Here is a 70,187-nt window from a genome sequence, read left to right on the forward strand (position 1 = left end):
AGACGACAGCTCACAATGGCGGTGAGGCGTCGACTGATATCGGTGGTCAATGGAACAATAACACGCGAAGTCCACCACTCCGTCTTGAGCTATCCCGACGTTGGGGAAGAATGAAGGTCAACGACAATTCCCTTGGTGGGCTTGTTGATCGGGAAAAAAAAATGAGAACAAACCATGGTGGTGGCTGGGAGGTCACAAGTGGTGGCTAACTCCTAATGTTAGGGTTAAGGTTAACATGGCGAGTCAGGTCACAAGTGGTGGCTAACTCCTAATGTTAGGGTTAAGGTTAACATGGGCGAGTAAGGTGACGGGTTTTAACCCATCTTAGTTTGAGTTTCTTAATGTTTTGACACTTCAGGCCCCTCCCTCCTCAATTCTTTTCAATCCAAGTCCATATTTTACTCTTTATCCCCTGCTTTCAAAAATCTATTCAAGTTAAATCCAATAATTACCAAACAACCCTCAGCCTTCAGAATTCTTTACAAAATAAATCTTGGAATTACACTTTTAACCCCCAAAAGTCCAAATTATATCATTCAACTCCCCGAACCAACACCCTGCAAAATTATTATGAATTTTAAGACTACTATAAGATAATATAAAATATAAATTTACATCTTGGGGTTCAGAGTTTATTATTTAATTACTTAATTTTAAATGGAATGTTACAATAGTAACCTTTATAAAATGTTAGATATTAGTATCTAGTAATACCTTTTATTAAAATATCATTGTGTTTAAAAATGATAAATAAAATAAAAGGTTTCTATTTCGAAAGAGGTTAACCACTGGACAAGATTCTTAGTCAATGGAAAGACAATGTGACAATAATTTAAAAATTGCTAGCCACTATAGATGATGTTATATAAATGAAAGACCAGTATATTTTGCATATGAGCGTAATCAAATGAGCTACTTGTATCGATGGATTATCTATCTATACAAGCGTAGCCTAGCCTAGCGTGCTATGCTAAAAAAAGTAAAAATATTGAGCTAATGAGGAAATGTCTCCTCAATGACCCTTCCTCATCTGACTTGGAACCTACATATGCAAAGTTATAAGTACACATGAAACAACTCCAATCAATAAATTCCTCAAAAGCCTCTTACAGCAACATAAGAATAAATTACATATCCATAAACATAAACCTACTGAATGCTCGGAATTCAGAATCCAAATTAAGATACAAGTTGAAAGTACGATACTATAATTTTGTGGATTAAAAAATTTAAAGTACAATGCTTTAAACGAAAAAAAAAAAATCATATAGAGGTAGAATGCAATAATATACAAAAGTAAATTCATCTTGCTATTTCTTGCAAACATTTGAGTGTACATTGTGCGACTAAAAGCACAATGCTTTCTTATATATATATATATATATATATATATATATATATATATATATATATATATATATATATATATATATTAAAGAAGGCCAAGCTTAGGAACAGTAAACTTGTTTGGGTTTTGGCAAATTTGGTCCACAACTTTACATATTTTCAATGGTAAAGATTTTTGCCACAAGAGTTTGTCATATTGGCAATTTGGTCCCTTAAAGTTTTTAATGGTTTAGACTTTTGCCACGCGAGTTTGTCATATTGATATTTTAAATATTTTCATATTTTGTCCCCATTTTGACAGTTTCAGTCCCTAAACTCATTTATTTGACAATTTTGGAGCTTCTGGTCAATGATTATCAATATCATTGTTTGAGTATTTATGATTTAAAAGGAAACTAACCGATATATTGTTGATCACGGAAGGAATACGAATACCTCTGTTCTAACTGCAAACAGCCAAATAATTAGTAGCATCCTACTTTCATTTCTTTCTATCAAGGCATTGTAATCTCAAGAATAAGCAAGGCATATTTCTTTCAATATAATTGCTAACACCAAGTTTTAAAATTTACACTTTACCTTTTGGTATCAAAAATGAATTTTAGTGAAAAAAAAAATGTTGCAACCACCAACCAACCTATACGCGTTAAGAAGAGGATTCCGCTTCCGTTTCCGGTTCCGGTTCTCCGGTGGATTCTCTCTTGGGAAGCGCGTCGTAGTCTACAAAATCAGGGTATCTAATCTTCATCTCCTCCTTAGGCTCCCAAGTCCGCCTTCTCCCATGAGTATGCTTCCATTTCACAAGCACAAGTTCAACATCTTTGTTCCCAAACTTTTTTGTCCTTGCTTCTAGAACACTTTCCGGGTCTTCAAATATTTTGTTGGAGGATTCCACTTTCAAGTCCGATACTGGGATGACCCCACACTCTTTCCCATCGTACTTTTTCAGAAAACTTACATGAAACGTGTCGTGTATTCCTTTCAGTTCCTCGGGTAAAGCCAGTTTACAGAATTGAGAGCCCACGGTTTTCAAGACTTTGAATGGCCCAATGTGGTTAGGAGACAATTTGGCTCCGGTTCGAAATCTCATTACACCTTTGAGAGGCGACACCTTTAACATGACCAGATCATCCAGTTTTAAATCGTAGGGTATTTGTTGCTTTTCTTCCGTTGCTTTCTTTCTCCTTCTCCTTTTCTTCTTTGCTTTTGCTAGTTTGCGAGCCAACAAAGACTTGTTTTTCCTCTTTTTTTTACTGGAGATTACATCATTGCCATAAACTTGGGGTATTTTGTTTTTGTTCCTGTTTATGACGTTCTCTTTCAATCTTAAAAGCCTCATCTTTCTAGCAAGTGCTGCTGGGTTAATGGGGGTTGGATGAATATCCACATTGGATGTTGGATCATTAGGGAGAGAGGAGGAGGAGTTGTTCTTGTCCTTGTTTTTCTGTTTCAACCTCATAATCCGAAACCTTCTAGCAAGTGCTGCTGCATTCACATTGGGTCTTGCATGATTAAGGGAAGGGAAAGAGGAGGAGGAACTGTTGTCCTTGTTTTTCTGTTTCAACTTCATAAGGCGATACCTTCTAGCACATGCTGCTGCTGCTCTTCTGAGACTTGGATCATTATGGAAAAAGTAGGAGATGTTGATGTTGTTGTTGTCCTTGTTTTTCTCTTTCAACTTCATAATCCGATACCTTCTGGCATCTGCTGCTGCTGCTCTTCTGAGGATTGGATCATGAGACCAAATGTGGTTGTCATGAGTTTTGCCAGGTGGATCCATCTGATTGGAGGAACTCACTCCCACCACATTCCCTTTCTTGGGATCTGCCATAGACTTTTCACAATGCTGCTGTGATGATGAAGGTGCTGCTGCTGCTGCTGCTGGAGGTGATGATGGTGCTGCTGCTGCTGGTGGAGGTGATGATGGTGCTGCTACTGGTGGAGGTGATGATGATGGTGGTGGTGGTGGTGGTGGTGGTGGTGGTGGTGGTGGTGGTGCTGGTGCTGGTGCTGGTGGGGGTAAAGATTTTGATGGTGCTGGTGCTGGTGCTGGTGCTGGGGGTAAAGATTTTGATGTTGATGGTGTTTGTGGAGGGCCGTGGTGGGGTAAAAACTTCAACATGGTAATTCTCCTACTGGTGCGAGTGAGCACTTTTCCTTTTTTGGGTTCTACCATAGATTTTTGACTGTGCTGCTGTGGTGGTGGTGGTGGTGGTGGTGGATAGGGCGGCTTGGGAATAATTCTCCTATATCTTTGTTTGGGTTGTACCATAGATATTTGAGAGTGCTGCTGTGATGGCTGTAGTAATGGTTGTAGTGGTGATTGTGGTGACAATGATGGTGGCAGTGGTGGGGGTAAAGATTTTGATGGTGGTGGTGCTGCTGCTGGGTGTGGAGGTGGTGGTGGAGGGCTGTTGTGGTGGGGTAAAAATTGCAACATGGTAAATCTCCTACTGGTGCTAGGGAACACTTTCCCTTTTTTGGGTTGTACCATAGATTTTTGACAGTGCTGCTGTGATGGCTGTAGTGATGGTTGTAGTGGTGGTTGTGGTGACAATGATGGTGGCAGTGGTGGGGGTAAAGATTTTGATGGTGGGCATGATGATGATGGTGGGGGTGGAAGTGAAGGTGGGAGTGGGAATAAAGATGTTGATGGCAGCGGCTGTGGTGGTGGTGAGGGTAAAGATGTTGATGGTGGTGATGGGGGTGGGAGTGGGGGTAAAGATGTTGATGGTGGCGGTGGTGGTGGGAGTAAAGATGTTGATAGTGGTGATGGGGGTGGGAGTGGGGGTAAAGAGGTTGATGGCGGCGGTGGTGGTGGTGGGGGTGGGAGTAAAGATGTTGATAGCAGCGGTGGTGGTGGGAGTGGGAGTAAAGATGTTGATGGCGGCGGTGGTGGGAGTGGGGGTAAAGATGTTGATGGTGGCGGTGGTGGGAGTCGGGGTAAAGATGTTGATGGCGGCGGCGGTGGTGGTGGTGGTGGTGTTGGGTGTGGGGGTAAAGATTTTGATGGTAGTGTTGGGTGTTTGGGTAAAGATGTTGATGGTGGTGGTAGGGGTAGGGGTAGGGGTGGGGGTGGGAATAAAGATTTTGATGGCGGTGGCGGTGATGATGATGGTTGTGGTGGTGTTGGGTGTGTGGGTAAAGATTTTGATGGTGGTGTTGGGTGTGGGGGTAAAGATGTTGATGGAGGTGGGGAAGGCCTTATAATTCTGTAACTGGAGCCTTTGTTGGGATGCAGCATAGATTGTTTACGATTCTTCTTTTCTGGTTCTAGCCATGGCAGTGGCACTATTGTTGGTGGTTGTGGTGGTGGAGAGGCAGGCCTTGTAATTTTTTTATTGGAGCGAGTCAGTTGCACCACTTTGCCTTTGCCTTTGCCTTTGCCTTTATTGGGATGCAGCATAGATTGTTTACGCTTCTTCTTTTCTGGTAGTAGCCATGGCAGTGGCACTAGTGTTGGTAGTTGTGGTGGTGGAGGGGCGGGCCTTGTATTTTTGTTAGTCAGTTGCACCACTTCGCCTTTGCCTTTGTTGGGATGCAGCATAGATTGTTTACGATTCTTCTGTACTGGCGGTGGCAGTGGTGTTGGTGGTGGTGGAGGGGCAGACCAAGGCCTCGCCTCTACCGGGGCGTACCAGGTTGGGATGTACAATAAATAGTTGGGCTGTTCCATAGATTGTGGTGGTGCTGGTGGCGGCCGTGGAGGGGCAGAGCTGGTACTTCTGTTACACGCACAAGTCGGTGCCTCCGCTTTGTCATTGTTGGGATCTACTGGTGGTGGTGGTGGCGGTGGTGGAGGGGCAAACTTGAATCTTTTCCGATGATATTGTAGTTGATAACGATTTGGTTTTACAGAATTAATGTTGCCAGCTGGATCACCAACACCACCACCACCACTGTTACTGGAGTGAGTCGCTGCCACTGCTTTGCCATTGTTGGGATCTAGTGTAGAGTGTTGACAAGGCTGCTGTAATTGTTGTTGTGGTGGTGGAGGGGCAGAGTTGGTAATTTGTTGATGATAGCGATTGACTTTTACAAAATGAATCTTGCCACGTGGATCAACCATATTCACAAAACTAGATCTACCATTACCACCAAGGTTACTCATAGTGGACTGTGTCACCGCCAACATTTTGCTGTTCTTGGAACCTGCCATGGATGATGATGGTGGTGGTGGTGGTGGTGGTGGTGGTGGAGGGGCAGGCCTGGTGATATGTTGTTGATCACGAGTTTTTACATAGTGAACATGGACAAGTGGATCAACAACATTAGCAGAACCAGATCTACCAACAATGTTACCATTACTGGAGCAAGTGATTGCCACCACTTTGCCATTGTTGGGATTTACCCAAAATTTTTGAAAATGCTGTTGTGATTGTTGTTGTTGTTGTGGTGGTGGTGGTGGTGGTGGACGAGGTGGTCGCGTAGATGGTGGTGGTGGTGGACGTGGTCGTGGTGGTCGCATAGATGGTGGTGGTGGTGGTGGAATGACCTCTTGTCTTTTTGCTTTCGCCTTAAGTACTTTTGCTTTCAACTCCTGTTTTTTTGTTGGTGGGGGTGGTGGTGGAGGGGGTGGTGGTGGTGGTGGTGGTGGTGGAGGGGCATCCATCTTTCTCTTTTCTATCTGCAATTAATTAAAGAGATTTTGATCAAATAATTCAATAAGAATCAGAACAAATTGGATTTCATCAAATAAATTGAATATTACCTCTTGTCTTTTTGCTTTCACTTCAAGTATTTTTGCATCCAACCCCAGACTTTGACCTCGTTTTTTTGCTTTCAACTCCAGTCCTTTTGCTGCTGCTGCTGCTGCTGGTGGGGGTGGTGGGGGTGGGGGTGGTGGTGGTGGAGGTGGAGGTGGAGGTGGAGGGGCATCCATTTTTCTCTTTTCTATCTGTAATTAATTAAAGAAATTTTAATTAAATAATTCAATAAAAATTAGAGCAAACAAATTGAAGATTACCTCTTGTCTTTTTGCTTTCACCTCCAATATTTTTGCATCTAACCCCAAATTTTGACCTCGTTTGTTTGCTTTCAACTCTAATCGTTTTGCTGTTGGAGATGGTGGTGGGGGTGGGGGTGGTGGTGGAGGGGCATCCATTTTTCTCTTCTCTACCTGCAATTAATTAAAGAAATTTTAATTAAATATTTCAATAAAGATCAGAACAAATAAATATTACCTCTTGTCTTTTAGATTTCACCTCCAGTATTTTTGCATCCAATCCCAGATTTTGAGCTCGTTTTTTTGCTTTCAAGTCCACTCTTTTTGCTGGTGGGGATGGTGGTGGTGGTGGTGGTGGTGGAGGTGGAGGGGCATCCATTTTTCTCTTTTCTATCTGCAATTAGTTAAAGATATTTTATTTAAATAATACAATAACACTAAGAACATATAAATTGAAGATTACCTCCTGTCTTTTTGCTTTCACTTCCAGTATTTTTGCATCCAATCCTAGACTTTGACCTTGTTTTTTTGCTTTCAACTCCTGTCTTTTTGCTGGTGGGGATGGTGGTGGTGGTGGTGGTGGTGGAGGGGCATCCATTTTTCTCTTTTCTATCTGCAATTGATTATAGTTAATAGATATTTAATAAGTCAATAAGAATCAGAACAAATGGGATTTGATCAAATTAATTGAAGATTACCTTTTGTCTTTTTGTTTTCACCTCCAGTATTTTTGCATCCAACCCCAGATTTTTAGCTGGTTTTTTTGCTTTCAACACCAGTCTTTTTGCTTCTAACTGCAGATTTTGAGCTCTACGTTTTTCATGTAGGGTATCCGTGGCTCTTATTTTCTGACGTTTCATCGTTCTTATTTTTCTACTATCCATGGCTTCTATTTTCTGTTTAATCAATTCATTAAATCAGATTTAGGGGAAAAGGATTTTAAGAAGAAAGTCAAATTCAAAGTTATGAGACTATTGCATACCCTCCTTGCCATGATTTCTTTTTGCATTTCATTGTATCTCTGAATCAAATCATCTGTTGCCTGTATATATATATATATATATATATATATGAATAAAGTTTAAAGAAGGGGAATTAAGTGAAACTAGGGTAAAAAAATTAGAAAGATCATAAAAATCGATAATGATTTAGATGTTAGGTTTTCAATCGAACACAATCCCCAATTTTCAATGTTATCGTTGAAGACTTGTATGAATTACAACAATTCGATCACAACAACTAAGAAATAAGAAAAGAACTTGAAAAACCTATGATAATCAGTAAGAACCCTAACAGAGTCATCGAATTATTTATGGAAATTGAAGTAAACATCGCAACAAGTACCTTTCTCTTTGATAATTTCTTCGAAGATGACTGTTGTTTAGGGCTCTCAGAAGCACCGTCGTTTCCAGTACCACTGCGTAATAAACAAAGCGTCGTTGAAGGCCCTTCATCATCATCTTCCACCGCCCTTACTTCCTCCGGTGACGCTTTCGATATCGAAGCCATCACAGATCTTTTCTTCTTCCGATCCCAGGTAAAAGTGGATTTACTTATCAACTCCGATTGCTCAACTACGTCCGGTAGATTGAGCAAAATATCCGCAATTTCACCCTCATCTTCCTTCGCAATTCTACTCCTACCACCACCGCCTCTGCCACCCTTTCTACGCCGTTTCATATCCGCTTTACAGCAAGTGCATCAATTCCGTTAATCAGAGAAAATGATGGAACTATGAAGATCAAAGTGTATTAGATACGAGATTTTGAAAGAAAGATTGGTGAACGAAGGAGATGAGACAGAGATGAGTTGTCGTTGATAGAAAAATAAGGGAAAATAAAATGTGGGTAAAGAAAAAAAAAAAGGAAGAATTGGAGAAAGACTAGCTATGCCACGTGTCAGTATACGGCGCATTTTAGGGTTTATACGAGTGTGATTTATATTGAATCGAAAACTTTTACAAGTCATAATAGTAATTTTTATATTTTATATTTATTAACTTTGATTTGATTTTGATTTAAAAAGTTTCATTCAAAAAATATATATATACTATGAACACGTGTCAAATTCCTGTAGCAAGAGCCTTTTTTTTTCAACCGTTGGATTTCTTCTAGATCGGACGCTCCACAGGTTACACGCGTTATTCTCTTGTTTCCCCTATTCTTCCACATGTCTCCTGCTCCTTGAAGTATACATCTTATATTTCTTCTTCATAGTTTATAGAAATCGATTACAGTGTGATTTTAGGGTTTAAAGTTTTTGAAACCCTAATTCCCTGAATATTTCTTCTACCCAATTAAGTTATTCAAAATTATTTGTTAAAACAGGACAAGTATATTTTGCGATTTAGAAAAGCTAATAACAATTGTATCAAATTCATTCACCAAATACAACTCCAACTAAAAACAATTGTCACTACAATACAAAGGTCCAGAATTTTAACCAAAATACTAAAAAACCCAAAATCAAGCCACTTTTGGTTTCTTGATCTTTCTACTTATAACAAAATCATCATCAGATTCATTATCACTGTCTTCCAAAATCTTTCTTTTCTTTGGTTGCAGCGATGAAGATTTAGATGAATCAATTTTTTTCTTCTTTTCAGTTGAAATAGTCTTTTTCTTAATCGATACAGACGAATCACTTTTCTTCTTAACAGTGACTACTGTTGTCATTGGTGCCCCAAGTTTTAGCTGTTGAGCTTTCTTCTGTTTCTTCTCAAATAACTTCTTGGCCACATCTTTTGGTAGCAACCCAGTTTCCATCATCCTACAAATGCAATTTGGTTACAAGTTTTTTTACCTTTTGTCAAATACCCAAAATACCCTTTAGGAGATTAAGCCCAATACTTACCAAAATGCAGCCATTTCGCTAGTAGGTATTTGTTCGTACAAGCTTTCATAGAAAATCCTTAATGGATCTCTCTAAATAAATTCATAACAAAAAAAACTCATAAATTTCATAAAATAACAAAGGCATTTACGTCTTTTTCACAGACAAGAGGTTGAGAGTGAGTCAACATCCCACTTTTTTGTATGGGACAAAACAAAAGGTTGCATTTTTTTATCTTGTCGACATAGTCATAGTATTGTGTGGGACAAACACAGTACAATCTGTTATGTTCTGTCTTGTCCTGTATTCGCAGATGATTTGTAGAAAAGTTATGTATACCTCTTCGGGTGGGTCCCGCTTTTGACCAGGCATTTCATACACCTTCTTTTCCTTCTTCTTAACATCTTCTCCGTTGCCACTCTTTCTCTTTTCTTCTTTCTTCTTCCCATTTTTCTCACTTGAATTTACCACTTTTTTCTTAATTCAATATAAGTAAAATTAATCATTTAAAGAATATAAATATTATGCAAAACAATACAATGCTTGAAGCAATGGGTGGCTACAAATTTGTGTCAATTGAATATCAATTTGTGAATTAACATTATGATCTTCATAAACTATCAAGAAACTAGTGATTTTGATCGGACTGTTTACAAAAGTTAAACGATATTATATATCAGTTTTTATATGTTTTGATGTTGAATCCCACTTGAAAAGTACAAATGTGCCAAATTTTACAAAAAAGTTTAAGAATTTATACCACAAACCTTATCAGAATTTCCAGTTTTTTCCTTCTTGACTTCACTGTTTGGTGTCTTCTTCTGCATCAAAATACGAAATTTCAAAAACAAAGATCATTCATTGCCAGAAGAAAAACAAAACCCATATAAGGAAAATAGTTTAAATTAAAATGTATCACAAACCGTATTAGCATTTCCAGCTTCCTCCTTCTTCACCTTGTTGATGGGTGTCTTCTTCTGTATGAGAAATCGAAGCATTAAGCAACCATAAACAAGAAAAACCCTAGAAAAGAAAGTTGAAAAAAGATAAAGATAAATGAATCGCCAACCGTTTCAGCACTTCCAGTTACTTCTTTCTTGGGTTTATCATTGTTAGGTGTTTTTTTCTTGGGCGTGAAATCGTCATCAGATTGTTCTTCTTTCTTCACTTTCGACTCTGATTTCTTTAACTTGGCATCCTTGAGAGAAAGCGACTTGGTTGAGTTAGGTTTTTTAGGCTTGTTTTTAAGGATTGAGCTGAGGGATTTCTCGTCATTGTCATCGTCGTCTACTTCATTCTTTAGAGAAGGTAATTTGGCGATGCCGTTGGGTTTTTTGTTCTTGTTTTTAAGGAGTGAACTGAGGGATTTTTCGTCATTTTCATCGTCGTCTACTTCACTCTTGACAGGTTTTGCATCTTCAGAAGACATTTCTGTTCTTGGGTATGTGTGGGGAATACAGAATTGAGAGGAAGGCCGAGGGTTTTGGGGGAATTTGGGAAGCAGAAAGATTGAAATTTTTGGGAAGAAAAGGGGGAAAACTAAAAAGGATGCGATACGTTGCAATTTGGAATATGGGCTAAAAATGTGCTAATAGATCATGGCCCGATTACTAGTTGAAGAAGCCATAAATTCGTACTTATGGGCTTATGGTTAAATTCACGATTAAAAGATACACATTTTCCAGCAAGGAACTAGGGTATAGAACAATTTTTTTTATTTATTATTTCTTAATCAATTTTTATATTCTAATAAATAAATATTTTTTTTTACACTTGTCACACTCTCATTCAATTTGTCAAATATCATTTTGTGGTTATGTTGAATTAATTTTTTTCCACGTGTCATTTTATGAGTTTTGTATTTTATTAAATTTCATATAATATTTTAATGTAATGATTGCAATAAATATAGTAATAAATAAATATCAATTTCATTAATGAACTTATCTTTTAATTTTAAAATTCCTAAAAGATAATTTTAAATTATTTGTTTAAATTTAAAAGATAAAAAAAATATTTTCATTATAATAATTGATTATTTTTTTTATTTTCTTATAAATTCAAAGTTTTCAAATATTTTGTCTTTTATAATTAATTTTTTTTAATTTAACACATGTATTCTTACATGGGTCTCATAACTAGTAAGATAATATGAAACAATAATTAAAAATGATGGGTGAAGCAACTTGATGGCTCATCAGTAGGGGTGCAAACGAGTCAAGCTACTCGCGAGCTACTCGGGATCGGCTTGTTAAAAGCTCAACTTGAAACCGGTTTTAAACGAGCCTGAGCCGAGCTCGAGCTTAATATTAAACTCGTTTACTAAACGAGCTCGAGCTCGAGCCTATGTCACTAAGCTCGATTAGGCTCGCGAGCCTAAACGAGCCTTTATATAATATAATTTATTATTATTTTCATATATAAAATAAAAACATATTTGGGAAATTATGGATTTCGGGTATTAGTAAATGAGCTTCTTAACGAGCTTGAATCGAGCTTAAGTTTATTTAGGCACATCAAACGAAAAACGAGCCGAGCTCGAGCCTGATCTGAGCTTTTATAATTCTTTACGAGCTCGAGCCGAGCTCGGTAAAAGAAAGCTCGAATCGAGCCGAGCTCGAGCTCGAGCCTCGTATAACTTAAACGAGCCCGAGCCGAGCCCAACCAGGCTCGGCTCGTTTGCACCCCTACTCATCAGCTCATGGCTGATGGTTGATCCCATATTGATGGGGTGAAACGAGGGTTGTTTAAAACCAAATATCAGAAACTACTTTTCGAGGTGAGTTTCCTTTCAGTAGGAACGGGTCTAAGGCACCAAGGTTGGTCCGTATAGACGATATGATAGTATCGGAGTGTGGGCAGAGCCCGTATCTCATAGTTGAGTTTGATGATGATATATGCTAGTGTGGTAGAATTGTTTATACTCGTTGCCTGTGTGATACTTGTATGTTTTGGTTTAGTAGCTGAGTGTGGGCGAGGCCCGTATATCCCAGATAGCAGAGTGTGGGTGAGGCTCGTATCTCCCAGATAGCGGAGTGTGGGCGAGGCCCGTATCTCCCAGCTAGCGAAGCGTGGGCGAGGACTGTATCTCCATGAGTGTGGGCGACGCCCGTATCTCCTAGCTGTTCATTATATGATTGTATGGTATATGGTATGATTGGTGAACTCACTAAGCTTCATGCTTACGGTTTTTAGTTTTGGTTTCAGATACCTCTTCAGCGAAGGGGAAGGAGCTGGCGCGGTAACGGCACATCATACACACACACTTTGGTTTTCCGCATTATGAGATGTTCTGGGATTGTACTCTGACATTATTGTTATTTTCATGTTTTGGGTTTTCAGACACGAGATATGTTTATGAAATGATATGATCGGATGATGTTTTACTACAAATATTTTACAAGCTACTTAATTTAAATGAAATTTTTGGGCGTGAAAAATTGGGTCGTTACATGATTAATTTTGTAATCATAGTTCCCACGAGTTACAAACTAATATTAAAACACACACACACACAATGATTATCACGCCATACTCTTTTATTGTTCAATTTTTTTTTACTATATTCCATTTTGATGCAACAAAAAAAAGATATTTAAACAATAACTAAATAAATGTTGTCTAAAAGTAAAATCAAAAGAAGATAGTATTTAATGCCATTAATCGTATTGTCCATTTTAAAATAATAAACAAAATAAAGTTTTTTTTCGGATTTTCAGATATCCAAAATATCCGGAAATTTCTGAATTCAATATTCGTATCTGAATCCTAAAAAAATTACATTTGAATTTTCAGATACCCGAAATTTTGGATATTTTCGAATTGGATTTTCGGATTCAGATGTTTTTGAACGCCCCTATGTGAAGCAACATAGCAACATGGGTTTATGAACAAAATGGGAACTAGCGAAGCTAAGAGAGGAATCCATTTTAGGGCGTTAGCCTGCTTGTAGACCAACATAAGTCAAATTTGAAACTAATCTCGGGCTGGATTGAGATCGACGTTTCGATAAAAAGGGAGATTACACTTGGGTTGATGATCTAGACCAAATTTGGACTTTTGGGTTGGGTCCAGTTTAGTCCTTAGACTTTTTTTTGGGATTGGAATGAGACTGGTGTAACATCTGATTTTCAAGGATTTTCATTTTAGCCCTTGGCCTAATTAAAATTTGCATATTTGGCCCTTTATGTCAAAAATCTTGCACTTCAGCCCGTACGTTAGGCGTACGTGAGGTACGCGTAGCATACATGTTCGAGACATGGAATCGCGGGATGCAAGATAGTACGTGGGGTGTACTAGCTCAGCTCCTAAACCTTAAATTTAAGGTTTTGCCCCATATTTAATCCACCTTATGCCTCCCTTGGACATTTCTTATCAGCCTCCACTCCTTACAAACCCTAATCTCGAGCCTAAGCCTTGTATGTGAAGATTTTGAAGCTTGTTAGTGATTTTGGTGCTCCCTTGTTGAAGAAGAAGACTATTGAAGAAGGTGGTGTTGCTTGCAAGCTTGTGGATCAAGAAACTACCTCACCTTGTGCATCTTTTGAAGGTATAAACTTTATACCTTGATTAGATCTATTAAATGGGTTTTTATTAGCTTTTTGTCCCAAAGCTTGGACCTTTGTGAGTATGTGTTACTCCAGAGTATTTTGGCTGTCCTTTTAGATGTATTAGAGTGCTTAGATTCATAAAAATGGTTGCTTGATGGTCCCTTTCCAGCCATGCAAGAGTTTGGTGGTGTTGAGTATGGATTAAGTTAGAGTTTTAAGGTTTAAGCTCTTTCCAGCCATGCAATGGCTTAAACTTATGGACTTTATGGATTAAGATGTTCTATGGAGGTCAGATCTATGTTTTGATTGCAAGTCTTAATGATTAAGATGTATGGGAGTGGCTTTTAGGACCAGACGATGTATGTCCAACATATTACCGGCAACACACATTGTAGCCAGACCTGACCCCCACTCACCAGATCCTTCGAGTACACCGTGTGTAAGGGGAGTGTACGCCCAACGTATACGTTGGGCAGTTGACTTTTGCTAACTTTTGATTTTTGGTCAATATTTAGGGTTTTGGACCATGAAAGGGGCAAAAAAGTATTTTTGCCATTAAGGGGCGTAACTTTGGGATTTGGACTTGTGAGTTGAGTTATGGACCTTAATTATTAATCAGGGTTAATTATTGTGTTAATAGGCGGAGTCTAGTTCTGGCAGTTCGGGTGCGTATCTATTATCAATATCAAGTGAGTCTCCTCACTTATTCTTACTTGTGTGGTAGAATAGTTGTATTTGTGATGACTAGCTGGGTCTAACTATTATTATTATTGTGCTATGTTGTTTATGTGTGTGAGACTGCGGGAAGTTTCGAAGGTTGCTGATAATCCACAGAGCGTGTTGTTTGCCAAGTGGGACTGCTGATAGTTCCCAAGGTTGCTGATAACCATAATTGTTTATTTGTGTTGTGATGTATGTGGTATATTAGGGAACTCACTAAGATTCGTGCTTACAGTTGTTGATTATATGTGTTTCAGGTACTTCTGAGGATCGCGAGAAGGCGAAGGTCTGATTGTACACACTTGCTAAGAGATTTGTTATTGGACATTTTGTGGCACTCCGATATTTTGTGATGATGATTTGTATTTTGCACTTATGTTTTTCCGATGATTTGGTTTATGAACAATATTTTAATTAGTTTAAAAATGAAAATTTTTGTTTGAAATTTGAGGTGTTACAACCGGTTTATTTTCTGGGTCTATTCCATATACATATTTGGTTTTTTTATATGTTTTTGGTGCACGATTAGCTTTAAACTCTTTTTTTTTTAATGTTTAAAAAAATTCAATGTTAACAACTATTTCAAACCTATCATCTTTAGTGACATCTCTATTGAGTCTCGTAATACTTAATAATTTTCTTTAGATGTTATGTATAATTATTTTGCATCTAAAACATAAGGTTTATCTACTCTATATATTCTTATCCAAAATGTTGTTTTTGTAAATACTCTCTCTGGAATTGATATGCTAAAATCTTACTTGTTCATAATAAAGGAAAAAAAATTACTAAGAAACAAGATGCAAAACTTATGTCTCAAGATACATGACGTGTGTTATCATGTTGGAATCAACTCAAAGGATCTCATGAAACAATAAGGGATATGAAAACAACTCGATTATTATGTACACATGCATTACAAGAAGAAATGGCATCTTATAAACCACATGTTAAAGTTGAAGTTGTCATTGGGCTCCTTGATCACCCATATATGCAAATAAATATACAAGTATTTCTCATGCAAGAGAATTTTATGATGACCAGAGACTCGCCAAAGTTGTTAGGGTTGATGGGTTTGTCACCATAGGTGCAAAACAAGACCTAAAAACTGGTTAGACCTAAGGCATACTTATCATATATTTTTTCAAAATTCATTTCTAAGCCTTATAGATTAAGTCTAAGCAATACTTTAAATACCTAGTTCACTTAAACCAAAGCTCTAATACTAACTGAAACACTACTTATATAAGTATATTTTAAAATATTTTAAAAAATGAAATAAATCATTTAAAAAAACATTTTTGGAAATAAGGTACCAAACATTTAAGTCTTTAACAATTTAAAGTTTAGACTTTAGAATCATAACAAAGTATATGATGGTGTAATAGACAAAGATAAATTAAATGTTATCTTATACATCAAAAGAAAATGTCTTATAAATGTCATCATTCTCTTTAACCTTCTATCTTCAACTACAACTCTTAATATGAATACATGCAAAATAATATGTAGATTTGGAAACCTAATCAGTGTTATCGAGATTAAACATTAGTCAAGTATATGGATGTTTAGTAAGTCCACATAGAATGGAAACCCTCTAAAAATTTATAAAGTGTAATGAACATTCAATATACGGGGAAAAACATTACATATATTTATAAATTGTTATAATCATTAATAAATCTCAATAAACACCAAAGAAAAAAAAAGGTATGGACAATTGCAATGCATGATATGGATCTAAAACATAAAAATCGAAGTCATATCAATTCCAAAAACATCTCACAGTTGATTGGTAAATAGAGTATGTGTAAACGTAGCATAAAGCACACAAAACACTCCAGATGCTCAATTCAAACTATGTATCATTAAGCCATCACAAATATACCATACATAATGCACATTAGTATTATCAAACTAGGCGTAACCTCGCGCGTTGCACAAGAATGCATTAAAGTGGTTAAAATAATTTTGGGAAAAAATAAAAATATGTTGAAATTTACATTTTTAATCATGTTTTGGGCATTAACCGAATTATCAAATAACATAAAAATCTATCTATTTATATTTTGATACTATCTAATATAGTCCATACCTTATAAACTTTACTTTTACTTTTATAATATCCAATATATATTATAAGTTTTTGTATAACATTAATATAATCTATTTTTTTTATGTCTGATAATATTTTTTTGGATAAAAGAAGAAACAAGTTGTTTTGAATGAGCTATCAATAAACAATATTAAACTAATAAACTTTGTATTACACTATTTATATTACACCAAACATCCAATGTTTCATATATGAACTTCCAAATATTAAACATTGAAATCAAAAATAAAGTCATACAAAATATATCATTATACATAAATGTCATCAAGAGTTTTAAAATAAGTCGATTAGTAAAATATGATATTTAATTTTAATTACATATTTTGCAAGACGTACGTTTGACTTTATGTTTGTGCGTCGAGAATCATCTTCCTTAATTTGTACCTAAAAAATTAAGATGAATAATAATATAAAACAAATATTACTAAGCATTAATATAAATAATTAAAAAGGATATGTGGATCTCCTACCACCGGTTAAAGACAACATATCTCTCTAGTGGTATCGATTCCTATGTGAAATCGAAGTAGTCATTATAAAAATGTTATCTTTATGTATGAAAAATATTTTAGTTAACTAAAAAATTAAATAATATAAGTTTAAGAGTTAGGAGTTTCAACCCATTAATATTTTTATTAATCAATCAATTAAGTAACACATGTTGAAACTTTTACAATCATTATTAAAAAAGATTTGAAATATTAGATTTTAAATGAATTTTTGTTGAAGTGTTTATATATATATATATATATATATATATATATATATATATATATATATATATATATATATATATATACACACACACACACACACACATATATATATATATATATATATATATATATATATATATATATATATCAAGGTTGCAGAAAACGCTCGACGTAGGCTCGGCGGTGGACTACGGTTAAGGGATTAATCGGCTAGGCGGGGATTAATCGGGGGATTAATCGGTGACCCTTAACTATTAAAAAATTATTAAATATAACATTAATCCTAAGAATATAACATTAGATATAACATTAATAAATATAACATTATAACATGAAACTATGATCGCAAAAAACTCCTTTGATCCTTAATACTTCACTTCTAAATAACCAACTACTCCATTGTGAATGTTGATGGAACAAGAACAGTTTTAGAAGCTTTCTTTATTGGTCTCCCTTTTGGCTTCTTTGGTTGATTCGTTTCAAGATTTGTTTCTCCGTTCCTTTTTGCTATGATTCCTTTTTTTGCTTTGACTATGAAGACTCTAATGAATGAGCAGCAACAACAAAGAACTAGAAGGCAATTCCGAGGGTATGCAATTTAGATACTTGATTTAATTGATATGTAAAAAAACCAATCGAATAGATTAATTAAGTTTTACTTTTGGTACCTGATATATGTTTGAATGATGTAATCATAGGCTGCAACTAAAAAAGCAAATCCAACAGATTAAACAATATTAAAAGTATTCCATGGTTATGTGAACTCTGAGATGATGCCTCTTTCTGCTCATGTTATTGTTGCTGGACCATCAAAGCATTGTATGAGAAAAATCACTAAAAGTTCTCTTAAGCATTTACACAAACACTTGGCATGCTAGTTATCAAACATACCACTGAAATTTCTCTTAAGCATTTTATGACCAAAATCACTGAAATCGTGATTCCCAGTTATCAAAAAACCATATCAACACTAATTCCATCTATAAACAAGAACACAAATCAAATTATTGAATTGGAGTTGGGTATCTAGCATAGCTGCCACAAACTAGGCTAAATCGTTCCCTGAGGATTGAGGATTATCAGAAGTGTAAACACATGAACACAAATTAGATTATTCACTTGTTAGTTATCTTCGTTAAGTAATATGCTTAGAAATTTGAAGTCATCCATTACCTTAGCCTTGAAATTAGAAGGAGCGAGCTGAAGAACAGGTGATGATGACACGTAGAAAGCATCAACGAGATTTAAATTTGAGCTAATTGAGGAAGAAACCTTGCGGGCACAGAGTAGAAAAAAAAAGAAGCGATACATGAATCGAAGATTCAGGCAACGTCGTTGCCAAGAAACGGTGGAGCAGGTCACGGAAGGTCACGATCGTTGAGCCTCCCACATTGCGTGGAAGAAAAAAAAAGTTCCAGCATCCCACATCGCTTGGGGAGCAATCTATGAGGGAAAACATTTTCTATAAAAGGGATCAAGTATACTCCTAAAAAAACCCGATCCAACTATATTGTGGGCAAGCGAGCTCCTTTGAGCTAGTTGGTTTGAGTCATTTTGGTCCTATTTTAGGTCCGATTTGGACCGTTTTTGACCGATATTGACCATGGCCGATGAACTTGGCCGATAACACTTATTCGTAAGCGGTTGGAGTCCACCAAGCGTCTAGGCGCCAATTAATCGGCCGCCTAGACCGATTTTTACAACCATGATATATATATATATATATATATATATATATATATATATATATATATATATATATATATATATATATATATATATATATATATAGAGAGAGAGAGAGAGAGAGAGAGAGATGGAAAGTATAACATATGTATCAGTTTTAATTAATTATCTTTTTGAAACGGTATAATTACAAAACAAAAAAAAAAACATATTTAAAATATTTAATTAAATATTTCCGACATCACCCGATATAACATATGATCAATATGTTAACGATTAAACCACAATATACAAATAAAAAAATTAATTAGTATAACAAACTTACAAATTAAAAGCTCTATTATAATAGCATATCTTAAAAAGTGGTCATAAGACCTCAACCCAACACAAAAACCTTTAAGTTTGTTTTCTTTCTGAAATTTGTATATGATTTGTATGCTTGTTTTCTCAAAAGATTGGCCTTTTATAGTAAACTTTTCACTAAATGCTAATTAAACATAATATAAGTTATAAAACTTTTGAGTGTTAAATCATAATTATGAAAACTTTTGAGTTGTATTAGTTAAAAAATGGGGTTTCAAATGAATGTGGTTTGAGGAAGTTAAAAAAAGGGGTTTCAAATGCATGAGATTCAAAAAAAATGCTAGCTTTATAAGTATGTATGATGTCAATTGAAAACAAGAAACTATGTCCTCGTTTCAAAACACTTTTGTAAAAACATTTTATGAATTTAACATACTAACACATGTAATATTTCACATGGGATATGCACATAATAAACATTGAAACTGTTTTTAAATATAATGTTATAATAAGGGACATGTGTGCATATCTAATGAACCCACCTTAAGCATGTGAACTATCATCCAACAAGCTCCTTTAAGTTTTTGAAGGATTGTAAAATAACTACTACTTCATAACAAACCAAGTACCATTAATACTAAACCTAGATAACAGTATTAAACAAAAAAAATCAAAGTTAGTATTTCAATTTCATACAAAAATTTGCAAGACCTAGATCCACAAGGCCTTATAAACTGATCTGCAAGACCCTACAAACCTACACTTGATGACACATATTGGTTATATCATATGATGACAATTTTAAACTTTAAGCGCTTAATTATCACGATTTTAACTAAAATGGCTAAATGGTTACGTATTAATGCATCTTGGATGGTAATTTAAATCAAAGGTCACAAAGTTTAAGTCAGCTTATGTTATTCGACTAATTTTTTTGAAAGGGAGCTGTATCCACAGGCATTTTTGATATTTCCACAGATTTTTTAAGTAAATGACAATTATGACCCTGCTTTATAAAAATAAAATGGATCATTCTCTTTCCTGTCATGCCACCAAAAAAAAAACAAATTGCCCAAAATATAACTTAGGTTTACTTAAATCCAAGGTACCATCAAGATACACAGGATGTAATGGGAAAAACTCTAAACACGAACCAGAAATTTGCCGGAGAAAAACCACGTTCGCCAGAGAAGGTCATCTGCAAAGCTATTTTCAGTTTCAAAGCTCTTTCTAGATACAAAAAACACCATTACATAGCACATATCAAAATAAGTTGCAGGTTGGCAAAATCAAGTTGTTAAAATCAAGCAAAAATGCAAAAAAACACCATTACACAGCACCATTAAAATCAAAATCAAAAAGCTTATGGCAATTTATTTCTCTATGCAAACTTTTGAAAAATGGATGATCATTTTGCTCAATGCTATTTTGGAAAAATCGGCTCTGAGTTTGACACACAAACTGATTTTCTTACTGGATTTTTTTTGGCTTCTTTAACTCTCTTGCCAGAAGTGGTTTTCACACAACCTGAGTTTGACTCTTTGACTCATGTTCGTGTGTTTCTTGAAGTGGTTTTCATAGGTTTTGTTAATAACATGGGAGTTTAAGCTTTATCTCACGTCACAAACGAAACATACACAATGAATCACTTAACTTTTACTATGATGATTGTATCGCCAAAGAAGCACCACCGTGTTTAATCAGAACATGTAGTTGATGAGTGAAGAAGGGTTTAGAGATACAACAACATAGAGGTACATTCAAGGGCCTAAACTACGAGCTCTTGATATAGGGGTTTCAAATCCTCGTGATTTCTTATTTAGAACATATTGTAGACTGCATCAGGAGTAGGTTTAAAGAGACAATATCGTAGAGAGACAAAAGACGATCGGGTTTGGTCGGGAAGAACCATCAGAGAAGAGAGGGAAATCGGTGATTTGTGACGTATGAGGGAGCGCCGGAGCGGTGATGTGGGTTTTTGGTTTTATAGAGACAGATAGAGAGAGAGAGAGAGAGAGTATCTTAGTCTAGATTTGATTTTCTAATCCCTACTAAATGAAGGGCATAATAGACATTTACCTTTAAAAATATGTGGATGAATAAAAATAAACCATGGAAATATCACCTCCTTTTTTGAAATGTCAACTCATAATATCAAGCAATGAAAACTTTAATTAAAACCTTTTTATTTAATACTAGTTTATAACCCATGGAAACCACAATTACAAAATTAATTAAACTTTAATAGTAAAAAACTCAAAATTATTAATTACTTATTTTAAATAAATTATTAATTAAGAGATTTTTTAGCTATATAAAATTATAATCATTGATATAAATAAATATGTAAAATTATTTCAGTTTACAATTTGTATTAATTTTATTTTAATTTTTAGGGTTTAGGTCATTTTTGGTCACTTAACTTTTGCTTTTGTGCTTATTTGGTCACTTAACTATTTTTAAGTTTTAAAAGGTCAACAAACTTTTGACTTTGTGCTCATTTAGTCACTTAACTTTTGGTTTGGTCATACTTAGTCACTTAACTTTTATATTTGTGCTCATTTGGTCACCTAACTTTTAAAATTTTGCTCATTTAGTCACCAAAATTTTAAAAAAAAATTAAAAGTTTAGTGACCAAATGAACACAATTTTAAAAGTTAGGTGACTAAATGTGACCAAACCAAAAGTTAAGTGACTAAATGAGCACAAAGGCAAAAGTTTGATGACCTTTTAAAATTTAAAAAAGTTAAGTGACCAAATGAGCACAAAACCAAAAGTTAAGTGACCAAAAATAACCTAAACCCTAATTTTTATTCTAATGTTATTAATTTAATGTAATTAGAGTGTAAAATTTAAAATTTGAAATGAATAAGTAATAGATTGACAAGTGGCATGCATTAATTAGGAGACATAATAGGGTGACACATGACAAAAGAAAAATAAAATATGCATTAATTATGAAAGCCTAATATGATGACACATGTCAAAAGGAGAATAAAACTATTTTTTTATTAGAATAAGGATTTTAACCGGAAGCCGTCCTCAATGATGGGTTGGTGATGGATGCTCAACTACTTAATCGTGTTTTTAAGCTGCCTATCACCACTGTCAAAAGCATCCCTCATAACTGTCGTATGGCTTTCTCTCAGGATTTGAAAGCAGGCATTTCCAAAGTGGTTGCTCATCCCGGATCCGTTGAAGCATGGGTTGCTCTGTTAATTCTTCCTAGGTGTACTCTTCAGGTGTTCGGGCCCAAGAATAGGCAAGAAAGTAGGTCTAGCAACAGGAAGTCTTTGCAACATCGTAATATCTTGAGCGCTTTAGCCACTTGGGGGACTGAAGACGGTATCACCAAGCTAGTTAAAAACTTAGTTGACAATGCAAGACTGGAGCAACAAGATAAAAAAGAAGAGTACATTCAGGAGAAAAGAACATCGGGCAACACCAATGTCAAACAATGTCTTCGTAAGGTTGCCGATGGACATTTTACAACAGCGGTGAAAGTTTTATGTTCTTCGGGGGTTGCTCCATTTGGGGGTGATACCACGAAGGCATTGGAGGATAAGCATCCATACAAGCCACCGCCTTCCATGCCCAACACCATATTTTCAGAACCTCCCCTGGTTGTGGATGTTGACAATGTCCTTGGGGGGGGGGGGGGAATTAAATCCTTCCCTAAAGGTACCTCGTGTGGGAGGGACGGGTTGAGAGCTCAACACATTTTAGATGCCCTTTGTGGAGAAGGTTCGGCTATAGCCAAAGACCTCCTGCGTGCTATTACTTATGTGGTTAATCTATGGCTAGGTGGAAGATGCCCTTCGAGCTTGGCAGAATTTGTTGCCTCTGCTCCTCTCACGCCGCTCTTAAAAACTGACAAGGAAATACGACCTATTGCAGTAGGTACTATATGGAGACGTTTGGTTTCCAAGTTGGCCACGAAAGGGGTTGGTAAAGAAATGGCCAAGTATCTCAATGATTTTCAGTTTGGAGTCGGGGTGTCGGGTGGCGCTGAGGCCATTTTGCATAGCGCCAATAGGTTGTTGAGTGAGCGCCACGATGACAAATCTCTCTCCATGCTTACCGTGGACTTCTCTAATGCCTTTAACCTTGTTGACAGATCCACATTACTTCATGAGGCCAGGCTGAGGTGTCCCTCTATTTCCTTGTAGGTAAAATTCCTATATGGTCAAGCAGCAATGTTATATCTAAGCAACACACATATCAGGTCTTCTACTGGGGTTCAACAAGGAGACCCCTTGGGACCACTTCTCTTTGCCGTTGTGTTACACCCGCTCTTGCATAAGATTAGAGACAATTGCAAGCTTTTGCTCCATGCATGGTACTTGGATGATGGCACACTTATCGGAGATTCGGAGGAGGTGGCCAAAGCATTGGACATCATTACGGTGACTGGTCCAAAATTGGGCCTTCAGTTGAATATCAAGAAAACCGACCTCTTTTGGCCCTCATGTGATGGTAAGAAGTTACGGGAGGGGCTATTTCCGGTGGACATCGGGAGCCCACCTTTGGGGGTGAAACTTCTTGGGGGAGCTGTTAGTAGAGATGCTAGTTTCATTCGCAACCTAGCCATAAAGAGAGCCGAAAACGCTGTGAATTTGAGGCGCCTTCTTCCACAATTGTCTGACCCCCAGAGTGAGTTCCTTCTTCTTCGGTCTTGTATGGGTATTGCTAAGCTTTTCTTTGGGTTGAGGACGTGCCAACCCGTTCACATGGAGGAGGAGGCAATATTCTTTGACAATGGATTGCGAGGGGCGATTGAGGACATTGTGGTTTGTGGGGGCCCTTTCTTTGGTGACATACAATGGCGATGTAACATCCCAAAATACGAGCCAAAAATTTCATTTTTAAAACATATACTTAGTAAAGCATTTAGAAATAAAAGCGTTCACCGATCATAACATTTCATAAAAGATATCACATGTCTGGAAAACAATTTTATAAACATAATAATGTCAGAGTACAAATCCCCAGGAAGATCTCATAGTGCGGAATACGACGCATGTGTGTGATGGGCCGCTACCGTGCCAGCTCCTTCCCCTTCGAAGAAGAGGTACCTGAAACCAAAACTGAAAACTGTAAGCACGAAGCTTAGTGAGTTCCCCCATAATACCTCATACCATACAAACATACAATGAACAGCTAGGAGATACGGGCCTCGCCCACACTCATGAAAATACGGGCCTCGCCCACACTCCGCTAGCTGGGAGATACGAGCCTCGCCCACACTCCCTTATCTGAGAGATACGGGCCTCTCCCACACTCCACTATCAGAGAGATACGGGTCCTGCCCACACGCAGCTGCTAATCCATAACATACAAGTATCACACAGACAACGAGTATAGACAAATCTATCATACTGGCATATATCATCATCAAACTCAACCATGAGATACGGGCTCTGCCCACACTCCAACACTAGCATATCGTCTATACGGGCCGACCTTGGTGCCTTAGACCCGTTACTACTGGAAGGAAACTCACCTCGAAGAGTAGCTACCGAAAGTCTGACTGCTCGACGTTTGGCTGCTGCACCGGTAATCCTCCGGCTACAAACCCATAAACATAGATTAGCCACTCATAAATAACCTTAGGTCAATTGACTAACCCATCCCTTGTCCAAGGTCAACTCCTTGGTCAAAGTCAACTTCCAGTTGACTGGACTCGCCGAGTCGTGGCACAGACTCGCCGAGTCCTTCTCCTACTAACCCGGTCCTACTCGCCAAGTCCCTCTTTCCACTCACTGAGTCACCCTTGACTCACTACTCGGGACTATGGAACCGACTCGTGATCCGACTCGCCGAGTCTGAGAGCAACTCGCCGAGTTCCACGAGCAGATTTCCTACTCGCTTCAAATCCTCACCAGAACATCCCGCAAGAGGATTTGGGGTTTTGGGACTACGTTACACTGCTAATCCCGCGTGCAGATATGAAGGGTTGGACCTTCGACACTTAAACCCCTCTTACTCAGTGAAAGTTCATATGACTCGCCGAGTTGGAAGAACAACTCGGAGAGCTCCAGGCAATCTTCATAGGACTCGTCGAGTTGTTCATCCAACTTGTCGAGTCTAAGACCATCTTCATAGAACTCGCCGAGTTCCACTTTGGGACTCGCCGAGTCCCTTCGACCCACTTCCCATACATACCAAAACTGAGACATGAAACGCTTCTAACCCATAGATCTATGCTCCTAGGGCATGCTTATCACGTAAATTTGCAAACTTTACGTGCATGCATGGCCCTATGAGCTCAAGAAGGCAAATCCAAGCTCTTTAAGGGGTCATACACTCAATAGGGACCTCAATAACCCCAACCACAGAGACTTTATGCTTCTAGGATGTCCATAAGATCCCAATCTGAAGTCCTTTCAGAACTTAAAGCATAAATACATGGAATTTGAGGTTTTAGGGCTTGAAACCACCAATTTGGGACAAAAAGGGGATCTAATGAACTAACGATCAAGGTAAAAACTTTTTTACCTAAATGGAAGCTTCTCACAGTGTAGATTTCGGATCTACCTCCCCTCCTTGCACACTTCAACCTCCTCTTCCCTCCTCTAAGCTCCAAACCTTCTCCACAAAGCCAAAAATCACTCTCAAGAACAATATGGGGGCTAGGGTTTCTTTCTACAGTTCTCTGGAAGTGTTAGGGACTAAGGAGGCCAAGTTAGAGCGTTTAAATAGGGTGCAAAACGCCCGGATTAGGGTTTTTGTCCAAACAGGGTCTACTCGCTGAGTCCGGGGACCGACTCGCCGAGTACAAAGTTCAAACCCCACGCCTTATCCCGCTCCTACTCGGCGAGTTGGTCCTTCAACTATGTGACGACCCAAAGTTTGTTCTGTCGTTGTAACCCGTTCCGTCTTTTAAAATTCACCGTCTTGAATTGTTTCCGTTCGTTTCAAAAATTAAGTCATTGATTTGAGTTTGTTATTATGACTTAATAATTGTCCAAACGCATTAGAAACTCATGGAAACGTTCCAAAATTTTATTTAGAAAAATTTTAGTTTTATTCCGTCAAGTCATAAAATAATTAAATCGGGTACGACCAAAAGCCCCGCTTATCAACAGTATCAGGTAGAATTCCACCGTGTCCTAAACCTTGAGCATATATAAAGTTGAGAGAGCCTCATTTGAAGATTTTCCACTCTATCTCTACTCTCTCTACTTTCTCTCTCTAAAACTCAAATTCACGCGAAAATCATCCAAAACAAGCTCCAAATCATCAAGGTAACTATCCTAGCTCCTAGTATAACACCTTTGGCCTTCAAATTCGTGAAAAATATGAGGAATAGAACCATAAACATGTGTTTACGGTCCTAGAACCTCCTTAGGCCGTGAACACATGTAATGGGGGGGGGGGGTTTGAGCCTTAAAACCCTTCCAAACCTCATTTGGAGCCTAGATATGACCAAAGGACTTGTTTGCATGGGCCTAGAACACCTTGATCTCTTCATTTAAGGTATGAACATGAGTTTACGGCCCAAGCACATGCTTGGACCGTAAACACCTATTCATGGGGAGTAAACTTAATTTAAGGTGTTAGTTTGCCCCTAAACACCTCCAACAAGCTTACATGAGAGTATAAAACCTTATAATCCTTCAAGAAATGCACCAAAACTTACACAAATGGGACAAGCTTGAGTTTACGGTCCAAGAACATTCTTAGACCGTAAACTCATCTCCTTAGACCTTAAACTCATCCAATGGGTGTTAAAGTGTCCTTAACACCTTGTATGGTTTAGAAATGCGTCTAGAACTTAGTATGCTTGACTTTCAACCACCAAAACCCATGAATCTTGGACAAACATGAGTTTACGGTTGTAAAATCATGTGTTTAAGGTAGTAAACTCCCAAGAACATCTTCATAGACCATAAACTACTTTTCCAAAGTCAATTCAAGTCCCAAACACTTCCTGAGCCATGGAATCAACCCTAGAACCTCCCTATGTGCATTGTAAGGACCTAGGACCACCAAAACATCAAAAGAATGTGTGTGGGGGATTTTACGACTGTAAACTCCTAGTTTACTGCCGTAAACTCCAATAAATGGTCCATTTGTGGGTTTAATTCCTTTCCATGCCCTAGATTGGATCCTAGCCAATGTTCCCAAGTGAAATAAGGCCATTTAGCATCATAGAACACCCCACCATGATTTTACGGCCGTAAACTCATGGGGAATGGGTCATTAGGGCCATAAACCCTCTTATGAGTTTACTCTTGAGGAGTAAACTCCATATCCAAGCCTTATATGTCCTTAGATGTCATCCGGGTCACTCCAAACACTTGTAATGAAGTGTTTTCGCGTCTTGGAGTGTATAATCATATCTAAATTGTAGTTCAAATCCTAATTAGATACAAATGTGTATCTTTTCATATTACATAGGAACCTCTCACGCGTTCAAGCCCCGAACTAACGTTTAGCTTCCAGTCAGGCACATTCTTCAATCGGTGAGTTCATACCCCTACCCTTTTTCTGTGTTTTTCAAATGTTTTCAGGGGGGAATACAAGCAAAAGTACAAGGAAATCTTGTACTTAACTTATTTTCAACTTAAATGTTTCATTTTATGTATGCTTTTAATATCGAAAATTGTGTTAACCAATGGTTCAAATTGCAGAGTAAACTGTAAGACTAAATGCAGATTTCTTTAAAAAGTGTTATAAACTATATTACATTTTGCAAAAGAAATCATACTAATCATAAACTAAGATTAATACGAATACGAATACGAATACGAATACGAATACGAATACGAATACGAATACGAATACGAATACGAATATGAATACGAATATGAATACGAATGTGAATACGAATACGAATACGAATACGAATGTGAATACGAATACGAAAACGAATACGAATACGAATGTGATGTGAATACGAATGTGAATTACGAATACGAAAACAAAAACGAATACGAATGTGAATACGAATACGAATACGAATAGGAGTAGTAATAAGAATTCGAATACGAATAAGAATACGAATACAAATAGGAATAGGTATACAAATACGAATACAAATACGAATGCGAATAGGAATACGAATACGAATACGAAAGCACGCCTTTGGATGATGCCAAGACTTCGAATATATAGTTAATGTACGCCTTGAGTGTCACCAGAGTTTTGAAAATATTTCGAAAGTACGCCTCTGGACATTGACCGAGTTTCGAAAACATACGCCTTTGGATGTCGACAGCGTTTCGAAGATACGTCTAATGTACTCTTTTGGAAATCACCAGCACATCGAAAATACTGTTAATGTACATTTCTGAGTGTATCCAAATATTCGAAAATACAACTAAGCATAGCAAATAATCGACATTCGAATATAGGGCAACTAAGATATCAGAATACCTAACTAATATTATAAGTATGGTAGATACTAGTACATCGAAATCCGAACTAAGAACTAACCGCAGCTTTAGGAAAATATGGGATTTTCCTTGAATAACATAACAACTCGTAAACGAATGGTGTAAGGATTGGAAAAACTAAACTAATAGGAAAATATGGGATTTTCCTGGGATAACATAACTACTCATAATCGAATCGGGTAACGAATGATAACTAAACTGTTTTTTTATAAGAAAATATGGAATTTTCTTGGATAACCACTTTTCAGAAAACCAAAAAGGAACTCAATCTTTTCAAAACTAAACCGCTTATGAACTCACCAGCTTTATGCTGATTTTCAAACTGCTTGTATTCTCAGGTCAGCATTAGACAGGTACACCGCCATCTTTTGGAGACGACGGAGCGTTTGGAAGACTCGTCTTTACTTTTGTTCATATGCTATATATGTATAACACTTGTACAATTTTACTTTCAAACAAATGTAAATGATTCTATGTAATGTAATGTTTTGTGTTTACTGAGCTTACTATGTACATTGGTTATGATATTCAACATGAAGTCACCTTCTCCCTGAACGTTTCCGCCCTGGGTTTCGGGGTGTGACAAACTTGCCGAGTCCAAGGCAAAAATGCATAAAATTAAAATATTAATCACAAGGAGTACGTACCAGGAACCATGTGCTACAAATCTCCTCCACTTATTTCAGACTTCGTCCTCGAAGTCTGCTGCTCGGTCCTGAAACAGCTCGGGGTAATGCTCCATCATCTCTTCCACCGGCTCCCAAGTCCACTCCGATCCCTTTCGGTGCTGCCATTGCACCTTCACGAGGTCCACCCTCTTGTTCCTTAGATCCTTCAACTTCTTGTCGAGGATCGCCACAGGCCGCTCGATGTAATTCAGGTTGCCATCGACCTGAATATCCTCCAAAGGCACCACTGCCGAGTCGTCTACCAAACACTTCCACAATTGAGAGACGTGGAAAGTGTTGTGGATTTGTCTGAGTTCGGCTGGTAGATCCAATCTATACGCCACCTTGCCCACCCGGGCTACAATCCTGAATGGCCCGATGAACCTTGGGCCCAACTTGCCTCGCTTCTTAAATCGGATGACGCCTTTCCATGGCGACACCTTCAGGAGAACCATATCCCCGACTTGGAATTCCAAGTCTGAATGATGCTTGTCAGCATGACTTTTCTGCCGACTCTGGGCAGTCTGGAGCCTACTCCGGACCTGCTAGATCTTCTCTGTCGTCTGGAGAACCACTTCGGTGCTTCCCATGACCCTCTGGCCAACCTCTCCCCAACATATCAGGGTCCTGCACCTCCTTCCATACAACATCTCGAAGGGAGGACGATCGATGCTTGCATGATAGCTATTATTATATGAGAACTCTGCCAACGGGAGGTAGGTATCCCAATTACCTCCGAAATCCATAACACATGCCCGCAACATATCCTCCAACGTTTGGATGGTCCGCTCGCTCTGTCCATCCGTCTGCGGGTGAAAAGCGGTGCTGAAATGCAGACGAGTACCCAAATTGTCATGGAACTTCTTCCAAAACCTGGAAGTAAATCGCACATCTCTGTCTGAAATCACTGATACGGGCACCCCGTGCCGCGCCACTACCTCCCTGATATAGATGTCGGCCAACTTCTCGGCCGAGATGCTCTCCTGAATTGGGATAAATGGGCGCTCTTGGTCAACCAGTCCACGATGACCCATATAGAATCCACTCCCGGTGCGGTCCTGGGTAGCTTCGTGATAAATTCCATCGTAATATCTTCGCATTTCCACAACGGGATATCCAACTGCTGCATCTTGCCGTGCGGTCTCTGATGCTCGGCCTTGACCTTCCTATAGGTTAAGCACCGCTCGATGTACCAAGCCACATCTCTCTTCATGCAGGGCCACCAATAGTCCAGACGAAGATCCCTATACATCTTCGTCGCCCCAGGATGAATGGAGAATCGACATTTGTGCGCCTCCTCCATCAAGACCTGGCGCACGCCCCTGAGGTACGGCACCCACACCCTGCGGTGTAAAGACAATAATCCCCTGCTATCATAGTCGAAGGAGGAAACCTGACCCACTATGCGCTCACTCTTCCGATGTTCCTCCTTCATGGCTTCCTGCTAGGCCACCCGAATCCGCTCCAAAAGCGGGGTCGCCATTGTCATCCGCATGCAAATATCCCTGATTGGCGCCGCCTTGCGGCTAAGCGCATCGGCCACCACATTGGCTTTCCCTGGGTGGTAAAGGATATCACAATCATAATCCTTCACCACATCGAGCCACCGACGCTGCCTCATGTTCAGATTCGGCTGATCCATGAGGTATCTCAAACTCTTGTGGTCCGTGTAAATGGTACTCCGACCCCCATAGAGGTAATGTAACCAAATTTTGAGGGCGAAGACCACCGCCCCCAACTCTAAATCGTGTGTCAGGTAGTTCGCCTCGTGAGGGTTCAGCTGCCTCGAAGCGTAGGTAATGACATGACTTCTCTGCATCAGTACCGCGCCCAACCCCGAAATGGACGCATCACAATATACCAAAAAATCCTTTACGCCCTCTGGCAGGGCTAAGATTGGCGCCTCACACAATCTCTGTCTCAGAACCTCGAATGCTGCCTGCTGCTCAGGCCCCCATCGAAAGACCACGACTTTCTTAGTCAGTCGTGTCAGGGGTACGACTATCTTGGAGAAGTCTTGAATGAATCTCCGATAGTAGCCTGCTAATCCCAGGAAACTCCGAATCTCGGATGGAGACTTTGAAACCTCCCATCTCATCATGGCCTCCACCTTGATCGGGTCTACTGAAATCCCGTTCTGGTTGACGAGGTGCCCAAGAAACTGCACCTCGCGCAACTAAAACTCACATTTGGAGAACTTGGCGTACAAGCTCTCCCTCCTCAAGGTCTCCAAAACCTCTCTCAGATGCTCCTCGTGCTCCTCCTGCGTCTTGGAATAAACCAAGATGTCATCAATGAAAACTATCACAGACCGATCCAACATCGGTCTACATACGCGGTTCATGAGGTCCATGAACGCGGCAGGAGCATTGGTGAGCCCAAACGGCATCACCACGAACTCATAATGGCCGTAACGTGTCCGAAACGCGGTCTTCTGTACATCCTCCTCTCGGACCCTCATCTGATAATACCCCAAACGCAAATCGATCTTGGAGAACCAAGATGCTCCCTACAACTGATCAAAGAGGTCATCAATCCTCGGGAGTGGGTAACGGTTCTTCACTGTTACCTTATTCAGCTCCCGGTAATCAATACACATCCGATGTGACCCGTCCTTCTTCTTCACAAACAGTGTAACGCCTGTGTTTCCGGGCTTGCCACTTTTAGCAATGTAATAGTCTAGGTTAACCTTTGTAACCCGTTTCGAAATAATAATAATGTATTATTTGAGTATTATGTGTTTTGTGCTTAATTGCTTAATTATGTGGTTTGATTAATTAAGAATATAAATAAGCGTCGAAATTTAAGTTTAAAATAAACTTGATATCATTGGATAAAGTTGTAGTGGTCGAAACGAGGATTCCGAAGATATAAAGAATGCCGAAATCCGAGTCATAACGAAGAAGTTATGACCAGTCGAAGTTTTACGGCAAAACCGGCACGGCACCGGGAAGCGTAAATAGTGAATTTACGATAGAGCGAGATTTAGCCTTATCAATCTAAACAAAACTTGTAGAATATGTTAAGATAAGAGCGTCAATAAAAAGAACGCCCAAATCTGACTTCGTATGAGGAAGTTATGATTTTTCTAAGATTCGGCTTAGCAGTGCACGACCCGAAACTCGAATTTTAGTTCGAGCGGTTTTTGGCTTACGCGACCTAAATGAGAGTTGAAGGTCTCATTAATAGGAACTCAACGGTAAAAATATGGACGAAAACGGAGTTCGTATGAAGGAGTTACGAATTCTTCGCGGTCATTTAACAGTCTAAACACCTCCTACTGTTAAATTTGAGATCGGTCAAGATTTAGCCGACGGAGTCTAAACGAAAGTTGTAGATCTTGATTTTACCTACGCGTGGATATAAAGAACGTCAAAAACGGAGCTCGTATGCGAAAGTTATGATTTTTCTAAGTTCGAAGGCTAACACGCGATAGGGGTGACGTGGCACCACCCAGAGTTTGACACGTGGCACCACCAGAAAGCCACCACATGGACCAACTCGGCGAGTAGGTGTCCCCTACTCGGCGAGTATGGGCCAACTCGGCGAGTAGGTGTTCCCTACTCGGCGAGTACATCAAATATTTTCACTATAAATAGGATGCGAGGGTTCAGGGTTTATTTGCTCATTTCTTCTCATCTTTGCGCCGAAGCTCTGCATTTTTACACCCCGAAGCCCCGGTATTATACTCTAGCCCCGAGGCAAGTCCCGAGATCCCGAAGATCCCGAGAAGTGCGGTTTCCGAGTCGAAGCTCTACCCGCGAAAAGTCGATTTTTGTGAAGATCTTCCAGATCTGCTGAGGAATACTACTCCTATAAGCCGTAGTGCTGTCCGATCATCTTCTGATCAAGTGAGTGTGTAGTTATTTTCTTCTAATACAATAATACGAAGTATTTTATATAAAAATACGTGCTATGTGTATATATTTGGTTGTGTTATGTGTGAATGAGTATTCACTCTCTTCTATCTTATAGATCTGCTTATTTCTTTATGAGATACGTGTTATGTGTGTGTGTGCCTCATCTGTTATGTGATATGTGTGTTGATTAAAGCATGCTATACAGGTTTTCTTTAAACTATGTATACAAATGTATATTTTTATCTACTAATATGTTGGGTAGAACATGGGTAGACCGTTGGTGTGTAATAAACAGATGAGAGGCCTCGTTGTTGTTTGATTGAGTCATCTAGCGGAGTTTAGATGACGACCACTGGCTATTCTAGACAGTCTTGTGGAAACATTAGCAGGTTCGCCACCTGTAGGTGTTAATGAACTTGGGTGTTCATTCGCTGTACTCCATCCCCCTCATGGTTGCCTTATTTGACTTATATTGCTGAGGTACCCCCGAAGCATGTGTTGTCGCCCCGATGAAATATTCTTAGACTAGGTCCCTTATGTTAGTGGTTTTAGGGACATTAAAGTGAGAATAACGGGAATGGGTAATTGGGTTATTGTTGGTTGGTGAAAATTAAATATGATATTTATTGTGGGTTGAAAACCCTATATGCTCACCAGGCTCCCAAGCCTGACCCACTCAGTTTTAAATTGTATTACAGGTAGTGGCGGAAGGGCATGAGATGGATGAACCATCAAGTTGTTTTGTTTACAAGTCTGCATATGTTTATATTTGTTATATGACTTGTAATGTATTCGTTTATGCTTATTGGTCTGTATCGGAACATGACACCCCGAGTTTTGATTATAATGAAAATACATTTCTTTTATGAAATGCTTCGGTAAACAATGTTTTATCATGTTTTGTTTTTGGGAACAAATTCCGCAACTCTTTCAAATCAAAAGGATTTACTCTGAAAATATTTAAAAGCATAAATGAAAATCGGTCTTTTCTGGCCGAGATTTTGGGGATGTCACAAACAGGATCGGGGCTCCCCAAGGTGAACTGCTCGGTCAAATAAATCCCTTGCCTAGTAACTCCTGCAGCTGCGTAGACAACTCCTGCATCTCGGGAGGAGCCAACCGATAGGGTGCCTTGGCTATCGGAGCCGCACCAGGAACTAGGTTGATCCTGAACTCTACCTGACGCTCCGGAGGTATTCCAGGAAGCTCCTCTGGGAACACATCAGCGTAGTCTCGCACCACTGGAACCTCGCTCACCGTCGCCTTACCCACCTCCCGGGTATCCATAACGTATGCGACATATCCCGCGCAACCCTGCTGAAGGTAACGCCTAGCCCTTGCTGCTGAACATACTGTGGGTCCACGCTGTGGCCTCTCGCCGTGGATCACCAACTCTCCCCCACTCGGGGTCCTGATCCGCACCAGCTGTTGTGCGTAATCTATCACTACCCCATTAAGGCTCAACCAATCCATGCCTATAATCACGTTGTTCCCACGCAACGGAATGGGAACCAAATCCACCAAGTAGTGCTCCTCAAACAACCTTAGAACACAATCCCTGAACACTGCTGATGCTCGCACTGATCGATCATCGGCAATCTCCACCTCAAAAGGGCAATCCAACATGCCCGAAGACTCAGGAAACTTCTTGCTAAGCGCAAGAGAAACAAATGATCGGGTAGCCCCGAATCAAACAACACCTGAACTGGAATATCGTTCACTTGGAACGATCCTAAACAGAGCACATATCAATATCATAACATCATAAAAATAAGATATAGGGAAAGAATCATACCCGCCACCACATCGGCCATCTGTGATCCCAGAGTCGCTGGCGCCTTCACTGGCGCTGATGCTGCCGTCAACTGGGGGCAATTAGCCCTCTTGTGGTCCCTCTGGTTGCAGTGGAAACACAACAACTCAGATGTCTGAACAACCGAGACACTGGCAGTACAATCCCTGCTAAAGTGCCCCGCCTTGCCGCACTTGTAGCAGCCTGATGATCCCAACCTACATGCTCCCTCATGCGACTTGTCGCATTTTCCGCAGTGGCCCGGCCCCCCTTGGGCTTCTTACCCAAAGCCCCAACCACCTTCCCTGTATTTTCCTTTCTCTTTCGAATGTGCTCCAAATCAATCTCCCTTTCCCTTGCCTTGGAAATCATGGACTCCAGGGTAGGGCAAGCTGAAAAGCTAACATGCTCCCAGATGTCAGCCCGTAGCATGTCATGATAGCGGGTCCTCCTCATATCCTCATCTCCCTCATACCGGGGCACCAGTAATGCTCTCTCCCGGAACTTGGCGGTGATCTCCGCCACAGTCTCCATAGTCCGCCTCATGTCTAAAAACTCTTTGGCCAGCTGTTGAAGCTCGACAGCCGGCGCAAACTCTGCCCTGAACCTGGTCACAAAGTCCTACCAGGTCATAGCCTCAACAGCCAAGGCTCCCAATGAGTCACCCACGGACACCCACCAATCCCTAGCTCGATCTCGTAAACACCCTGCTGCGAACCTCGCCTTTGACCCCTCAGGGCAGAAGCTAATCATCTATGCAGACTCAATGTCTGCAATCCATCGTCTGGCAGCTATGGGGTCCTTTGCCCCGTGAAAATCCGGCGTACCACTTCCCCAGAAGTCCTTAAAGGATAGTGTGCGAGATCCTGACTGGCTAGATGCCATGTCGCTCCTGAACGCCCTGAGGCGGTCCTCCATCAGCTCAACTATCCCTTCCTTGATCGACCCGAAAATGATGGGAGTCGAATCAAGGATGCCTCTGGTGATCTCTGACGCGATGAACTCGTGTAGCCTCTCATCTACTGGCTCGGAACCTAATCCCAAACCCGACCCCTCTCCGGAACTGCCACCCGCTGGCCTCTGGCGTAGTACCACCATTATGCAATACACACAGACAACCATTAGTGATACTGATACCCATAAGGGATCACATTTATTTCACGTTCCCTGGTCTTGTCTCAGCCTTCCTTAGTTCGGGTACGGATCCTCAGCTTTCAGTAGTATGGGCCCATACTACCTTCCACATCTATCCGTACCTTCTCCAAGGACTGCCTTGACTCCACCAGGTCCCTTTCACTACTGCTAATCACTGCTATACTCATCCTAGGCTTGCCCCAGGAAAATCTCTAACTCCACCCTACCCGGTCCTCAGCTGCTGAAGGTTTCCTTGTAATGTCAATTAGTCATTACCTGAATACCATCACATGTGGTGAGGCTCGAATAATCCTTCGAGTAACAAACTCGGCCCTTCAACGGTTAGACTCAGACAAGAGCTGCGCAATAGGGCCAAATCCAGCACTCTAAGATTATTCAACCCTGATCACATGTGACGTGAAAACATTTTCAAAAACATAATAATGTCAGAGTACAAATCCCCAGGAAGATCTCATAGTGCGGAATATGAGGCATGTGTGTGATGGGCCGCTACCGCGCCAGCTCCTTCCCCTTCGAAGAAGAGGTACCTGAAACCAAAACTAAAAACTGTAAGCACGAAGCTTAGTGAGTTCCCTCATAATACCTCATACCATACAAACATACAATGAACAGCTAGGAGATACGGGCCTCGCCCACACTCATGAAGATACGGGCCTCGCCCACACTCCGCTAGCTGGGAGATACGGGCTTCGCCCACACTCCCTTATCCGAGAGATACGGGCCTTGCCCACACTCCGCTAGCTGGGAGATACGGGCCTCGCCCACACTCCCTTATCTGAGAGATACGGGCCTCGCCCACACTCCACTATCAGAGAGATATGCGCCCCGCCCACACTCATCTGCTAATCCATAACATACAAGTATCACACAGACAACGAGTATAGACAAATCTATCATACTGGCATATATCATCATCAAACTCAACCATGAGATACGGGCTCTGCCCACACTCCAACACTAGCATATCGTCTATACGGGCCGACCTTGGTGCCTTAGACCCGTTACTACTGGAAGGAAACTCACCTCGAAGAGTAGCTACTGAAATTCTGACTGCTCGACATTTGGCTACTGCACCGGTAATCCTCCGACTACAAACCCATAAACATAGATTAGCCACTCATAAATACCCTTAGGTCAATTGACTGACCCATCCCTGGTCCAAGGTCAACTCCTTGGTCAAAGTCAACTTCTAGTTGACTGGACTCGCCGAGTCGTGGCACAGACTCGCCGAGTCCTTCTCCTACCAACCCGGTCCTACTCGCCAAGTCCCTCTTACCACTCACTGAGTCACCATTGACTCACTACTCGGGACTATGGAACCGACTCGTGATCCGACTCGCCGAGTCCGAGAGCAACTCGCTGAGTTCCACAAGCAGATCTCCTACTCGCTTCCAATCCTCACCAGAATATCCCGCAAGAGGATTTGGGGGTTTTGGGACTACGTTACACTGCTAATCCCACGTGCAGATATGAAGGGTTGGACCTTCGACACTTAAACCCCTCTTACTCAGTGAAAGTTCATATGACTCGTCGAGTTTGAAGAACAACTCGGCGAGCTCCAGGCAATCTTCATAGGACTCGCCGAGTTGTTCATCCAACTTGTCGAGTCTAAGACCATCTTCATAGAACTCGCCGAGTTCCACTTTGGGACTCGCCGAGTCCCTTCGACCCACTTCCCATACATACCAAAACTGAGACATGAAACGCTTCTAACCCATAGATCTATGCTCCTAGGGCATGCTTATCACGTAAAGTTGCAAACTTTACGTGCATGCATGGCCCTATGAGCTCAAGAAGGCAAATCCAAGCTCTTTAAGGGGTCATACACTCAATAGGGACCTCAATAACCCCAACCACAGAGACTTTATGCTTCTAGGATGTCCATAAGATCCCAATCTGAAGTCCTTTCAGAACTTAAAGCATAAATACATGGAATTTGAGGTTTTAGGGCTTGAAACCACCAATTTGGGACAAAAAGGGGATCTAATGAACTAACGATCAAGGTAAAAACTTTTTTACCTAAATGGAAGCTTCTCACAGTGTAGATTTCGGATCTACCTCCCCTCCTTGCACACTTCTACCTCCTCTTCCTTCCTCTAAGCTCCAAACCTTCTCCACAAAGCCAAAAATCACTCTCAAGAACAATATGGGGGCTAGGGTTTCTTTCTACAGTTCTCTGGAAGTGTTAGGGACTAAGGAGGCCAAGTTAGAGCGTTTAAATAGGGTGCAAACGCCCGAATTAGGGTTTTTGTCCAAACAGGGTCTACTCGCCGAGTCCGGGGACCGAATCTCCGAGTACAAAGTTCAAACCCCGCGCCTTATCCCACTCCTACTCGGCGAGTTGGTCCTTCAACTCGCCGAGTACAAGGCAAAAATGCATAAAATTAAAATATTAATCACAAGGAGTACGTACCAGGAACCAGGTGCTACATGCGAATTGCTTCCTTACCCATTAGGTTTGGGGGTTTGGGTTCATACTCGGCTGTAGAGGCTATCTCCTATGCTTTTGTTGCCTCAAGGGCCCAATCTTGGGTATTGCAAGACCACATCTTACGGGATAGCGGTATACATGGTATGGATTCTGATTATGATTGTGCCTTGGCATCCCTTCGCAACAAGCTTCTAGATTTTGACCTTAACAATTTTACTACTAAAGACACCGCCCCCCTAAATCCCAGAATACACTGGCGAGTGCCTTTTTTCATAAAATTGTCCAAGATATGAAAGTGCATTTCGACATGACGGCTCGGCAGAAAGCGGTTTTCCAGTGCTTACGTGCACCACGTGCTCAAGATTTTTTTTCTGGCTATCCCTATAGGTGGGCTTGGCCAACACATGTCTCCCGTGGAGTATCGTACTATTCTGAAATATCGACTCATGATACCCATTTTCCCAACTGACGAGATATGTCCTGTGTGTCGTAAGACATGTTTGGATTCTTTTGGGGAGCATGCAGTTCACTGTAAAGAACTCCCGAGGTTTAAATACAGGCACGATATGGTTAGGGATGTCTTGTTTGACATATTTAAGCGTGTCGGGGTTTCCGCTAAGAAAGAGGCACCTGTTAATTTCTTGACTGATCCGACAGAAGGAAGGTCAACCCTCAGACCGACTGACATTTTGATTTTTGGATGGGTCGGAGGGAAACACGCATGTGTGGATCTTACAGGGGTATCCCCTCTCGTGGGCCTGAGGGCTGGGGGTTTCACAGTGGGACATGCTGCTTTAAAAGCAGCCACAGGCAAAGTCACCAAACATGAGAGATCGTGCTTAGAAAATCAACACATGTTCGTACCATTTGCATTTGACACGTTTGGTTTCCTCGCACCGGATGCGGTAGGGCTTCTTAAAAGAGTACAACGAATCATGCATAGTAATGTTATATCCCCTAGATCTCCGGATGTAGTCTTTAAAAGAATTAGCTTTACCATTCAAAAAGGCTTAGCGACACAGCTTGTTGTTCGTTTGCCATCTCACTCATTGTACAATGACAATTAAAAAGTTTCTTTATTAATTAAAAAAAACTAATTTATTTTGTCGAAATTTACATTTAAAATCAAAACTTATAAGCCCAAATATATGAATTCTACAAGCCTACAACTATGAACTATTATTATCCGTCTTAAAAATTAAAATGCACAACACGAGAAGGCCCAAAGGAATACCTCCCACATGTAAACTTTCAGCCAAAATTAACAATATTTAATTTTTATTTATTGGACCTACTTAAAATCTGGTTTAATTTTTTAATAGGTCAAAACGTCTTTCGTAAAAATGAGAAAAATATGTATCAATCATAGTTTACATAATATTATGTGTATCATACATTTACATTTATGAGTCAACTCAAGTAATTCGACTCGCTCAATGACCCGTTTTTTCAGTGTATAACTTTCGTACATCGGTACATGTACTTGTGTACATATATGTAATTTCTTTTCCAGATGAACTTTTGTGAAATCCAGACCAATATTCCTATATTGACTTGTACTATATGCTTCGAAATTTGTATAAAGGGAAAAGCCGTACATATATATTACTCGTGAAAAGAGAGAGAGATCACATTGTTGTAGTGTGTGATTCATTCCTGCAGCTTCTGTTTCTTATTCCTCTCATTATTCATCATCTGTTACAAATCATGGAGATATCATCTACTGTTAGTGAGAGAATAATCTAATATATGATTTTAATGATGCGATATTGATCTTCCATCAATGCGTTGATTTTATTTGATTTGATTACACCATAAAAAACCATCATTCTTCACTGCAAATTTCACCATATTCCTTTCTATCTGGTAAATTGCTGATTCTGTTCTTCTCCATCCATTCCAGATGTGAGTTCTCTGTTCCTTTTTTTTTTTAATTAGTTTTTTTAATAACCTTCCATTGTTGTATGAATTTGGCTTACAGTTGCGTAATTCTTTCATGTATTGAGCAAATCATGTCTCTTTCTTTCTGAAATTTTGTATATGAAATGTGAGATCCAGTGTAGCTCTTGAATTTCTTCCTTTGCGTGTGCATCTCTACATCATCAGATCACTGTGTGTGAGAAAGAGACTGATCGCTTTATTTCATGAAGAACGTGATTCTCTGAGCACAAAAGCGTTTTCTACCAATTGATCAGAAATTGAAATCTAAAATTTTCTGATTACTTTCTCACATTTTCGAAATGGTTTTTTGATGATCGATAGAGTTTGATTATTAACTGCAATCCAAATTTCTGTGTTTGACATTGTATTTGATCTTCCAAATTAACATAATTTCAGAAATGGACAAAGGTCATGGAGGATCAAGTCGATTATCAACTCATATGCGACACACAGGTAACAACTTTGTATCCCCATTCTTTCACATATTTAACGTCTTTCCTTTAAATTTCAAACCAACTCTTCTTCAATCTTCAGTATATGTAAAAGAAACACTACATGATCAAGAATTAACTCATCCATTATCGAAATAGGTTTGGATCACAACGTTTTCTTGAGTAAATCATCAAAGAAAGAGAAGCTTAGAAGATTGAATTCTATCGGTATATTTGGTGAAATCGATCATCTTTCCCAATATTTTATTTATTTATTTATATATTGCCATTCTATATAATGGGTTTATATAACTACGTTTACAGCGATGAAAAAACGAGAAACTGAAACTCAAAAATCAAAAGATTGTACAAAAGATGAAGAAGAAGTAGCTGAGGCTCTATTTGCATTGGCTCAAACATTCAACAAAACTTCAGAATTACAACCAGTAGAAAATTTACACGTGGAACCACCTCCAAAAGAAGCTGACATCATCACTACTCATGGGATCAACAATTCACGAAAGAGATGTTGGGTTCATGTTTACATATGTCATTTTATTAAAGCTGACGTCACCAGTGTAAATGGCATACGTATATCTAACAAACAAGCCTTGCAATAAGCTTCTGAAAATTGTTCTTGTTAACTTGTGTAAATATAGTAAGAGTAACAATATATGGTAATTTAGTAATTATTTGTACTTCATGCAATGAAAGTTGTATCCCTCAAAAGGTTTCAAATATTTCATTTACGAAAATCAAAAGGTACAATACAATACTCATGAATAAAATCAAAAATGTATGAAAATACAGATATTCCAAGAAGATCACTAGACAAAACGCATCTCACTCCTGCTTTTCCAATTCTCCCATCCTCTCTATGATTGCCTATAAATAAATAAATAAAACACAATTTATAAATAAATATAAGATAAGATATTATACCCTTTTGAACCAATAAATATTATACCTTTTTGCTTGTTTCTTGAAATTCACCAGCAAGAATGAACTCGTCTAGAATCAGATACACCTTTTTACAAATAAGAATTATGTCAATAACAAAATATAATATTTTTTTTTTGAAAATGAGGAATGAAAATATGAATTTTTAGTACCTTATGGAAGTTGAAGACCAAATCTAGTTCACAGACATTACTGAAGAAGTGATCGAGTATTTCAACAAATAAATGGATGCCCTCCAAATAAGCAAGCTCATTATCCGTTATATCAACACAAAGTGAGAAAAAAAGTCCAGCATATCTCCTGTATATAACTTTGTGTGTACGAAACTGCAACAACAAATATATATAAAAAAACCAAAAACTTTATAAAACAAGTTCAATTTTATGTTTTATCAATGTATTTTGTTCATATATATATATGAAACTTGCAGAAGTGATTAAGAGATATCAGATGATGCATAAGGTTGTTTTTCCACACAAGGATTACATCCATGATCACTAATTGCAGATTTATCATGGTCCTTTATTACAATTCTAATTGTCAAGTTGAAAAGTAACAAGTTAAAACCCTAATTCAACCCTATTAATTTCCTAAATCGAAAATACAGATGATAGGAAGATCGGTAAGTACCTCAACAAAGTTAGTGAATTTGGGATCTCTGTTTACGACCAATCGATGAACCTAAACACACAATTGTGCACACAAATTTGCAAAATCAGATTAAGTTGACTGAAAAGAGAATCAAAATCGAAATTTTCATCTTTTTTCTAGGGTTACCTCGTATTCGACCTTGTGCTTTTCGGATTCTTCAAGAGGAATGTAATACTTAGCGAGACGAGTCTTCCCTTGCCTATTCTGAAGCAGAATGAATCGGATCTGTCCATTACAAAAAATAAATACAAGATCAGAGCAATTATTCAAAAACTTGTACGATATTATAATTTGCAACAAGGGCGTTGATCAAGATAGAGTGAAAACGCACCATTATCGCGCGATTCGAGCAGTAAGAAGGAAATGATCGGTTCTTCAAAGTCGGGGGAATTGCGAAATGCTTCAAGTTGAAGGGTGAATTTTCGACTACTGAAGACCAAATTGCTAGAAAAAGTTCTAAAAAGGCCCCCGCAGTTTTGTGGAAGTTTAAGATGCCTGGCTATTTCTTTTCTGGTCAAATAAAATTTAGTAGTATTATATATTCGCATGTTTGTCAAAAGTGTTTGAGTATTTCTAAATTTTATCTTTTAATAAAATGTGATCGATTTAAACAAAAGTTTAATTTTTATCTAAACAAAATAATCCAAATCTAAAAGTTACTTATTATATATTGTTTAAGAAAAATTATTCAACTTTTTAATCAATTTTCTAAATTGACATTTTTATTTATTATGTTTCACATTTAGATTTTAGACAAATATCATTTTATTTTATGTACTCTTATATATTTTTAAACTTTTAGGTATTTTTGTCAAATACTTATATAATAAAAGTTTCAGCTTCCAACTACCAATTAATTTTATCAAATATTGAGCTGGTTAAAAGCTAGAATTTGATATTATTTAGCAAGAAACTGAAAACCGAAAGTTTTATTTATTTATTTTGTAAAAGTATTCAACAAACTAACTGAAAATTTTGAAATAGTTCTGGAAATGATTTTAAAAATAAAAAATAAAAACTAAAAATTTGTATTGTTAAACGATTTTTTTTTTAATTTGATTTTTTATTAAAAGTTAAAAATTATCAAAATTTTGTTGCTGAACACACCTATAAATAAAAGTTAATTCTATATGTAATCTCATTTACTAGTTGTAAGCTTGTGTAAGGATAAGATATCCAAAATAGCTTTTGTAGATTTATTTTTAATAGAAATATACCTATAAAAATTAAAGGTGATGTTGTTTTAAAGTAATAAGCTATTTATAATGTTTATTTTAGTTCTTTAGAAAATAAATTTACTATGCAAAACCATCACCAAAGTAAAATAGGTGATCATCCAAATTTTGAAACCGATAAAAATCGGATTTAAGACAACTCTTTCAAGAGATGGCCTACTACTATAGTAGTAGAAAATTAAGAGTGATTAAACTTGAGACTTTTTATGGTTAGTGCTGTTTATTGGATAATTAAAAATAATAATAATAAATCCCTCAAAATGGACTTTCTTCAAGGCACCTCCGACTATAAAAGCATAATACATAATCCCAAATATTGAAATGTTATACTAGGGGACCAATGCAATTTCAAAACCAATACTTTAGGATTTACATTATACTCGTTTCAAATTCAAACTATTCTACACACGGTATTATGCCTTTTTTCAAGAATATGTGTCCATTAACAATTAAGCTTTAACTCCGATGACTTGTTGTTGGAAATTTTAGTATAAATATGTTATTTTTATTAACATTGGACATATAAAAATATATACATATGTTGTATACATAATTAATTCTAAGTAAGTTTATGTTCTACTCCGTGAGAGCTTTGAAACGATATATCATATGTCCAAAATGAAATATATGTGAATGAGATATCGTTACTCAAAGTTGAGTATTTGATAATACAAGTTAGCAAAAGAGGTGGATGTGGGACTGAATCCCACATTGGTAGGAAGACCATACTTAAGTAAGTTTATAAACTTGAATGTATGATAGACTCATATGTTTGTGTCTATGATTTTACACCAACTCTTACCAACGTATAGGGGGTGCGAATCTTGAATTTCGTCTTGAGCAACCTTCACTCATTTTTGCTAAACTTTACAGTTTTGGTAATTGGTTTCAATTTGGTTTCAATTTTCGTAACTGATGCATTCATTGTGTATTTAATAGCATTTATTGGTTTGAATTTTCGTAACTGGTGCATTCCTTGTGTATTTAATAGCATTTATTGGCACAATCGTAACTGATGCATTCCTTGTGTATTTAATAGCATTTATTGGTTTGAATTTTCGTAACTGGTGCATTCCTTGTGTATTTAATAGCATTTATTGGCACAATCAATTCCTCAATGACGAATTTATTTCTTGTATAAATACGGAACACTGCTACCTTATTTTTCTTGTATAAAAACGGAACACTGCTACCTCATTCGATACACAGATGCAAATACTCATCTCTTCCTCCTTTTCTCTGCAACTATTTATGGTGACTTTTTAGGTAAGTAGCCATATCCGACAGTATACACTGTTATTGTACCCTGGAAACAGACGACGAATATATTTAGAGGAATCGAGTCAAACTCGAGCCCCAGCCACTGCGTTTGTTTCTAACGCTTTTGTCTTGCAGATTATTCGATTCAAACATAGTTTTATAGATTCAAGAAACGGAGCCCATTAACTAACACTTATGGTACATATACTTCAAAAATTACTAGCAATAATTCCTAGAATTCTTCCCATGAACATTTTACATGATTATGGTTGAAGAATGTGAAAAGATGAACACAAAAAATAGGGTAAAACTTATGTTTTTATAATCGAAAGTCCCAACAATTTTCTCCCTTAGTGAACACTCACAACAGTTAAATGAAAATCAATTTTCACTCCAAAATTAACTGAAAAATTGTTAACAAGAATTTTAACTTTCCGTTAAATTTTAGACAAAAATGTAATGAGTTTATGTGGAAATTGTGAAGTGCTGGTCTTTGATTATTAATATATAGTTTTTAGATTATACTTATAACATAGTAAAAAAACCTTAAACCTAGCCATCTTTTATGTTCCTTCCAAATTAATTTACAAAGAATTCAAATGTGTTACGACTTATTAACCTATAAAAGGCTTCACTCACCCATCACTCACCCATTTGAGATACATTGTCAGAAGAGGAAAACTAACAACCATATACAAATTTGTGAAAAATACTACTTTTTTCAGTAAAAATAAGTATGCATGAGAAATTTGTCTAGCGATCATTCTAGAAACTACCGCTAAGGGGTGTTGTAATATGTTAAACTTCCTTGTTACTTAAGACTGCATTTTTTCCAAACTTGTAAAAATCGGGATCTAAATATGATATTTTTTGTTTTGCAAGATAGTGATCGTAAGATCGAATTAGATTGCAAGATCTTATCAAAATCATTTTAAAACCTAAAAAATACATTTTCATTCATCAATTAATCATTTGATTAATAATAAATGTAACATCCCAAAACTCATAACCAAAATTTTCATTTTTAATTAAGTAATTATAAAAACCATTAGTCTGAAAACATCAATATTGTCATCCTATATCATAATCAAAACCAATATGTCGATAACCAAAACATGTCATAAGAAAACATCAAAGTACAACTCCCAAAGATCTCATGTGCGAAAAATCATAGTGTGATGCACTGCGATCATGCCGACTCCTTTCCCTTCGAAGTAGAAATACCTTAAACCAAAACTGAAAATCGTAAGCACGAAGCTTAATGAGTTTCCCCCATCATACCACATACCATACAATAAACTTATAAACATATTGCCTAGAATATCCGGGTGCTGGCCTACCCCTTCGGTCTCTTTCAACCGGTTACTGCCAAACATACATGGGTGTTGGCCTACCCATTCGGTCTCTTTCAACCGGTTCCTGCCGACATTACCTAGGTGTTGTCCTACCCCTTCAGTCTCTTTCAACCGGTTACATGGTCTATTTCACCCCTACCACTACCATATAATAACATAGCATAAACATAATGTCAAGCATATCTGGGTGCCCGACCTACCCTTCGGTGTATTTCAACCGGTTACGGGGTCTATTTCACCCCTACCACTACCACATAATAACATAGCATACAAGCACATAAATCTCAACAGATAATGGCATAACAAAAAATTATCACAAAGACAATCATCTCAACAGATAGTGGCATAACAGAAAATTATCACAAAGACAATCATCTCACTATAAACAACAATAAGTGGGCTGACATTGGTGCCTTCGACACACTACTACAGGGAAGGTAACTCACCTCAACTGAGTATGCCGAAATCGTACTCCTCGGATGGCTCGGGGCTCCTTTCCCTAAAGTACAACAAATTCCTTAATCATATATTAGATCCAAACATGACTCCCTTATGGCCCAACTTCTAATTCATATCCCAAGGCAAGGTTCCCTAATCCTTGCCACATTGAGCCTCTTTCTCCCAAGGCCCAACTTATAGCCAAATTAAGGCCCACATCCATTCCTATAAGATTTAAGGCCCACAAAGGCCCAATACCATAAATCCTAGGTCTAGGCCCAGAGGCCTTACTCCACAGTGGGTCACGAGGCCCAACAAATTCAGGCTTAACATCTTAAGGCCCAAAAACACCTTTGACCACTCTGCATGCATACATGCGGCGTACCTGTCACGTATGCCCAACGTACGCTTGCCTTGACCAACTTCGGGGAGATTGACCCAGTACGCGCAACGTACTAGGGGTACGCCCGACGTACTGACCAGTCTCCTAAGAAACTCCTTTGTGACTTAATCCATTAAGTCCTAACATCCAAAACATAGATCCATGCCCTTTAAGATGTCTTAAACCATAAAGTTACAAACTTTATGTATTTGCATGCATGGGTGGGGATTGAGACATGATTTAAGTCCTTAAACACACTTTGTGACCATCTAGCCCTTGTATGGTTGTGGCTTAACCATCAAGGCCCGGTGTTTATGGATCTAAATGCTCCAAAGAGCTCGAAAGGACAACTCTTATGGACTGGAAATACCGTAACACAAGAGATTTCAACTATGGAGCCAAAATACCACAAATAACACCCCAAAACTGTCTAAGCATGCAATGGTCAAGGTTAAAGCTTGATACCTCAAAAGAGTCAGAAAAGATGCCAAACTTTTGGATCTACAAGCCCTCTTCATGTTCTTGCTACTTCTTCAAGCTCCTTGCACTTCAAAACCACCAAAATGCTCAAAATAAGCTCAAGATACAAGCAAGAGGGTTAGGTTGGACACACACACACACACACACACACAGAGATTTGTAAGGTTTAAAGGGTTTTGCATTAGTTTTACAAGATGGAGATGCCATAAGAAATATAAATATGAATATCATGCGAGAGATCTTATTTTTTAGTCATCTTCATTATCTTACACATCTTTCTTTCTATTATTTTTACTACCAATTATGTAACCATTTCTTTTTAATTTGTAGTTTATTCCATGATCATCCAAAGTCAATGAAAAAAGAAAAGAGAAACCAATTCTAAAGACTAAATTAACATGTATTTTTCTTTGATTATGTTATTTTCTTTATTGATTATTTAACATAGATATTATTTAACTTTTCTAGTAGACCATATTATAAGTTTGGGGATAAAGATCCAAGATTGGTATGAATTAGAGGTATTGATTTTATAATGTTTACTTATGGATTGTATTAGATAATATTTTATATATATAACATGTGAAATACGGTAAATTTAAAAATATCAAACAATCAAATTGGTTGAATTGGTTTGAAGTCAATTATGTTGTATTTAGATAGTTACAAAATTTTAAATTATTTTAATAGTAAAGAAATTAAATAAGAATTTTAACAATATGTTTTTTCTAATATAATGAAAAGCGATTATTATTTATTAACTCATAAATGGGAAAAAAAAGGTGACCGGTGGATCGATTGACTATTACAAAGTTAAATGTTTTGTTTAATATTTAAATCAAATCATAGTTGAGTTTAGGTATTTGAATTGGAGTTAAGAGTCTCCTAGATGAGAATTAAACATTATTTTTGAATAATAAAAAGTATGTTAGTTCTTTTGAGATATTGTACCCCGATTAAAATTATGGGCATTTAAACCCTAATATATAGTTTGAGTGTTTGAATTGGAGTTAAGAGATTTCTAGATGAGAATAAAGCATTATTATTGGCTAATAAAAAATATGTTAGCTGCTTTGAGATATTATACCTCAATTAAAATCGTGGGCATTTAAATATGAGGAATGAACTAAATCTAGTCTTCATCTTTTATTGAATTTTGTAATTTTGTCCGACTTCCCTTGCTTTTTTATTTCTTGAATAAAATTTAGCTATCATTTTAAATTAAAAAAAAAAGTGTTAAAAAGTAGGAGTGTGAGAAATAAATAAAAGTGAGGGTTGTAGACTGTAATTCTAATGAATATATCCTTATAAACAACCAATCCTTTAAAGTTTCTAAAGTTTATTTATTCATAGAAGATGTTCTTTAAGATGATAAGAAAAACATATTCAATATATATATATATATATATATATATATATATATATATATATATATATATATATATATATATATATATATATATATATATATATATATATATATATATATATATATATATATATATATATATATATGAGAGCTATGATGATGAAGGTTGTATCATATACTCTTTCTGAACTTGAAAATCTCAAATAACGGATTTATTGTTTTGAGAATTGTCATTGTTGAAATAGATATTTAATACAATGCAAATAGTAATCTAATTAAATTGTTTATCAACAATGAAAAATCAGATTTGGGTATCAAATTGAAAAAAAAATACTTTAGTTAATAATAGATTGCGTCTAAAATTTTTATATTCATAACTTTATTACATACTATGTGTGAAACCAGTATATTATACAAGTTTATTTAAAAAAAAAATAAACATTAAAGTGTAAATGTAAATTATTTTTTAATATACAACTTTAAAATAAAAAAGAAAAAAAAACATATTTATTGCAATTTAATATCATATATATAATATTTAATACTTTACATATATAAGTATATCACTTTAATTTTAAAAATTGAAATAAACCAAAAATTGACAAATGAATAATATTTATTTTAAAAATACCATAAAATGACAAGTGTCAAAACTCATGAGAGATTGACATGTGGCAAAAAAAACTTTCATTTATTAAGGATGATTTTTCTCTTAGGCAATGTGTGGCTATTCATCTAGTTTTTAATATAATTCTATTGGATTGCCTTTTTTTTATATACAAAACTAATAACACGTGCACTGAAAAATTCAAGATGCAGTACCAAATATTTAGCTTAGCGTTAGTTAGTGCCATATAATTAGGCTTGTATTTCTTTCTTCTTGCTGTATAAATACGTGTACATCAGCTGTATTTCACATCAATGCAACACACTTTACAGTATCTTTTACACATTGCTTATATGGTATCAGAGCAGAGTTAACACTGGTATCCCCTTTTTACCCTTCGATTCCTCTTTTTTTTTCACCATGACCACTTCCGCTCCATCGCTCTTAGCACAAGCCTCCACCGGCGCCGTTCCGTTTCATCTTCCTCAGATCACAATCAAACTTGATCGGGACAATTTCTCTCTCTGGCAGTCCACGATTACTCAAGCTCTCGAAGCTTTTGATTTGGAGTCCTTCATCCTCCATCCCAATCCACCTCCAACAACCTACCTCTCCAGCGATTCTGAAGAAGACAGTGAACCTGAGCCAAAAATCAATCCAACTTACACCCTATGGAAGAAACGAGACAAACTCGTTCTTTTGTGGATCAAAACCACCATTTCCCCTCAGGCCATGGCCCTAATCACTTGAGCCAACTCTTCCTTCGATGCCTGGACCACACTTGAAAAATCCTTTCAATCACAAACACGTGCACGCAGAATGGCGTTAAAAGTTCAACTACAAACACTTTCCAAGGGCTCACTGTCGATGATCGATTACATCGAACAAAAGCGATCCATCGCCGACTCTCTAGCTGAAAATCTTTGTCCTGTCTCCGATGAGGACTTAATTGGCTATCTTCTTTCTGGTTTAGATTCATCATACGCTGCCTTTGCCACTACCTTCATGATGCACGTGGCCACTGTCACCATTGACGACCTCACTGGCTTTCTTCTTCAAGAAGAAGCTCGTATTGAACAGGAACACCGTCGCCACTCATAGCTCATCCCCCAATCCTCCACCCCTGGCGCATCTGTCACTGGTTCCTCCGCCCTTGCTGCAAACCGCTCCACCTTCAGACCCTCCAACCATTACAACCCCTCCACCACTTCATCCCCCAATCGCCGCTCTGATTCCCGCAATCCCACCAATCGGCGACCCCGCCCTATGTGTCAGCTGTGTAGCCGTCCAGGTCACGAAGCCATTGACTGCTGGCAACGCACCAATCAGATCGATTACCCCTCTCGTCATGTTAATCCTCGGGACAATTCCAGACAAGCCAATGTTGCTCACGTTACCACTTCCTCCACTGTCATGGATCCTACCTGGTATTTTGACTCAGGGGCAACTGGTCACGTTACACCTGATCTTCGAAAGCTTCATATTGCCGATGACTACACCGGTACTGACAAAGTGAAGGTTGGCAATGGTAATCATTTGTCTATTTCTCATATTGGTATTAGTTCTTTGCATAACCTTCGCTTGCCATCTGTTCTTGTTGTTCCAAATTTAACCAAAAATCTTTTGAGTGTCTCCAAACTCACTGCTGATAATGATATCTTTATGGAATTTTGGCGTGAACATTGCACTGTTAAGGATTTGCAGGGTCGAACTCTGCTCCAGGGAGCGGTTAACAATGGCCTCTACCAACTCCCATCCTCCCCCAACAAGTGTTCTTCTCGCATGGCCTTATCAGGAGTCCGCACATTTGTTCAAGGCTGGCACCAGAGACTAGCACACCCACATGAGCCCCTGTTACGCAAACTCATTTCATCATTTCAGCTTCCAGTTTCTTCTAATAAATTTCCTAATGTATGTGCCTCCTACCAATTAGGCAAGAGTCACCGTTTGCATCTTCCTGTTCCCCATAAAGATTCATCATCACCATTTGATCTAGTGTACTCAGATGTATGGGGACCATCCCCTTTATTTTCAATAAATGGACATCGATATTTCCTACTATTTGTTAATGATTGTTCAAAATATGTGTGGATTTATTTTCTAACCAACAAATCCCAAGTTTTTTTCCACGTTTGTCCAGTTTAAACAAATGATCAAGACTCAATTTAACAGGGATATTAAAGCCCTTCAGTCCGATTGGGGTGGCGAATATCGAAATGTATCTACCTTTCTTCGTGCTCATGGAATTGACCATCGTGTTTCTTGTCCTCATACACAGGAACAAAATGGGGTTGTCGAACGCCGTAACCGCATTATCGTTGAGAAAGGTCTCACTCTCCTCGCACAATCTTCCCTTCCACAACCTTTTTGGGAGCATGCCTTCAAAACAACCACGTATCTTCATAACCGAACCATCACCCCCCTGCTACAATGTCAGTCTCCATACCAGAAATTGTACAACAAAATTCTGGATTACAAGTTTTTAAAAACGTTTGGCTGCCTCTGCTATCCTTTCTTGCGACCCTATACCTCTCATAAACTCGACTTCCATTCCCTACCTTGCATATTTCTTGGGTACAACCCAACACACAAAGGTTACCTGTGTTACCATCAGCCCTCTTCCCGTATTTATGTCTCTAGACATGTAGTATTCAACGAAGCTGTCTTCCCATACTTACCCACACCTACATCAACTTCCTTATCCAATCCCACCACATCATCTCCAATCAATTCCGATTTACTTGCACAAGCAGCCAATCTTTTACCACCATCATCCCCTACCATGCCCTCATCTTCATCTACCATCTACAGTCCTCCTATTTCAGGACCCATTCCCTCCACTACAACCCCTTCCCCTCCTCCCATCCCCTCTCCTACTCCATCATCACCTCACCATAATCCCCAACCACATTCCACACACTCTCCTTCCTCCCCTACTCAACCTTCTACCTCTCACTATCGTCCTGCTCCACACAAAACACATCCAATGGTAACTCGTGCCTCCACCAATTCTCTTACGCCCAAAATCTTCCATACATCCACAGATTCTGATTATGAACCACGTCTTTTTTCTCACGCTATTAAAATACCGTGTTGGCAACAAGCTATGCAAAACGAATACCATGCTCTTATGAGAAATAACACATGGTCTCTTGTTCCTTGTCCTACTAATGTCAATATAGTTGGATGTAAATGGATTTTCAGGCTCAAACGACGTGCAGATGGTACTATTGAACGTCACAAAGCCCGCCTTGTGGCTCAAGGATACACCCAAGCAGCTAATGTTGACTACTTTGACACCTTCAGTCCGGTGATCAAACCTACTACCATCCGCCTAGTTCTATCTATTGCCCTCTCTCAAGGATGGACGCTTCGACAACTCGACATCAACAACGCATTCCTAAATGGCGATCTCAACGAAATTGTGTACATGAAACAGCCACGTGGCTTTGAAGATCCCACCAGACCCGATCATGTTTGTCGCCTTCACAAGGCTCTCTATGGGTTAAAGCAGGCTCCGAGAGCTTGGTTCACCAAACTCAAGACATATCTCATTACCCAGGGCTTTACTGCTTGCAAATCCGATACCTCGCTTTTTGTTCACATAAGTCCCACTACCACCATTTATGTCCTAGTTTATGTCGATGATGTCATTATTACAAGTAACAATGCAGTCAGAATTCAGCAATTCATTCATCACTTACACAAGACCTTTGCACTGAAGGACCTGGGTTCTCTGCATCATTTTTTGGGACTTCAAATTACACCTACAACCACTGGTTTGGATCTTTCTCAACATCGATACATCATGGACATTCTCCACAAAAGCAAAATGGTAGACGCCTCTCCACTTAACACCCCAGCTGATCCTGCTTCACGTTTGTCCCCTGATGGCGATCCGTTTCATGATCCAACACTGTTTCAACAGATCATCGGCTCACTACAATATGCCACTATCACAAGACCAGACATTGCCTTTGCCGTCAACCGGGTCTGCCAATTCATGCACTCTCCAACAATTCAGCACTGGCAAGCAACCAAACGCATTCTCCGTTACCTGAAAGGAACTGCCACTCACTGTCTTCACTTCTCTCCAACAAAGGCTGACTCACTTCTAGCATATTCCGATGCAAGTTGGGTTTCAAATCAAGAAGACAGCCGCTCTCAATACGGGTACGCTATATTTCATGGACCAAATCTCATCAGTTGGACCTCTCGGAAGCAAAAAGTTGTTGCTCGATCAAGCACTGAAGCAGAATATCGAGCCTTAGCATATACCACCGCTGAATTATTATGGCTCAAACACTTGATTCAAGAACTTCACGCACCCATAACCAAACAACCAATGCTTCTATGTGACAATGTCGGGGCTATCTTCATGAGTAAAAATCCGGTTATCAGCACCAGGTCAAAACACATCGCCTTAGATTTTCACTTCATTCGTGAACAAGTAGAAAATGGTACTCTAAAAGTCTGCTATATCTCCTCGGTTGATCAGTTGGCGGACATTTTCACGAAGCCTCTCGCACGCGATCGAGTCCACATGCTACACTACAAGCTTCAAGTCCGTCCCGCCCTTCAGCTTGCCGGGGGGTAATAACACGTGCACTGAAAAATTCAAGATGCAGTACCAAATATTTAGCTTACCGTTAGTTAGTGCCATATAATTAGGCTTGTATTTCTTTCTTCTTGCTGTATAAATACATGTACATCAGCTGTATTTCACATCAATGAAACACACTTTACAATATCTTTTACACATTGCTTATAAAAACAAATTGAATATCATCACGTTATCATAAAATGTAAACAAAGTTATAATGTTTTACACTAAGAACACGTAGTGTTCAAAATCTCAACTATTGTATTATGCCAAATATTCATGAAATTAACACAAGCATAAGCTAAACCCAACATCTTTCCTAGAATTAAGCCATCATGCATCACTAAAAGCTTGATTAAACTTAGATTTATAACATGCAATAAATAAATTAAAACTTGACTTATTATTATTTTAAAAAAACATCTTCCTAATTAAGCTAGAATCCACAATACTTCTCTAATTTCTTATAAATTGTTTACTTCTCCCTTCTGTTTTGAAGTATTAAAACTAGCCCGACACTTCCAATTTGCAAATGAAAGGGAAAAAGGCTGTTTATGCCATTTCTGAATTCGTCGGGGCCTTACGACTTAAACAGAAGATGGGCTAACTTGAATCATCAACCGAACTGCTTTTTCCATTATTTGACCCAATAACAAATTTTAACAATTCATTTCTCCCAAGTTATATCTATCTTATGTTTTATGAAAATCACATTACAATTTACATCACTGTTTAACAGCAATTATAAAATCATAAGATTAGCTAATTATTTGACTATAATAAGGCTGAATTTCCAAACCTAGTAAAACTCAAGTTTTGTGTTACATTTATCATTTCATCTTAATTACATTTCTGTCTATAGAGTTTTTTTTTTTTTTTTTTTTTTTTTTTTTTTTTTTTTTTTTTTTTTTTTAATACACGACTTTTGTTTAAGATAAAGTTTCTTTGAGTCCTCGATTTCCAGCAATTTTACTTTCCAGATTTTTCTGTCTTCTATCTCGATTCTGCCAAGAGTTCAATGGCTGCCCTACTAGACCTCCAATCTTTTAATCGTCATCTTAACAGCTTGCAACTTCCTAAGCCAGATAAGATCAGGATAACCACGAGTTTATAAATTATAAAAAAAAAAAAAAAAAAACTAAACTTCGAAAGGAAACAACACATTTATGTAAACCCATTCCCTATAACTCTCCAAATTATTTTAAATAGTCACTGAAATTTTCAGCTCAAAGCCCCACACATTAGACACATCACAGAGATTAGGGGTGTGTGTATAACTGTATATATATATAATTACACATATCAACATATATAATAAAACTGAAAAAAAAATAGATATCTAAAAAGATAAAAAGTTTATCATCCACAAAATAATGCATTGTTCCCCAATTTGCTGGACACTCCGAACACAAAATATAATCTTACAATATTTATGTATATATGTTTAACATGTACAACTAAAACATTTTTTTGTATGGACTGAAAGTTCTTTTGATTTTTTTTTTCTTAAATTAAGAGAATCTTTGTTGATGCTTATATCAAGATGGAGGTGCTTTAACATGTGTTGGCACTTAGAAATTCAATGATATTAAAGTATGAACTAATGTGCTTCATTTATTAGCTCGAACTTTCATTACATTCAAAATGATCTTGGTAATCATAAAACCCAAAACCCATGCAATGTTTTTGTCTTGAATGAGTAACGATATGGTTTCTTTATATTCTTTTTTTAAAGGCATTTGATAACTTTTGTAACTTTTTATATTTTTATAAATTAACTTTTAATGAAAAAATATAATCAGTGAGACAGTGACGAAGTCGACGAAAAATGGGTGGTCTTTTATAGTTTACAATGAAATGCTTTTAATAAATTAAAAAAATAAAACTATAATATAATTACAATCTTGAATATTTTTAAAAAGTTACATGCTTAAAGATTCTATAAATTAAAATGGGTATCACTACATATAATTTATATTTTATACCATTTCATACGATGATACTCATGATAGAACGGAAAAAAAATACTTAAAAAGGATAAGATATTTTATGTTTCGTATATATTTAGTTATTGTTTTTTTTTTGTCCACATTTGTCCATTAAACTAGTTATCTTGTACACGGTTAATCCTTAAGACCAGTTGTTGTGAGTTTAGCTGATTTCTGGCAAAACTCTGATCAATTACTCTGGCGAGTTTCCGGTCATAAACACAAAAAGCACCAAAAGACACATACAAACACAAAAACACTTAGATTTGTGTATTTGTTTCTCCAAATGCAAGTTTGTTCCAGAATCATGGTGTTTTTGCTCATTAATCATTGGAAATCGGAAATCATGTTCATCCCTTCAACCCCGTCAACCAAAAAAGTCTTCAAGCCATAAAATGAGTTTCGGCGTCAAACATTTGAAAGATGATAAGATAAATTGAGTTAAATGTGACATTTGATTCGAAAAATAATGATATTAGACATTTCCAAATGACAAATGACAATTTCATTTTGTAAATACTTGTTTTAAATTGATAACTGAAGACTGATAATTGATAACTAGAATATATATAAATTTTATTTGTAAAGACTTGTTCAACCAATATAGTTGCTTACTTTTGAAAATTAAAATGAAAGTAAAAAAAGTAACAAAATCATAAAAGCATTAGAAAATAATTTGAAATAGCTATTGTGTAATTAGTTTTCTTTAAATAAAATGTTAAACTTGTAGTTCTGAATATATATTTTTCCCCTTTCTGTTTGAGCTATTTATTAAAAGCATAAAATCAATCTGAAAAAGGTTGTTACTAAACATAACATAATGATACCTTTCTTTTAACTCTCGACAATATCTAATAAGTTAATATAAGATAGTTTGCATCATAAAAAGAATGGGATGTCACATATAATATACTCTTTTAACATCAAAATATCCGACCAATCTAAATAAGATACAGGATTTCTGTATTTGCAAAAAGCAACTACCACTTACACTATAAATCAACAATGACAAATAAAAGGGCCTTTTCTTTTCCTTTTAGTCCGAAATTCTGACACATTTTACCCAATTTTTATACATGATTTATACAAAATCGCTAGTCCCCATGAACAATGATCAATTTGATTGCTAGGGATACAAATAAAAAAAAATGTACGAAGTACGAACTGATTTAATTTTATATACAAAGTGGAAGATTATAATAATGTCACCATAATTTTAGCTTCCCATTAATCCAAAATTAGAAAATTAAAAAAATCTTAAGCCCACATTAATTAAAAAAAGAAAAAGATGACATCAGCTTTCCATTGCCTTGTAAATAACCACGAAACAGGGTAGTATGGCCCTCGGATTACAAACGTACAGCTCCTCAATATTCGAGTATGACCCGGGATACCCGGCCATCGAATCATACGCTCCATCTTCCTCCGGCGGCGCGTTCCCCACCACGCGCTTCACTTTCCCGGCAATCACTCGACAAACCAGCATCGCCCTCAGCCCACGCGCCCCAACCCCAAGAGAGTCATGCGCCTTACCACTACTCGCGGTGGTGCACACCCCTTTCTTTCCAGCTTCGCCGGACTTTGGGTTTTGGAAACCATGGCGGATGATCGTGCAGACGCCGCAGCCGGGGACGGAGCCGCAGAGGCTGGAGGAGCCGTGGGAGCCTAGAGAGCAGGCGAGTGTGGTGCAGTGGAAGCGGAGGAGCTCGTTGCCGTCGGCGGCACAGCGAGAGGCGGTGGCAGTGGCGGTTGCTCGGATCTTGATGGTGTCACGGCAGTCCTCGAAACGTTGGATAGTCCGACGAGTGTTGTTGACTTTTAAGATCCGTTCGATTGTGAAGATCGGATGGTCCTTATTTTGCCAGCTGGACTTGAATATTATCTCCACAATATTTCGACCCGAATCTTCGAGTCCGAGCTCCGATACTATACAAATCAAACCAAACAAAAATAATTTACATTAATTGTCCTTATACTATTCATAAATACGTTTAACACCCTAGGATTGTTGTAGAATATGGACCTAAGACCTAACTTGTTTTTTTTTTGGCAAATTTTCAACATCCAAGACTTTATATTACATAAAACAATAAATGGTTTGAGAATTACTCATGAACAAACAAATCAACCTTATAAATACATTGCACATGCAAAAATCTCAACTTTTTTTACATGATATTGACATTTCAATCGACATATATTGTATTTTCTTTGGTATGAAGGCAAATCTAATATTAATATAAATGGTCCCAAAAGGAATGTGGTTACATGATTACCCCATGGGAACAAAGGCACACACTTGTCTATGGTAAAGACATAAAAGTCACTTGATTTTAGCTTTTTGGTCAGTCATTCATCATCTTCAGATAAACACAATAAAAAATATAAACGTTGTTATCCTTATGGTAAAAAATATACATATGATATTGTATATAGGTATGTGTCACTCGAACTCATGTACACTCGGTTTTAATGAACTTTTGACACATAATTAGTACTCAACTATCAGTTAGCTTTTCGCAAACATAACCTAAATCCTTTTTTTTTTTCTTTTTTTAATTATGTTAACTAAAATTTTATGATTAAAATGATTATAAAATATATACCGGCATGCTTAATAGCTTGATGATGCTCCAAGCTTTCCATTTTTGGGAAGACTTCTCCACATTCTGAACATACACAAATTGTACTTCTTGGAATTGCTTGTCTGCATGGTCAAAACAAATGTCAAAGTTATTTATACTGTATTAAAAGTATGACATTTTAAGTAAATAGGGTCAATAAGCTACTTCAATGTTAAACACCATCCATCATTTTAATTATCATTTTTTAAAAAAATAAGCACACAAACTTGTTTAGTTTCTGTATTTCTAGAACGAATGAGCTACGGATCTATAGAAAATATTTTACATTTTTCTTTTCTGATATGAGAAAACTAAAACATTAACCTATTCTGATTTGTCTTTTAGTGTTTATATTTTTCGGAGATATTTATTAATATATTGTATAATGAAATTATGAAAATAATAAATAACACATTAATGTCGTAGAAGAAACAAAAATGAAAAATGAAAGAAGAAAGAAGTGAGAGTGACCTTGCAGGATCAACAATGGCATGACATTCATAGCACCCAGAAAGCTTCCTCAATTGCATGCCTCTGGAAGATGACGTGTAACCACCTTGACCATTGGATCTAACTGAACCAGTTACAGACCTAGTAGAAGAAGAAGAAGAAGCACCATTACTAAGGTGTTTCTTCCTTCGGAGTAAGCCGGATTCCTGACCAACGCTGCTACTTTCCGGCGAGTTATCCGCCCTATGAACAACCCTCGTATTCCCATTAGCAACATCCTTGAAACTGCATATGGAGCCACAAGAACTCAACTTCGAGTACCCATTGGTGTTCCTTGATGCGTCTTGTTGGATCTTCTGATCCGACCCGGAAACATCCATCTGTTTGCATTTCAACAGATTCTTGATTTGGTCCCATGATGATGAAGATGATGATGATGATGGTGATGATGAGTGTTGGTGTTTGAGTTTAGGGTTTTGTGGGTGATGTTGTCTTCTACGCTTTGTGGGTTGTACCTTGTGGGTTTCAGAAGGTGTAGGCGTAAGAACCGCCATGAAAGGAGGAGGCGGGTACTAGAGTTGTTGCAGGAAAACGTTCATGGAAGAAAGAGAGATGCTTTTGAAAGGCGTTTTGCTTCTTTTAATGAGGAGTGGATCTGAGGTAAATTTGAGGAGGGAAAAAGGGTTGGTGAAATTTATTATTTTAGCCCTCTTTATTTTAGTATTTTATTTATTTTCCAAAATTACTTTTCCATTATTTTAGTTTCAATGTTTTAAGGGTTTATGGAAATAATTGTTTTTTGGAACGATTAGAAGTTATTATTAAACTAGTAAAGTGTTTGAAAAAAAAATACATCATCGAAAAAGAAATAGACAAAGACAACACTAAGTATTCTGATTTAGGCTAAACTATTTGCCATGATGACTAATCCAAACGTAAAGATTAGCTAAAACTCATCTACAATTAGTAGTCATGAAACTCCGACCTATGAACATATTGTCATTTATAGCCTTCCAAACTAACCAAATTATGAAATAATATTAATCTTCTACGTTTAAGAAAATAGTTCCATAGGCGCCAAAGTATCAAATATTATATCGTCAACATGATGATTAAGAAATGAAGAAGGAACGCATCAATCGGAAATTGAAACTCGGACTAAGGAAGGAGCTACCAAAAAGGGAGAAATGACATCAAATGGGAAATTAAATCTTACATATCGCTATATGGAAGTAAGGGTACACCCCCTTCGAAGGTTGTCTATCACAAAAGTTCTAACGGAAAGAAATAAATGATTTTTGTATTTAAGGGTTGAATCATGCTCAAAGTTCTCAAATCTCGGTTTCATTCCGGTAAGAGGAATTCGATGTTATGATTTGTTTGTTTTACATCTCAATTTTGATTAGATAATCCATGGTTAATAATAGTTTCTAGATTATCTTATTATCTAGATGAATTTGAATGTGTAATTTTGTTCTACAACAACATTTTTTTTTAATATTTTGTTTAGGATTAAAATGTCTAATGACTTATCATATAAGTTCATGTTTTAACCACCATTCACAAACTTACTTACCAGTCCTTTCATATTATTATATTATGACACAACTAGACGTATAATTACGCATTGCGCAGTATAAAATTATATGGCTAAATGAATATATTTTGTCAATAATTTTGTTAATTCTCTTAACAGTATATTCATAAGCATTTGAAATGACTATGTCTTTGTATTTTTTTTCCTTAAGAAACTTTTATATATATATATATATATATATATATATATATATATATATATATATATATATATATATATATATATATATATATATATATATATATATATATAAAGAATTCTTTGGATAGATATATAGAAATTGACCACTACATCAAGAATTTGTTATTATACTTCTGTTGCACACGATATAAACAATATATATATATATATATATATATATATATATATATATATATATATATATATATATATATATATATATATATATATATATATATATATATATATATATATATATATATATATATATATATATATAAAAGCTTATAGAAAGCATTCGGCACTTTTATAAGATTTTTTTTGTATATTTGGATGGATTTTGTAGAGACACACCGTATGGCACTTGTTTAATTTCATTGTAACATATGACTTTGATGTCATTTTGTTAATAAGAAAATGCATTATCTTTTATATATATATGAATTCGATGTAATTAAAACCAAAACTAATAAAATTAAATTTAGAACATTATAAAATAAAAGGAGATTTGAGAAAATTCTTGAATACTTAGAAGATTGTATTCAAAATAGTATCTTTTTCCTTCACACTTAATGGATATTTATACTACATATCATCATATTCTTGCATCATCAAAATAATAGCTAAATAGTTAAATAAAACTATTTGAAGGGTGAAAAAAATATCCATCCACATGCTATGTCTAACTTAATAATTTTATGGTTTTTATAACACTCCCTATTGGATAACATTTTTTTTTATTAAATCTCAGTTCAACTTTGAAGTACTGTCTCATTAAAAACCTTACTAAATGAAACTCAATGAAAAAAAAACTTTAACGAAGGGAAAAAGAGTACAATATAATGTTGACTCCCCCTTATTTAGACATTTGTTAAGTTACATGTTATGCATATATCCATTCTGCTGCTATGTACATGTTTTCTAAAGATTGAAGTAGGAAGTGCTTTCGTGAAGAGGTCTGCTACATTGTTGTTGGATTGAACATATTCTATCTCAACCTTTTGATCTTGTATAGGCTCTTAAATGTACTCAAAAAAAACTTTGGAGGTATATGTTTTGTCATGTCGCTCATGATATACCATTCTTTCATTTGAGTGACACATACTAAGTTATCTTCATAAATTAAAGTTAGACTCTTATCTTTATCTAGTACACATGAAGACAAAATGAGTTGTCTCATCGATCTTAACCATGTGTAGCCCTATCGAAAATACCCGTTACCCAAATTACCTGCCCGATTTTTCGGGTATCGGGTAAATCAGGTCAGGTAAATTTTTTTAGGGATTCGAGTAACCCGATTTTTTTCAGGTCGGGGTAAAGGGTACGTTTGTTAGGTTTCGGGTATACCCGAATTATTTTTAAAATTCCTTTTTTTTCTTTCTTTCGTAGAGTTTATACTCTGTAGCAGATATTTGATCAGGCTTAAACTAACTATCATTATCGTAAAACATGAATCTCTTTTATTATGGAAGTATGGCACCAACAATATTAAAAATATTTATTTATATGTCACCATGTTCTTTAAAACTTAATTATTTTCTAGATTATAGTTTTTATTGCAACTAACAAACTCATTAACTTGACGAAACTTCAGAACATGACAAAACTTATGGCTACAATTATCTTAAACATTTAAACTAAGATATTTAATTATTTGTTTTTTAGCATCTTATTAGATTAGATTAAGTTGTTAAAAGATTACTTGATATCTCATGTATTATTGACTAAAAAAATCTCAATGTTCAAAGTTTGAGTAACTTCGTTTATGCCTCGTTTGTTTATATAAACAATACTAATAGAGCACGACATATTTATTTCATTAAATTTGTTTTCAGGTGCCATTAAAAAGAATTATATATTTCGGGTAATACCCGAATTACCTAAACCCGACCCACTACCTGAATTACCTGAACTTAATTTGGGTCAGGTAACGGGTAATTTTTTAAGCATGAAAAACCCGAATTACCTGAAACCCGAAAATATTACCCAATCAACACCCTAACCATGTGCATTATCTACTAGCTTCATTTAGTACAATTACTTTAGCGTGATTTAAGGATGTGGTGACAAGTGTTTGCTTTTGAGAGCGCCAGGAAATTATGGTGCCTCCGTTCATGAATACGTATCTAGTTTGAGATCTAGCTATATAAGGATCAGATAAATAGTTTACATCTGCATCACCGATCAAACCTGGTTTTGAATAATTAGGATAAAATAACCCTAAATCAGTAGTTCCTCGAACATATTGCAAAATATGCTTAATCTCATTCCAATGTCTTTTTGTTCAGGATGAATTGAACCTTGCTAGCAAGTTTACAATGAAAGAAATGTTGGGTCTAGTACAACTGGTAAGATACATAATAGCCATACTTGGATTTAGATATGGAACATTTAGACCAAGAACTTCTTCATTTTCTTCGCAGGAACAAAATGGGTCTTTGTCAATATTCAATGATGTAACAGCCATTGGGGTGCTTAAAGGATCGACATTGTCCATATTGAAACGTTTCAAGACTCTTTATGTATAATTTGATTGATGCACAAGTATTCTGTTAGGCATATGATCAATTTGCGAACCAACACAATATTTGGTTTTTCCAAGATCTTTCATTTCAAATTCTTTCTTTAAAAGTTCAATCACTTCAATGATTTCTTTATTCGTTCCAATGATGTTTAGATCATCAACATAGATTGCTATAATCACATACCCAAATGTTTTTTTGTTAATAAATACGCATGGACAAATAGTGTTGTTTTTATAACCTTTACTTGTCAAATAATCGCTTAAACGATTGTACCACATGAATCCATATTACTTTAACCCATACAAAGATCTTTGCAATTTTATAGAACTCATTTCTTGGGTTTTGCACTTAATGCTTCGGACATTTTTAATCCTTCAAGGATTTTCATATAGATATCACTACCAAGTGATCCATACAAGTAGGTTGTAACAACATCCATAAGACACATCTCTAAATTTTCAGTGACTGCTAAGCTGATTAAATACCTAAAAGTGGTTGCATCCATTACCGATGAATAAGTTTCCTTATAATCAATTACATGTCTCTGAGAGAAACCTTGGGCCACAAGCCTAACCTTGTACCTTACAATATCATATGCAACTGAATAAGAAAATATTGTACTTATGTTATCAGTTTCATTTTGGTCACATATTCTATTTGTTTGACCATAATTTAGTGCAACATCTTCCTTTCCTGGGGGAATTTTGATATTTTTTGTTTCTCCAGTAACACTTTCCTCAAGATCTAGTGCATTTTCTACTCCTCTTCTTTTATGTGGGTTCTTATCCTTAGAACCAAATGGTCTTCCACGCTTCAGGTGTAACAGCCCAAAAATTCAGATACAGTGTTTCATTTAATAATTAGAAATCTCATTCATATTTTTTTCTCCAAAGTTCCATTACATAAATATATTATTCAAGATCAGAGTTTCCAAAACAACCAATGCGGAAATATTGGAGAGTGCACACTGCGCCATCAAGCCGGGCCCTTGCCCTTATAACCAGAAGTACCTGAAACACCCAATAAAACTGTAAGCACACGCTTAGTGAGTTTCTCATAAATACACAAAACACATAACCATATAATGTCATGCACATATACACATAAATCTGCCATGGACTCCCTCCATGGTCTTCAACCGGGATGCCAGGGGTTACCCCCATGGTCTAATACCCAAGGGTCATGGGCTCCCCCTCATGGTCTTACCAAATGCCATGCCCCCCCAATGGTCTTCACATAAATCAATACATACCAAATAACAAATCATTACATATTCAAATATAGAAATCACTTATCAAGTAATGAGCCAACATTGGTGCCTTCAACCTATTGGTATAGTGAGAAGACTCACCTTAGTCTGTTGAAACAGTCACTGCTCAACTACCAACCAAAAATCTCACACTGAACAAATATACAAATACCCTAATTACGATTATAATTCACCCTAATTAAAAAGCCCAGAAATCTAAGTCCAAGATCCTCTATAGGGGCCCAAATGTCATTCCTTCACTAATGGTCCTAGCATCCAAAGTCCGCAACCATTATGGGACACAAGCCCCACAAGTCCCAACTAAGCTACTAATGATCCAATAATGAATTATAGGGCCCAACTGATCCCAAAACCTCAGGTCCCAGGTCAAAAGCCCAAAACTAAGCCCAAATATTTGAGCTCAACGCTTAACAAGGCTGCCAGAAGCGTATGCCTGCCATACACATTGGTACGTGTAGCATACCTTAGCCGGAGGCAGTATGCACGACATACATGGGTATACGGGCGGTGTACACGCCAGTTATGCAACAATCCATGCAAAGACTTAATACATTAAGATTTTACGTCCAAAACTCAGATATAGACCCATTAAGACCTGTAGGGCTATAAAGTTGCCAACTTTAAGCCCTTGCATGGCTACAAGAAGTCCAAAAACAAAAATCAAGTCTCTTAAGACCTTTGCTACGCCTTATCTCAAGAATGGGGACCAAACCACCTCAAAGATTACACCTTTAAGCATTGACACACTAGAACATAACTGGAAATGCAACTAGAAGGCTTGGGAGTTGCTCATACTCACCAAGATCTAACCTTTTTGCGTCAAAAGGGTAAATCTAGCCACAATAATAAACTTAAGGAAACATAAGCAAATATTTGAGCTTTATACCTCTATGTGGTGCCAAATGAGTGGCAAATTTTGGATCTAAAGTCTTGGAGACAAAGCTTTCTTCTTGAACCACCTTCTTCACCACCAAAGAAGTTCAAAATCTCACTACAAAGTAGCTTAAGAGGTTCAAAAATGGCGGCTAGGTTTAGCTAAGAGGGACAGAATGACAGTGGAGGCTGAGGTGAGGGAAAGTCTTGGGGTCATAATGGGGTTTAAATAGTGGACAAACCCTAATAACTAGGGTTTTGGTTCGAGCCACGTACACTCAACGTATGAGATGTACGTACAATGTATGCACCTGGAGTCCCATACGCCCAACGTAATAAGAGTTACGCCATGCGTACTAAAAAAGGTCAAGATTCCAATCTCGGGGACCAATAATACCATAAACTAAAATTCCAAAAGTTAAAAGCCAACCTGGTCAATCTTGGATGTTACAACTCTCCCTCACTTAGTCTAGATTTCGTCATCGAAGTCCGCTGGTGCAAATAGATCCGGGTAATGCTCTCGCATATTGTCTTTCGGCTCCCAAGTCCATTTGGAACCCTTCAGGTGCTGCAATTGCACCTTTACTAGCTTCACCACTTTATTTCGAAGAGCTTTAGTTTTTCTATCCAGAACTACAATGGGTTTCTCAACATAGTTCAAGCTCTCATCCACCTGAATATTATCCAAAGAAATGATTGCGGCCTCGTCTAATACACACTTCCGAAGCTGAGACACATGCAACGTGTTATGGATCTGACTCAACTCATGTGGGAGATCCAATCGATACACAACCTTGCCAACTCGGGCAGAGATCCTGAATGGGCCAATAAATCAGGGTCCCAAATTTCCCCTCTCCCGGAAGCGGATGTCACCCTTTCAGGGTGATACCTTTAGCAACACAAAATCTCCTATTTGAAACTTGAGATCTGACCCGCGTCGGCCAGCATAGCTTTTCTGACGGCTCTGCGCAATTCACAGTCTATCCCGTAATTGCTAAATCAATTTAGTGGTGTTGAGCACCACTTATTTGCTTCCCATGACATGATGTCTAACCTCCCCCCACAACAAACTGGAGTCCTACACCTTCGACCATACAACATCTCAAACGGGGGTCGGTCAATACTAGCATGATAACTATTGTTGTATGAGAACTCTGCTAGTGGAAGATAAGTATCCTAACTCCTTTCGAAGTCTAATACACATGCCCGAAGCATATCTTCGAGTGTCTAGATCATCCGCTCGCTCTGACCATCAGTCTGGGGGTGGTAAGCGGTGCTGAAATGCAACTGTGTGCCCAACTCCTCATGGAAATTCCTCTAGAATCTAGAGGTGAATCGAACATCATGGTACGAGACCATAGATACTTGCACTCCGTGCCTGACCACCACCTCCCGCACATAAATATCTGCTAATTTCTTGGCGGAGATACTCTCGGAAATCGAAATAAAATGAGCATTCTTGGTCAAGCTGTCCACAATAACCCAAATGGAATCAACACCCCGTGCCGTCCTAGGTAGCTTTGTGATAAAGTCCATGGTGATCTCCTCCCATTTCCACATAGGTATGGGTAATGGTTGAACCTTGTCGTGAGGCCTCTGATGCTTGGCTTTGACCTTCCTGTATGTCAAACACCGCTCGACAAACCAGGCAACCTCCCGCTTCATGCAGGCCACCATATTGGCCTTCCCAGGATGATACAAAATCTCACAATCATAATATTTCACGACATCGAACCATATCCTTTGACCCATGTTTAAATTCTAATGATCCATCAAATACTTCAAACTCTTGTGATTAATGAAGATGGTGCATCAGACTCCATATAAATAATGCCTCTAAATTTTAAGGGAAAACTCCACCCCCTCCCCCCAATTCCAAGTCATGAGTGGGGTAATTTTTCTCATGAGGCTTCAGCTGTCTCGAGGCGTAAGCAATCACATGCCCCCTCTGCATTAGAATAGCTCCTAAACCCGAGATAGAAGCGTCACGATACACTACAAAATCATCCAATCCCTCGGGTAGGGCCAGAATCGTGGCCTCGCATAATTTCTGTCTCAAGGTCTCGAATGACGGTATCGTGTTTTAGACTCTTGAGTGACTTTATCATTAGATTTTACAATGTAATTTCAATTCGAGTTGGAACATTGACAGTAGGTATATAAGATTTAGTCACCCTTTTCGTGTCAGTAAATGAATCATGCAATTGATTTGCCATTTCTTGGAAATGCATTATCTTTTGAACTTCTATTTCATATTGCTTTGTGTGAGGCTCAGTATCTGATAAAGAAGGCTCATGCCATGAAACATCTTTTTCTATAATCTTTTTTTTCCTCCTAATGATGGGAAATTTGCCTCATCAAATTGGCAATCAGCTAGGCGTGCTGTGAAAAATCACCTGTTAAAGGTTCAAGATATCTTATATTAGAGACTGACTCATAACTAACATATATTCCCAACCTTCTTTGAGGATCCGTTTTTTTCCGTAGTGGTGGTGTAATGGGGACATATATACTACACACCCAAAAATTCTCAAACGGGATAAATTTGGCTCTTGACCAAAAGCCAGTTGTAGGGGCGAGTATACATGATATGAACTTAGTCTCATGTGTATCAATGATCCAACATGTAAGATTGCATGACCCCAACAGAAACAGGAAGTTTGGTCCTCATTATCAATGGTCTAGCTATTAGCTGGAGACATTTACTCAGTGATTCAACTAAACCATTTTGTGTGGGTACATGAGCAACTAGATGTTCAATAACAATTCCTAGAGACATACAATAGTCATTAAATGCTTTTGAAGTAAATTCACCAGCATTATCAAGTCTCACCCTTTTGATAGTATAATTAGGGAAATTTGCTCTTAATTTAATAATTTGAGCAAGAAACTTTGCAAATGCCATATTACGAGTTGATAATAGGCAAACATGAGACCATTTGTTGGATGCATCTATTATGACCATATAGTATCTAAATGGTCCAGATGGTGGATGAATTGGTCCACATATATCACCTTGAGTTCTTCTAGAAATCTAGGTGATTCCCTTTTAAATTTCATTGGATAATGTTTTATAATTAAATTTCCAAGGGAACAAGTTGTACATGGTCTTATACTACTAGATTGAGGGAACTTCTAGTCCTTCAATGGTTGCCCATGCATATTCTTAATTATTCTTCGCGTCATTGTTAATCCTGGGTGGCCCAACCTATCATGCCATAAACTGAATATCCCAGGATCACAATGTTTTGCTTTGACTACCATATTTGATTCAGACATATGTATATATGTATAATGCAAACCAAAATCAAGTGTTGGTAGTTTTTCAAGCACATGGTTTTTGTCTATAATATACATGTATTTTGTATTTTCAATGGTCACAGTTTTTGTGTCAATCCTTTGAAATATATGTCATTGAAACTCAATAAGTTTCTATTATACTTTGGAGAAAATAAGGCATTTTCTATACAAAAGTTTGTACCATTTGGTAAAATAAAACAGGCTTTCCGAGTTCCCTCTATCAAGTCTGTAGGACCTGGTGCTATATGTATGATTCTTTTTGTTGGTACCAATTTTGAAAAATATTTCTTTGATTTCAGAATAGTATGCATACTACCACTATCTGCTATACAAATATCTCCAACCTTTTTTTTGTCTTGTGCTTCAGTTGAACTCATATTAAACTTCACATATGAAAGAAATAATAAGCCAATAAACATAATCACAATATTTATTACAAAGAAAGTTCATTTATTGTAGAAAAGACATTACATGAAAAACAAAGGAAAGAAAAATAGGTTTACTAGAACAATAATAGAAATTTTTAGTTTATGTCTTCCATGTCATTGCAGAAATCATCAATAGTTAGCCGAGTGCATTCAACATTATCAATGAGGTTTGCTTCTTTTCCCTTTCCTTAAATGGACTCTTGATAAAGTTGACAAAGATGTGCAGGTTTACGACAGGTCCTTGACCAATGGTCTGTGCTACCACATCTATAACATGAATCATTAGATTTTTGTGATGTCCTAGCATCATGCCTTGCCACTTTGGTCTTTTCTTATATATAGACATTGTTTCTTTGTGAAAATTGGTAATTATTCCTTTTCTGTTCACAACCACGATTATTACCTTATCCACGACCATAATTATGGTTATGATTATGGCTTTGGTTTTGATTAAAATAGCCATGACCTCGTCCTCGACCACAACCTCGTCCACGTGTATTGTTTCGATAACCATCAGTATTTGTAGCATTTGCTTCAGGAAGTGGTACTGATCTCGTTGGACGAGATTCACGGTTTTTCATCAAAAGCTCATTGTTTTGCTATGCAACAAGCAGGCATGCATGGAGTTTAGAATATTTTGAACTTTTGCAACCAATATTGTTGCATCAAGGTAAAGTTTGTTGCATGAAACATGGAGCAAGTTCTCTCCAACATATCT

General features: G+C 37.4%; 5 protein-coding genes across 7 annotated transcripts; 1 reads left to right on the plus strand and 4 right to left on the minus strand.

Annotated features, from left to right (window-relative positions):
* Positions 1-828: 828 nt before the first annotated feature.
* LOC111914240 (uncharacterized) lies at positions 829-8,146 on the minus strand. Of its 2 annotated transcripts, XR_008225352.1 has the most exons (9): positions 7,637-8,146; positions 7,275-7,334; positions 6,991-7,188; positions 6,756-6,905; positions 6,531-6,686; positions 6,314-6,466; positions 6,059-6,244; positions 1,748-5,974; positions 829-1,042 (listed from the first exon to the last, which is right to left on the minus strand). XR_008225352.1 is itself a non-coding variant. In XM_052766048.1 (8 exons), exons 1-8 carry the CDS (start codon positions 7,970-7,972, stop codon positions 1,994-1,996), a joined length of 5,220 nt encoding a protein of 1,739 aa, XP_052622008.1. In that variant the 5' UTR covers positions 7,973-8,146; the 3' UTR covers positions 829-1,993. The 2 variants fall into 2 exon arrangements, 1 of the variants encoding a protein (XP_052622008.1); XM_052766048.1 differs by having other exon boundaries at positions 829-5,974.
* A 499-nt stretch (positions 8,147-8,645) lies between these two features.
* On the minus strand, positions 8,646-10,660 carry LOC111914270 (FK506-binding protein 4). Its single transcript, XM_023910046.2, has 6 exons — positions 10,194-10,660; positions 10,048-10,101; positions 9,892-9,945; positions 9,464-9,601; positions 9,146-9,216; positions 8,646-9,061 (listed from the first exon to the last, which is right to left on the minus strand). The coding sequence occupies exons 1-6, from the start codon at positions 10,551-10,553 to the stop codon at positions 8,758-8,760; spliced, it is 981 nt and encodes a 326-aa protein (XP_023765814.1). The 5' UTR covers positions 10,554-10,660; the 3' UTR covers positions 8,646-8,757.
* A 29,511-nt stretch (positions 10,661-40,171) lies between these two features.
* On the plus strand, positions 40,172-41,514 carry LOC111914269 (uncharacterized). Of its 2 annotated transcripts, XM_023910044.3 has the most exons (4): positions 40,172-40,427; positions 40,860-40,916; positions 41,054-41,122; positions 41,219-41,514. In XM_023910044.3, exons 2-4 carry the CDS (start codon positions 40,862-40,864, stop codon positions 41,512-41,514), a joined length of 420 nt encoding a protein of 139 aa, XP_023765812.1. In that variant the 5' UTR covers positions 40,172-40,427; positions 40,860-40,861. The 2 variants fall into 2 exon arrangements, with proteins under 2 accessions (XP_023765812.1, XP_023765813.1); XM_023910045.3 differs by lacking the exon at positions 40,172-40,427 and having other exon boundaries at positions 40,439-40,916.
* A 94-nt stretch (positions 41,515-41,608) lies between these two features.
* Positions 41,609-42,996, minus strand: LOC111914268 (AP-2 complex subunit sigma). The gene is made up of 6 exons (XM_023910043.3): positions 42,837-42,996; positions 42,632-42,730; positions 42,485-42,535; positions 42,007-42,180; positions 41,862-41,921; positions 41,609-41,779 (listed from the first exon to the last, which is right to left on the minus strand). The coding sequence occupies exons 1-6, from the start codon at positions 42,837-42,839 to the stop codon at positions 41,738-41,740; spliced, it is 429 nt and encodes a 142-aa protein (XP_023765811.1). The 5' UTR covers positions 42,840-42,996; the 3' UTR covers positions 41,609-41,737.
* A 14,377-nt stretch (positions 42,997-57,373) lies between these two features.
* Positions 57,374-59,985, minus strand: LOC111914267 (uncharacterized). Its single transcript, XM_052766193.1, has 3 exons — positions 59,318-59,985; positions 58,829-58,929; positions 57,374-58,148 (listed from the first exon to the last, which is right to left on the minus strand). The coding sequence occupies exons 1-3, from the start codon at positions 59,848-59,850 to the stop codon at positions 57,517-57,519; spliced, it is 1,266 nt and encodes a 421-aa protein (XP_052622153.1). The 5' UTR covers positions 59,851-59,985; the 3' UTR covers positions 57,374-57,516.
* Between the last annotated feature and the right edge of the window lie 10,202 nt (positions 59,986-70,187).

This window comes from Lactuca sativa, chromosome 8 (genome assembly GCF_002870075.4).
Source record: "Lactuca sativa cultivar Salinas chromosome 8, Lsat_Salinas_v11, whole genome shotgun sequence".
NCBI lineage: Eukaryota > Viridiplantae > Streptophyta > Magnoliopsida > Asterales > Asteraceae > Lactuca > Lactuca sativa.

Bases quoted from the DNA above. Each gene is read 5' to 3' on its own strand.
- LOC111914268 (XM_023910043.3), bottom strand. The intron at 41,922-42,006 runs GTACTAAAAATT...ATTTGTAAAAAG, and splicing joins TGGTCTTCAACTTCCATAAG to GTGTATCTGATTCTAGACGA. The intron at 41,780-41,861 runs GTATAATATTTA...ATTTATTTATAG, and splicing joins TTCAAGAAACAAGCAAAAAG to GCAATCATAGAGAGGATGGG.
- LOC111914267 (XM_052766193.1), bottom strand. From the start codon at position 59,850: ATGGCGGTTCTTACGCCTACACCTTCTGAAACCCACAAGGTACAACCC. The intron at 58,930-59,317 runs GTCACTCTCACT...TTGACCATGCAG, and splicing joins GCCATTGTTGATCCTGCAAG to ACAAGCAATTCCAAGAAGTA. The intron at 58,149-58,828 runs GTATATATTTTA...TGATTTGTATAG, and splicing joins TCAAGCTATTAAGCATGCCG to TATCGGAGCTCGGACTCGAA.
- LOC111914270 (XM_023910046.2), bottom strand. From the start codon at position 10,553: ATGTCTTCTGAAGATGCAAAACCTGTCAAGAGTGAAGTAGACGACGAT. The intron at 10,102-10,193 runs GTTGGCGATTCA...TTTCTCATACAG, and splicing joins TAACTGGAAGTGCTGAAACG to AAGAAGACACCCATCAACAA. The intron at 9,602-9,891 runs GTTTGTGGTATA...TATTGAATTAAG, and splicing joins AAACTGGAAATTCTGATAAG to AAAAAAGTGGTAAATTCAAG.
- LOC111914240 (XM_052766048.1), bottom strand. From the start codon at position 7,972: ATGAAACGGCGTAGAAAGGGTGGCAGAGGCGGTGGTGGTAGGAGTAGA. The intron at 7,189-7,274 runs GTATGCAATAGT...TTGATTAAACAG, and splicing joins AAGAAATCATGGCAAGGAGG to AAAATAGAAGCCATGGATAG. The intron at 6,467-6,530 runs GTAATATTTATT...AATTAATTGCAG, and splicing joins TGAAATCTAAAAGACAAGAG to GTAGAGAAGAGAAAAATGGA.
- LOC111914269 (XM_023910044.3), top strand. From the start codon at position 40,862: ATGGACAAAGGTCATGGAGGATCAAGTCGATTATCAACTCATATGCGA. The intron at 40,917-41,053 runs GTAACAACTTTG...TTATCGAAATAG, and splicing joins AACTCATATGCGACACACAG to GTTTGGATCACAACGTTTTC. The intron at 41,123-41,218 runs GTATATTTGGTG...CTACGTTTACAG, and splicing joins TAGAAGATTGAATTCTATCG to CGATGAAAAAACGAGAAACT.